The 65,652-nt window shown below is 38.9% G+C and overlaps 4 protein-coding genes across 5 annotated transcripts; 3 read left to right on the top strand and 1 right to left on the bottom strand.

Moving 5' to 3' along the window:
- Nucleotides 1-24,743: 24,743 nt before the first annotated feature.
- On the bottom strand, nucleotides 24,744-31,425 carry LOC138895439 (uncharacterized). Its single transcript, XM_070180126.1, has 7 exons — nucleotides 30,900-31,425; nucleotides 29,323-29,456; nucleotides 28,295-28,613; nucleotides 26,238-26,294; nucleotides 25,641-25,678; nucleotides 25,187-25,505; nucleotides 24,744-25,102 (listed from the first exon to the last, which is right to left on the bottom strand). The coding sequence occupies exons 1-7, from the start codon at nucleotides 31,423-31,425 to the stop codon at nucleotides 24,744-24,746; spliced, it is 1,752 nt and encodes a 583-aa protein (XP_070036227.1).
- A 7,618-nt stretch (nucleotides 31,426-39,043) lies between these two features.
- LOC104108407 (probable receptor-like protein kinase At2g42960) lies at nucleotides 39,044-43,308 on the top strand. Of its 2 annotated transcripts, none has more exons than XM_009617428.4 (8): nucleotides 39,044-39,509; nucleotides 39,948-40,657; nucleotides 40,754-40,858; nucleotides 41,000-41,122; nucleotides 41,430-41,600; nucleotides 41,710-41,839; nucleotides 41,985-42,194; nucleotides 42,749-43,308. In XM_009617428.4, exons 2-8 carry the CDS (start codon nucleotides 40,005-40,007, stop codon nucleotides 42,881-42,883), a joined length of 1,527 nt encoding a protein of 508 aa, XP_009615723.1. In that variant the 5' UTR covers nucleotides 39,044-39,509; nucleotides 39,948-40,004; the 3' UTR covers nucleotides 42,884-43,308. The 2 variants fall into 2 exon arrangements, with proteins under 2 accessions (XP_009615723.1, XP_033515109.1); XM_033659218.2 differs by having other exon boundaries at nucleotides 39,376-39,509; nucleotides 39,922-40,657.
- Nucleotides 43,309-45,844: 2,536 nt separating this feature from the next.
- On the top strand, nucleotides 45,845-46,371 carry LOC138895438 (uncharacterized). Its single transcript, XM_070180125.1, has 2 exons — nucleotides 45,845-45,902; nucleotides 46,025-46,371. Exons 1-2 carry the CDS (start codon nucleotides 45,845-45,847, stop codon nucleotides 46,369-46,371), a joined length of 405 nt encoding a protein of 134 aa, XP_070036226.1.
- A 16,371-nt stretch (nucleotides 46,372-62,742) lies between these two features.
- On the top strand, nucleotides 62,743-63,309 carry LOC138895437 (secreted RxLR effector protein 161-like). The gene is made up of 2 exons (XM_070180124.1): nucleotides 62,743-62,999; nucleotides 63,123-63,309. Exons 1-2 carry the CDS (start codon nucleotides 62,743-62,745, stop codon nucleotides 63,307-63,309), a joined length of 444 nt encoding a protein of 147 aa, XP_070036225.1.
- Nucleotides 63,310-65,652: the final 2,343 nt, after the last annotated feature.

Raw genomic sequence — 65,652 nt, 5'->3', positions numbered from 1 at the left:
CTGGTCTTCCAGGTTTATCTTAATTTTGTTGTACCCCGAATAAACATCGAGTAAACTCATTAACTCGTGCACGGCCGTTACATCAATCATTTGATCGATGTTTGGCAGTGGGAACGAGTCTTTTGGGCACGCCTTATTCAAGTCCTTATAATCTACGCACATGCGAAACTTTTTTTTTTCTTAGGAACTACTACTACATTAGCTAGACAGTCTGGATACTTTACCTCTCAGATCGTACCGATATCATGTAGGCGAGTTACTTCTTCTTTGACGAATTTATTCCTAGCCTCCGCAATAGGGCATTTATTTTGCCTTTACCGGAGGAATGTTGGGATCCAAGCTTAGCTTGTGTACAGCCATTTCCATTGGGATACCTATCATATCCGCATGTGACCATGCAAAATAATTGGCAATATACTTAAGAAATTCAATAAATCCAGACCTTAGCTTGGGGTGCAGTGTTGTCCCCAAGTGGAATTTCCTCTCCAAGAACTTTTCAAACAATGCAAATTGATCGAGTTCTTCCCCTGTGGAATTTGTTGCATCCGTCTCTTCTGGCACCTTGAAGTATCTTGGCACCTTATAGGATTCCGACGCTTCTTCCCCCGTCTAACTTCACCTGATTTGGAGCAGGCACTGGTTCCTGTAATTGTTATGCCGCATGCTCCTTCCCTTTGCTACTAGAGACCGAAATCACATCCATCTCCTTTGCCGCGTGTTGGTCACCTTTTATCTGTTTAATTCCTTCGAGAGTTGGGAATTTCAGCAACTGATGATATGTTGATGGTGCGACTCTCATCTCGTGCAACCACGGTCTTCCAAGAATTATGTTATAACCTATATCACTGTCCACAACTTCGAAAAGAGTCGTCTTCATCACCTCTTCGGCGTTCGTGGGCAGCAAGATCTCTCGCTGGGTTGTCATGCTTGCGAGGTTAAATCCGGTGAGGAGTTTTGTGGCTGGAATGATGCTTCTGGTAAGTTTGGCTTGCTCCAGTATACTCCATTATATGATATTGGCCGAACTTCCTGGATCTACAAGAACACGTTTGATTTTAAAATCTAATACATTTAAAGAAATTACCAATGCGTCATTATGCGGTAGAAACAGTCCATCTGTGCCCTCCCCCGTGAAAGTGATGTCGTCTTCAATGACTTCCCGGAGTCTCTTGCTGTGGGTTATTGACAACTTCGTCTTCTTTGCTGCCGAGAAGTTAAACCTATTGATCTCATTCCCCCCGAAGATCATGTTGATCATATGGCGCGGGGGGTCTACTCCTGTTTTTGAGTTCTTCGTGTTATCACGGTTGCGACCGTAATTGTTCTTGGCTCAGTCACTTAAGAATTCCCTGAGATGGCCATTTTTCAATAGTGTCACCACCTCTTCACGCAAATGTCGGCAGTCCCAAGTCGGTGGCCATTCGTCCCGTAGTATTCGCACTACAAATTAGGATCTCTCTGGCTGGGATCGAACCTCATCGGCTTCGGGAACCGTGCTTCTTTAATGTTCCTCATAGTTGATACCAACTCTACTACACTGACATTGAAGTTGTATTTGATAGCCTGGGGTAAGAAGGATCTCGTGCACCTGACGTTTCTTTATCCTACAATGATCTGTTATTCTGACGTGATCAGTTCTTCTGTCGGTAACGAACCTGTCTGCAGGCCAGAAATCTCTGTTGCGTCCTTCGGCCCGTCCGTAAGTCAAAAACCGGCCTCTCGAAGACCGTTTATCTTTGTCAAAATCGTCTTTTGATTTTTCCTTATTCTTCTCCCGACCTTTTTGCCGACGCCGGAAAGCCAATCTGATCATCTTCAATCCTTATCTTAGACTCGTACCGATTGTGAACATCCGCCCAAGTCGTCGCCTGCAACTCAAGCAAGCTTTCCTTCAATTTTTGAGAAGCATTAGAACTTCTCGGATTCAGACCCTTGGTGAATGCTTCAGCCGCCAATACATCCAGAACATCCGGGAGCAACATCCTCTCCTTTTAGAACTGGGTGACGAATTCCCGTAGCAACTCGGAGTCTCCTTGTGCAATTCTGAATATATCAGTCTTTCGAGCCTGCACCTTTCTGGGCCCGGCATGGGCCTTAATAATAGTATTCGCGAGAATCTCAAAGGAATCTATGGAATCCTCGGGTAACATAGAATATCACGTCAAGGCTTCCCTCGTGAGAGTCTCTCCGAATTTCTTTAGCAAAACAGATTCAATCTCGTGGGGAGCTAAATCGTACCCCTTCACCGCCATTATATATGTGGTATATGCTTATGAGGGTCCAAAGTCCCATCATAATTCGGTACGTCGGGCATTTTAAACCGCTTCGGGATCAATTCTGGTGTCGCGCTTGGTTTATACGATAATTGGGTATACTTATTGGAGTCCAACCCTTTCAGCACCGGTGGTACACCTGGGATTTGGTCAATGTGGGCGTTCACTTCCCTCATAAACCGTAAGAGCTTGCTTTTGAAGGGATTGCTCTCGCTGTTATGACCGGAATCGCTCCCCCCCCCAGCCACATGAAAGTCGAGCTTGCCCCTAGGGGTGTTGTTGTCGACCCTCTGCATTGTTTGATTTGTGGGAGCGCCGGGAGGGACTGGACCTCGACCATTTGCATTATTAGAAGCACCCTACAACGCCTGCTTTATTTTTGTCATAATATTGTCTTGTCATGTGAGATGGCCTAGAATGACCTCTTATTGATCTTGCAGGACCCTTACCGCTTCAACAACATGCTCCTCTTCAGCATCATCGGGGGTCGCCTCCCAAACATGTCGCGGGTATCGTCTGTCGTGGACCGGCATAGCATCGTTTTCCTCATTACGGGTGTCACTGATTGAATCCTCGTGCTGAGGCTGGTCTCCTAGGGCCTCAAGATTATGTTTGTTGTTAACACCATTATCCGCCAATTTTTGTGATTTTTTGCTAAGAACAAATAATCAAAACACGTTAGTAAAAGAATCAAGGACCAACTTTATTATACGACTATCTAGGCCTCACGGTGGGTGCCAAACTTTTTACCCGTAAAATGACATATTTGAATTTATACGTAGTTTCTAGACAAGTGAATTAATTCCATTCTGATATAATATAAGAATTGAAAAAATATGCAATACTTAACCTTGAGATGAAGATGAAATAGTAGAAACAGTAGTTTCGGGAGCAAGGCTTCCGGGTATAACAATAATGAAACAAAAAAATAAGAAGATAAAATTGTATAAAGCTTTGAATATATTATAGCATTAGTTTGCTAGAAAATTCGTTTCATTTACAATGATAACATAGCTCACTATTTATAGTTGCACCTAGGAAACAAGATCCTAGGATCATGCCCTTCTTTAATGTCAATTAAGAGGGCCATTAAAGAATGTGTAATGGTGAGCATAAATGATAAATTTTTTGTAACGGGAAGTGTACTAAATATTGTAGAATATTCTCAATTAAATGCTATCGGATGACAGATATTTATTTCATCTTTATGAGCGTCATTCTTTCCGGTAACAAATTGAATAATTGTCTTCAGTTTTAGCTATCCTCTGTCTTCGGCTCCACGTGTCACTCTCTTATGCAATTACTTAGCATAACATATTTTTACCCTATACAGCTATTACTTATTTTGTCCTTAAAATTTGAACTAAAAATTTTAATTTTAGAACATTTGTATCCTAAAACATTTTACTGGATAACTGAAATTCAAAATACATTGACTAATTCTTAAATAGTAGTCTTTTAGAGTGACTACCTAATATTATTTCCTCCCACTTTTTCCCTTGCTTAATGTACATAGGACATCGTCAATCTGGGCTAATACTGGTTATTTGGGTGGGCTCTTTACATATGTTGTTGGTATACAGCTTGGTAAGGCCAGTACGATAGGAAGAATCACGATAGCTCAGTTGATCGGTTATTCGAATTTTTACCTTGTTAGTGGAGGCGCAGTTCTCCACTTTATAATTTCTTTCCCTGTTTTTCATTCTTCTCCCCTATGTATTATTATTATTATTTTTTTAAAAAAGAAGAAAATATGACCTAGAAGAGCATGCGAAAAAATTGGTAGAAATAGAGCCTATTAGCCACTTTTCGACCTTGTCTTTAAAAAGCCATTATCATTAAGTTTCAAATTTCAAAAATTGTTCTGTCTTTTTTTTACCTATGAAATTCGAAACTTTGTGACAATGGCTATATTTTAATAATTGGAGCTGAAAATGACTATTTGTAAAAAGAAAACTATCCAAACATTCGCCCATTGGGCTTTAGCAAGATGATTCAGAAGTTTTCGTTGGGTTGGGCGAGAAGAAGATGAGAATACCAGACTAACGTAAAAATTACACGGGGCGCCCTATTTGGTCACCAATATTTAATCTATACCCACTTTTTAAATTTTTTTAGCTTGTACCAACTTTTAAAACAACTTTAGGCCTCTTTCTCCTCCTTCTCCTTCTCCTCTTTCGTTTTCTTCTTCTTTTCCTCCTCCTTCTTCTTCTTCTTCTTCTTCGGGTGATATTATTCTTTCCTCTAGATGATATCATTATTCATATGGTACGAGGTGAGTCCCGAAACGGTTGTGTGGGTTGCCAACAGGGACTACCCAATTCTATTTTTATCAACTGAACTTTTCGTTATCGCTATTGATGATTGTAATCTCAAAGTGTTGGACTCGTCAAGTAACTCATATTTCTGAACACAAGTAGGTAGGGTTGGGCATAAAATCCGAAAAATCGAATTTCGAACCAAACCGAATTAATTCGGTATTTTGGTATTGGCTTTTTTGGTATAATTTGGTATTAAATTTTCGGTTATTCGGTATAACGGTACAGTCCTTGGTATTAAGATTTCGATATTTCGGTATACTGAAATACCGAAATACCAAATTATTTATATATTTCCTATCCAGCTATCCTAGTCCTACCTACATTGCCCCAGGCCCTAGCCCAGCTCAAGTTTCTATTTTTAGCCCAATAAGACTAAGCCCAAGTTACTCTCTCAGTCGCTTTCTATTTACTAAGTTAGAATTAGGTTTCTCTTCTCAAACAAAGAAGTGAAGAACAGAGTTCAGACTACAGACTGGCTGCGGTGACTAGGGGTGGGCATAAAATCTAAAAAATCGAATTCCGAACCGGACCAAATTAATTCGGTATTTTAGTATCGGTTTTTTCGGTATTTTGGTATTTCGGTATAATCCATTCAGGAGATACACGGACTGCTTGCTTGGAGCCTTGGAATGTTGGTTTTGGCATTTTGCTATTACTCTATGCCGTGCCTCAGCTCAAGCAAAAAGGAAGATGGTTGCATGCAGCAGAAGTGTTGCAAAACTTCCATTTTGTCCTTAGTCCCTATACCAGTGCGCAACAATTCAACTCACTCATCTTGTTTACATGAACTCTAAACTTCTTTACTCATTATATACTTACATATGTCAGTATAGAATGACTGCTGCTACTATAGAATATTTGATGATTGGATTCTAAACATTAATTAGTTGCTGCTTAGAATGACTTTGAGGCTCCAATCAGATGTGTAACTGGATATTGTGAACTAAAGCAGGTAACTCGTTAGTTGTTGTTGCTGCTAGTTGCTACTCCAATTGTCAAGTTAGAAATGAGAATGACTGTTGCTCCTTAGTTGTTGCTGGCTGCTGCAATTGGCAAGTGTTGCTGCTCGTTCTTCAATATTTTTTTGGCAGAGCCAGAACATGTGTAAATCGTCAATGTGTACATTATGATAATTGATATTCCTTTAAAAATACATGATTCTATTAATGTATCAAACCGAAACCGTACCGAAACAAAATAAGAAATACCGAACCGTACCGAACTACTTTGGTACGATATTTAGTATACACAATTGATAAACCGAATACTGAAATACCGAACCGAAGTTTTCAAATACCGAATCGAAGTACCGAACGCCCACCCCTACAAGTAGGCACAAGTGAAGTGCATCCTCTAGGAACACAAGTAGGCACAAGTGAACACAAGTAAGCACAAGTTCAGCAATTATTGAACTGAAGTGCATCCTCTAGGAGTTGAAATTCAGGAAATACTAAACAAACTCCAGCTCCTAAAATGCTAAAGTTCAGCAGGTACTAAACAAACTTCAGCTCCTAGAATACTGAAGTTCTGCAATTACAAAACAAAAACTTCAGCCAAAATTGTTGAAGTTCAGCAATTATTAAACTGAAGTGCATCCTCTAGGATCTGAAGTTCAGCAAATACTAAACATACTTCAGCTCCTAAAATGCTGAAGTTCAGCAGATGCTAAACAAACTTCAGCTCCTAGAATGCTGAAGTTCAGCAATTACAAAATAAAAATTTCAGCCAAAATTGCTGAAGTTCAGCAATTATTGAACTAAAGTTTTCCATTGCACTGTGAACTGAAATTTGTGTGATTGCCTTTACAAGTCAGGCCAAACTTCGGGCAAAAATATCTGAAGTTTTGCTTTGATAAGGCTGCACTTTAAGCAAAATATTCTGAAGTTCAAACTCCAGACATAAATTTTTGCTACTTCTGGCCCGTATGTCTGAAGTTACCCGAAAAGTGGATAGGATTGCAATTTTTTTTGTAAAGCGAGTATAGGTTAAAAAGTGACCCAAAAACCGGGTATAGATGCAAATCCCCCAGACTAACTACATGACCCAAACAATTAGTAAGTCTTCTTCTAAGTCTGCGTGATACAAAATACTTCCTTACATGTGAATTCATAATTTGACGTTAGAGAAATTGGATAAGTTGCTAGTATTTGATTACCATGCATCTACATTTTAAGATTTGTTTTAATTTTATATTATGATCCGAATTAAAACCAGCGATACGAACACACCCGTTGTAAAAACTACAAGGAGTACATCGAAATAGTACTAGCGCATATATATTTTGCACTATAAATGAAAACTTGTGTACAAATAATGGAAAGAGTGCCTTAGATACTTGTATACAGTCGAAGTCGAAATCGACTTCAACTTGGTAGATTAGGTTCGGAACATGGCGACCACAGATTGAAGATCGACCTCGAGTCTCATCGAGCTAGAATTCGAGGTTAAAAAAACTGCCTTCGAGGAAAATTGAGTCCGGTGTCGACCTTAGCCTCGAACGAGCTCGAGTATAACTAACAGAAGATCGAAATATCCGCGACCGGACAGATATTACGGCGAGAATCTCGGTACGTATCATCAAGGAACCGGTAATTAGCAAATCAAGATATTTTTACCTTTTATAAAAAAAGTACCTAGAATAGTACTCCTCTACTATATAAAAGGGGTCTGGTAATTCATTCAAAACACTGTAACACGCATCACAAAGCAATATATTATTATTTCTAGTTCTCATTATCTTGTCATTCTGTTCCGGCATCGATAAAAGTATTTCTGACTCGAGCGTGACTAATCTTCAAGGCTAAGATTGTTCAACTTGTGTGGGTTGCATTTATTTTTTTCATTGCTTATTTCAATATTAATTTGATTTTCTGTTTTATATCAAGTTAGATCACGTATCCTTAAAACCACGTACAAGTTCAATTGTTATTCGATTTTGAGGGTAAACAGTTTGGCGCCCACCGTGGAGCTAAAGATAATAGTGGTTATTTGATACGAATCTTCATAACACACGCTACTTTACACTTGCTCTTTGAAGTATTTTTGATTCCAGGATAAAACACAAAATGTCAAGCTCTCAATCAGCACCCCTACATGTTGACAACGAGTCAGGTCATCAAGGTGAAAACAACAACATAACGCCCAGATAACGAGGTACCACCCGTTGATCCCGTTGGAATTCCGATCGCAGATCTGATCGACGTCAATTCACATGTGGCTATCGACGCAAACTTACCTACCAACCCCTAAAATAGCGTTCGTGGTGGAGCCCGATTGGCAACTCGAAACACATAAAATATTGAAGGAGACGGGATCGGTCTATGAGTGATCTTCGAAATGTTGCAGGCTCAACAGGCGGCGATAGCTCAATTGCATAACCAGGGCCGTGCACCAAGCGGGGTTGAGCCCAATCCACCCCGGGAAGTCACCCGCAGGGATAAACAGGTCATAGAAAGGACAAATGAACTCGAATCGGGGGCTAACCCCGAGATCATAAAGATACTCTAGGAGCTGGCGAAACGGGTAGAATCAGGGGAAAAGAAAATCGAAGCTAATGACAAAAAGGTGGAGATCTACAACTCCAGGGTAGACCAAATCTGAGGAGCGCCTCTAATATTGAAAAACCTGGATTCCATGAAGTTCGTGCAAAAACCTTTTCCTCTGAGCGCGGCTCCGAAGCCGATCCCCAAGAAATTCTGTATGCCCGAGATACCTAAGTATAACGAAACGGCCGACCCAAATGAGCATATGACCTCTTATACATGTGCCATCAAAGGGAACAATGTGGAGGATGATAAAATCGAGTCTGTTCTGTTGAAAAGATTTGGAGAGACCTTGTCAAAGGGAGCTATGATATGATACCACAATTTGCCTTCTAATTATATTGGCTCATTTGCTATGCTTGCAGACTCTTTCGTAAAAGCACACCCTGGTGCCATCAAGGTCGATACCAAGAAATCAGACCTTTTTAAAGTCAAACAGAAGGAAAATAGAATGCTCAGAGAGTTCGTGTCCCGGTTTCAAATAAAACGAATGGATCTGCCACCGGTCGCTGATGATTAGGTTGTTCAAGCTTTCACTCAGGGACTCAATATTCGAAGCTCAGTGGCTTCACAGCAGTTGAAGAAGAACCTGATAGAATACCTGGTTGTTACCTGGGTCGATGTGCATAACCGATATCAATCGAAAATCATAGTCAAAGTCGATCAACTTGGGGCCCCCTCGGGGTCTGTTTATCCTGTCAGAACCCTCGACAGAATCAAGAGAGACTTCGATTGTGAATCGAGACCACACATGGGTTGGTATCAGCCTTATAATGGAGATCGGAGAAGCAGTGGGTCCGGGCGGAACTCCATAAAAAACAAAAGAAGAAATGAACGAGGAAAAAGCAACCGGTGAATCATGACCAAAAACATCTTCGACAGTCCCATCGGGCCTAAAGAAGCGCCAAGGCTATCGGAATACAACTTTAATGTCGATGTTGTCACCATTGTATCAGCTATCGGGCGCATCAAAGATACCTACTAGCCTCGACCTCTAAAATCCGATCCAACCCAAAGGGATCCTAACCAGATATGCAAATATCATGGCGCTCACGGTCACAGAACGGAGAATTGCCGACAGCTGAGGGAGGAAGTAGCCCAACTATTCAACAATGGACACCTTCGAGAATTCTTGAGTGACAAAGCCAAGAATCATTTCAGGAACATGGATTCTAACAAACAGGCAAAACAAGAAGAACCTCAAAACGTCATTAACATGATCATCGATGGGGTCGATATCCCACAAGGGGCAGATGTTGAAATGCACTAAAATATCCATCACTAGGGAGAAACGAACTCGAGACTACATACAAGAAGGAACCTTTATATATCAGCGACGGGGATGCGGAAGGAATCGTACAACCCCACAATGATGCACTGGCCCCACAATGATGCACTGGTAATATCTGTACTCATAAATACAATTCGGGTTAAACGTGTGTTAATTGATCCAGGTAACTTAGCCAACATCATTCGATCAAGGGTCGTGGGGCAACTCGGTCTACAAGACCAAATCGTGCATGCAGTTTGAGTTTTAAATGGATTCAACATGGCATGTGAGACCACTAAGGGCGAAATAACGTTACCGGTAAATACCATCGGGACCATCCAGGAGACCAAATTTTATGTGATCGAAGGGGACATGAGGTACAACGCTCTATTCGGGAGGCTATGGATCCACAACATGAGGGTGGTGCCCTCGACACTATACCAGGCACTGAAATTCCCAACACCCGGCGGAGTCAAAATAGTCTACGGTAAACAACCGACTGTAAAGAAAATTTTCGCGGTCGAGGAGGTGATACCGGCGTCTACAATTTCAACACCAAAGGATCCGAACTAGATGGTCAAAAACGGGTCCAAATAGCAATCACCGATACCATCATCGGCAGATTCAGACAAACAAATGGAATTTGAGGATGATGATTATGGGGTTCCCAAATCATTTATAGCCCCCGATGATTCCGACGCCACTAAATCGACGGTCGAAGAGCTGGAACAAGTCATATTGTAAGAACGCTTGCCCGATCGAGGTTAAGCTCCGAGCTCAGGGGAAAACTCATTCAATTTCTTATAACTAACGAAGATTGTTTCATTTGGTCCCACCTTGACATGACAGGTATCTCGCCGGAGATAACCACTCACAAGCTAAGCCTAGACCTGAAGTTTCACCCGGTCAAATAGAAGAGAAGACCCCAGTCCGAGATCAAGGATGAGATATCTAAACTTCTTAAAATAAGGTCTATTCGGGAGGTTAAATACCGTGATTGGTTAGCAAACATAGCGGTAGTCCCTAAAAAAAGGAATAAACTAAGAATGTGTGTAGACTACAAAGATTTGAACAAGGCATGTCCCAAAGACTCCTTTCCTTTGCCCAACATCGACCGTATAATCGATGACACAGCCGGACACGAGATCCTCAATTTTCTCGACGCCTATTCCGAGTACAACCAAATACGGATAGACCCGGGTGATCAGGAAAAAACTTCCTTCATCACTAAATACGACACATACTGTTATAACGTAATGCTGTTTGGATTAAAAAATGCCGGTGCCACATACCAACGCCTAGTAAATCGGATATTCGAGGAACAAATAGGAAAATCAATGGAAGTTTAAATTGACGACATATTACTTAATTCCCTACGAGCAGAGGACCATTTAAAACATTTGTAGGAAACCTTCAACATAGTGAAGCAATACAATATGAAGCTGAACCTGGAAAAATATGCGTTTGGAGTTGGGTCGGGTAAGTTTCTCGGATTCATGGTATCTAATCGGAGAATCGAGATCAATCCTGATAAGATCAAAGCCATCGAAGAAATCATGGCCGTGGACAACATGAAGGCCATGCAAAGGTTAACCGGGCTCATAGCCACTGGGGCGATTTATTTCAAGGTCATCTGACAAGAGTCACCGATTCTTCGCACTGCTGAAGAAGAAAAATAACTTCTCGTGGACCCCGGAATGCCAACGAGCTTTAGAGGAACTCAAGAGGTACTTATCGAGCCCACCACTACTTCACACACCAAAGACAGATGAACAATTGTACTTGTACTTGGTAGTCTCAGAGATAGCGGTAAGTGGAGTCCTAGTTCGAGAAGAGCAAGGTACGCAATTTCCAATTTACCATGTTAGCAGAACCTTAGGTGAGGCCAAAACTAGGTACCTTCACCTAGAAAAACTGACGCTCGCTCTGCTAAGCGCCTTTAGGAAGCTAAAACCGTACTTCCAGTGTCACCCCATATGTGTCGTAACTACTTACCCGTTAAGAAACATTATGCATAAGCCTGAACTCTCGGGTCGGTTGGCCAAGTGGGCCGTAGAAATATGTGGGTACGATATTGAGTACCGACCTCGGACCGCCATCAAGTCTCAAATTTTGGCAGACTTTGTGGCCGACTTTACGCCGACCCTAATACTCGAGGTCAAAAGAGAGCTATTGATTAACTCAGGAACTTCCTCGGGAATCTAGACCCTCTTTACGGATGGCGCCTCAAACACAAAAGGGTATGAACTTGGCATCGTACTAAAGCCGCCAACAGATAATATAATTAGACAATCTATTAAGACTATGAAATTGACTAACAACGAGGCCGAATATGAGGCCATGATTGCAGGCCTTGAACTAGCCAAAAGCTTGGGGGCAGAGGTGATCGAAACCAAGTGCGACTCCCTCCTCGTGGTAAACCAAGTAAATGGAACATTCGAGGTCAGAGAAGAATGAATGCAGAGATACTTGGACAAGTTACAGATGACATTACATCAGTTCAAAGAATGGACTCTACAACATATACCTTGGGATCAAAACAGCGAGGCCGATGCCCTCACTAACTTGGGTTCGTCAGTCGAAGACGACGAGTTCAACTCGGGAGAAGTCGTACAACTTATGAGATTTCGAAGTCCTATGGGCATACCGTACGACCTCGAAGTCCAGTACCGGGGCTACCCTATTTTCTTTAGTTTATGGCACCGATGCTCTGATTCAGGTCGAAGTTAGAAAACCAAGTATCAGATTTCTATATGCAACGAAGGAATAAAACGACGAGGCTATGAATACGAGCCTAAGGCTATTAGATGAAAGGCGCGAAGCCGCCTTTGTCTGATTAGCCGCCCAAAAATAGTGGATCTAAAGGTATTACAATCGAAGGGCCAACCTTCGATACTTCAATACCGGGGACTTAGTACTAAGGAAGGTCACACTGAGCATCCGAAACCCGAACGAAGGAAAATTGGGGCCAAACTGGGAAGGACCGTACCAAATTATCGAGATCAACGAAAAAGGATCCTATAAACTCGGAACAATAAGCGGCGAGCAACTACCGAACAACTGGAATATAACTCACTTGAAGCGATATTACTGCTAAGGTACGACCCCGTTCTTTCTTTTATTTACATTTTAAACTAACGCTTGCAGGTAATCAACAAGGGATGATACGAGATTTTAGGTCTAAAAGCACGCGTTGCACTCTTTTTCCTTTGAACCGGTTTTATCCCAAATGGGTTTTCCGGCAAGGTTTTTAACGAGACAACCAGTAAATCGTGTTAACTTAGAGTTGAAGACCGGCTACGAGCCGGTGATGATGATAACAACAGCATTCAAGGCCTCTCTTCGATCAACCCCGAACACTAGGTGCATTACCCCTCGGATATCGACTTTAGCATGGAAAGAGACTTCAAGATTGTAGGGTCTCAATCGATAGAATTCATTGTAAGGGCCAAACGGTCAAATAAACTGTATCCACACAGACTGCTCGGACCCTGGCACAAAGCCTATATATATGTGCCTGTATATATGTGTAACTATTATGCACAAAAATGAAAAGAAGTCTCTTCCTTGGGCATACACATCTTGTTCTTTAAATATTTTCTTACATTTTTCGAAGAATTTCCTACATACGATCCCTAAAGGTATTGAGCCCAAGGTCCACCTTAATCAGAGTTCGAACAATCACTCTCACTCGGGGACTACCGCCCGACAATAAACTCGGACGGTTCGAGTTATCAGACCTCAAGGGCATAAGCTTATTTGGCATTTCCCAAACTAAAAGGCTACGACCATTCTGGGATAACAAAACCCGAGGGCGCAAAGCTTATTTGGCATTTCCCGAATTTGAAAAGACTACGATTATATTAAAAAAGGATCGAAGACGTTCGAAGCCCGTAACAAAAGGTACCTTCGTCAAAATTATAATATAAGAAATTATAAGTACTTTGGGGAAAAAATTCGGTCATACCGAAAATTCCTGCATCGCATTAAGAATAATCAAAAGCAAGGCTTGTTCAAAACCCCGAACAAGGCCTAACTATTTAGTGCGAAGGCATTTAAATCTTTGCAAAATATAAAGATAAAGGAAAAACTCAAAGAATTATCAAAAAATTTGTATTATATATATAATCTTTACAAAGGCACAACAAGCCTTGACAAAAGTACAAAATTCAAAGAAAAAAAAACAAAGTCAAACAGAAGCCGCCTAATCTTTGCTGGGAGCCGCATAATCACCTTTGGGGTTTTCGCCACCTTCGGACTCACCCGAATCTTCAGACCTCTCGGAATCTTCCTCCTCAGGATAAGCCAGCTTCCTGGCCTTGGCTTAGAATATCTTGGCATTCTCGATTTCAGCCAACAAGTCAAAACTTTGGGCATGAACTTCCTCGAGGGCCTCCCTTCGAGATTGCCATTTCGTATGCTCCACCATATTTCTCACTTGGTCCTGAGCTGCCTCGGCATCGGCCTTGTGCTGGGCCACCTTCTCATCGGCCTCGGCCTTGACCACGGTAATCTTTGAATTGGTCACCTCAAGCTCCTTGGCCAGATTTTCTTGACTGGAGACCGCCCAGCTCAGCTACTGGAGCTCCTCGACATTTTTGGCATATACCAAGGCCTTTTTCTTTGCAGCCCGGAGCTGGACCTCAGCCAAAGCCAATTGTGCCCGGACAGTCTCCTTTTCCAAGGACAAGTGGTCCATGTTTCTTTTCCATTCTCCGGCCTCAGCTTTCACTGTGTCCACCTCTGCCTGGAGCTACTCGATCTGGTCAAGTTTCTTTTGAACCTGCAGGTTCGGACCGTTAGTCATTGTGTCTGAATCATCGTCACTAACTTCAAATACTCGTCTTACCTGCTCGACCAGGTCGGCATGCTCCTTCCGAACCGCTTCTAGCTCGGCGTGGAGTTTCTCATTTAGAAGCTTGTAAGCATCCCTCTTCTCAGTGAGCTCTCGAGTCTCAGCCTCATGATGGTTTAACTCTTCTTGATATATGAGAAAAGTCTCGTTATGAAGCACCGAGTCTTGCAAGCACAAAGAAAAGAGTTACGATAGTTTGCAAATTAACCTAAGTATATAATAAAGAGGCATTCAAAATTACCCGATTTAACGCCTGTTGTGCTCCGTTGAAAAGGCAGGGTGCTTCCATCTCGTCCATCTTAGCTTTATCCTCTTCGGTCACCAGGCACCGAAGATAACTGGCAACCCCTACGGGGGCAGAGGGAATCCGGGTATCCTCCGGAATGGACATGATAATCGACCGCTTCCAGTCAGGATCTGCACTCGGAGCTGGGAACCGGTTTACTAGTCTCGGACTTGTAGAAGGCCCGCTGGCTCCCGAAGTCGGTCTCTTCTTTGATACCGGTAAATCACCCAACCTAGTGACGTCCTCCGAAGCGGTAGAATCTAAGCCATCAAAGAAGTTATTAAAGTGTGCTACCCCTTGGGGCCCTTCGCCGAGGTGACCTTTCACCGTTTGGGCCTCGTTGATCATAGAGTCGGTAAACGAAGGCGACTCAGAGAGATCTATCACTCTAAGTGTGTCCTTCAGGGCATTGTCCTCTGCCCGAGAAACACCGGCTGCGACCTCCTTTTCAGCCTCCCTAACTTGAGGCAAAACGACCTCGCCCCTCTCTGGTTCCGAGGCCTCGGCCACTACCTCTCCACCGCCCCTTTCGTTAGGGCTGATTCGGTGCAATATATTATTATTTCTAGTTCTCATTATCTTGTCATTCTGTTCTGACATCGATAAAAGCCTTTCTGACTCGAGCGTGACTAATCATCAAGGCTAAGATTGGTCAACTTGTGTGGTTTGCATTTATTTTTTTTCATTGCTTATTTCAATATTAATCTGATTTCCCGTTTTGTATCAAGTTAGATCACGTATCCTTAAAACCACGTACAAATTCAATTGTTATCCGATTTTGAGGGTGAACAATACTAGTTCGGATTCTTTTATTCCTTTTTTATGTTCTCCAGCTTACTTCTGATTGAAATATGGAGAAATTGGAAACTAAGGCCTAGTAGGTCCATGAGAAATATGTACCTAAAATAGTCGGACCAAATTTATGAGACGGGGAGAAGCCAACAAATTAGGATATTCAAGATATCATCGCTAACTAGATTAAACATACTTCAAAACATTTTGTGGTAGCTATTTTTCACTCGTGGAATATTATTTATGAGTTTTAAGTTATATGCATCTTTACGCATAATATTTCTACACTATCATGTTACTTCTATATATTGTTATTTATCATATTTCTTTTCCAGAACTTAATTCCAAAATGTGTTCTGATAACACACACATCAAAACATAATCTTTTAATATTATTTTCACATAATTCATTTTTGAATAAATAATTAAAGTTAATGTGGTATCTTGATAAATATTTTGCCAAATAATGAAGTCATTTTTAGATACTAATGTTGTCTCACGCTTCAGTCCTGTTTTATGACCTTTAGAAAATGAATAACTAAAAACCAATATTGCTCATATTTTCTTCAAATACTATTAGATGTGTGTCGAATTCTTCAAAAGTTATTGCATTTTGAAAAATCCGACACACGTAAGATAATATTATTGAATAGTCGGAGCAATATAGTTAAAATTATTAATACCAAGAAAATTTATGAGATTCACTTGCTCATTCTGAGCCAATCATGCCATTCCCTCTAAATAGTAGTGTTAATCATAGTATAATATACTTCTAGGAGTTAATTTAAGTAGATTTCTCTGCTGTGAATTTAAGACAGTTCAATAAACATAAAAATTGAGGATCAAAAGTAAAGTGAAAAAAAGTCTATTTATTGCTTGCAAGATTGAAAAGTTGGTGAAGTCTGAAAAGGTGAGTTGAAAACCATGTGAGTACTACTTGTCTATTGGTCCTCAGAATCAATCAAACATAGGGGCGGCCCAATGGTGTTTGGGCCTAAAACCTAACTTCAACGAGGGTCCTGAGTTTTTCGATATTAAAAAAATTATTTAGTAAAATTTATCAAACGCTCCTTTATGGGATTGTATTAAAGTTTCAATTCTTTCATTTTTTGGCATTTTTAATACGTGGATTCATATTTTCTTGTTGACATATTAAAATTCATAATAAATAAATAAATAAAAAGATGATGCATATACTTACAAACAAAAGATATAAAAAATTAACAAATTTCACGATGCAAAGTAATAAGAAAAGTATATAACAATTGAACCTGGTTTAACAAACGATCATAGATAGTTATTTTGTTGCTTCAATATTTTTGGTGCAATGCCGGGAAAGCTTGACAAAAAAGGGCTGCAATTGCCTTTTGCTATCTTACTTGACCGAATGTTTTATGAGATAGTGGAGTTGTAGAGAAAGTAATCAAAGTAATATGAGCCTCATGATAATGATGATAGTGTATAAAGGAGGCAGGAAACATATTCACACATAATGTTTAGGGGTGAATCTCAAAAGTAACTATTTATATTACCAAATTATCTCTTATTTCCTTTTTCATGAAAAATGCACTTTTTCTTTGATATATTAGATATATTTTTAAAAATATTATCATACGCAGCTATTTAATATTAGAAAATTTTGGGCCCCGTAAATATGGGCCTCAAGCAGTTGCTTGAGTTGCCTTAGCAACTGGTTGCTAACGGGCAGCCCATTCAAACACATAGATGCTTCCTTAGAAAGAGGAGTTTCAAAAATATAGTAGATCATCGACAAAGTCTTTTAAGTGGCACCTACATTCAATTTATGTGAAACCTCTGAATTCTAGGCAACATACTCCATTAATATATTTACCTGCTTCCTGCATTTGAAAAATCTTTTTAGATTGAAAACCAAATTCATATCGGTAATTAATGGGTAGGGCGCAATAGATCGGGTCGGATATGAATGACTTAAAAACGGATAATTAAATTATCTGATCTGATCCATTTTAATACGGATAAAAAATGGGTTAATCGACAAATTGACCCACCTAAAATCGGCCAACCCGCTCATTTGACACCTTTATTAATGGGCAATGCTATTGATGCTACATAATATCAATACATGTATTATCTTCTTTTCAAAATGAAAAGGACCAGTAACTCTGGGCTTCCTTTCATTGCTAATTTGAACAAGGAAAAGAAAATATTCCATCAACCTAACTTTAGTTTTTGATCAGCATCTACTATTTACTGATTGAACTACTCTACATTCGACTTGCACCAAACCACGTGTGGCTCGAGTCTCACTATTATAAACAAGATAGAGGTAGAGGGATAGAGCTAGTCTTAAAACAATAGAAAGAAATGTTGCATATAAAGTTTAGCATATTTATGCACAAATGTATATATTATTCTAATTCTAATGGGGAATATCACGGCTCCATGCTTGTTCAGTGAGACTTTGAATCTGTAGTGGGTTAATTTGCTGCTTCAGTATAATTTAATTTTATGCTCCATTATATATGACAGAATATTAAGAAAAACACCTTAGACCTTTCTCTCGAATGTGAAATTGATATTTTTGATAGGGCAAGAACTTAATTTTGTTCATGAACTATCCGAAATTACTTAATTTTACTCTCCGTTATATTTTTGATTCATTCATAACCTTGCTATTAGCAAATAATCACGTATTTTCTGCCCTTGTCATTAGTGGCCGGAGCTCTAGCATGAAATTGATGAACCCACGTTCAAATTCTTTAAGAGAAAAAAGGTTAAAATTTACCTCTTAAATTTTCCAACTTCGTCAGGGATCAAAAGCAAATTTAACCCGTTTCTCTTTTTGATATTCGAAATTAAAATTTATCAGAGAGTTTAATTAGGACTAAGTCTTTTGTCGTGTCTCATTATATTCTTTTGGTTGAGAGATTATCACGACTTATTGGACCAAAAAAGAAAATGATAATGAGTACAAAAAGTTTTGAAAATATAAATATAACAGAATGCTTGTTGTGGTTTTAACATCCAATCCACTTGGAATATTCATGAATAACAAAAGACAATAGCAAAACTCCAAGCAATTCTTTTGGCACAATGGAAAATTTCTGAATATATTCCGTGGTGTTAATTAAATCTTAATTGGGTACGAGCTCTAGTGGAAAAGTGCTCAAACTTTATTGATGGGTAGCAATTTTGTCAACATAACCGTTACACTTGTCATATTTTGCTAAGTGCTCTTTTTATATGTGTTCTCACATTTCCGGCCGTACGACACTCTTCTATCGTTAATAATGCTTTTTATGTTCTCTGTTGCAATTTATTGGACATTTTTTGTATCCAATAATTAACTTGACCAAATTTTAGTACTAGTTGATATTTGTTAATTAAGAGTTAGATTCAAAATTTGCAAGAAAGCACTACAATTAAGTTGCATATTTTCTAATATCAACATTAGATCTATGCAATTTACATAGGGTTTCTTTGTTATATATGCTCTCCTTATTCAGAGTTCTTTGAATTGAATCACAATTGTTGAGTTAACTAATTAAACAAAGAGTATGTCCCTGGAATTGCCATTTCCTTTGATGCTTCTTTATCCAATTGCAAATAAAAGAGGATGAATTTACATAGAATACAACTCTTTAAAGACTTATTTATATTTTCTACAACTGCTTTAACAAAATTATTTTTAGTACAATTTATTTTAAAATCTTACCTTTTTAATTAAATATGTACAACTTTTTAATTCCTAAAATCTCTCCTTGAGATTCTCTCTCACTTAATGATATATCTTTCTGATTATACAGTATAAACTAATGTGAAAATGATACATAAGTATACAATATAACATACACTTTTAGTTATCTGATGTGTACATTGAGAAGAAAAATATGATGTATACTGTTAATAAATATCGTATATAGTATATTATATAATACAAACTTATATGATATTGGTATAGTATATTATACAACATACCTTCACTGTATAATATCACTTTAGTTTATATGATGCATACTACTAATAAATATGGTATACAATATATCATATAATATAATTTTTTATGAAATTGGTATATAATATATAATACATCACCTTTTTTGATAGTTTTATTTGAAGAATATTTCTCCTACGGGAGAAGGAGAAGTTGATAAATAATGAATTGTTTGTTGAGAATGTGTTGGAGGATAATTTAAATAAAGGTGATGGAGAAATTTAGAGACCCAGATGAAGATTGAAATAGTAATAATTTAATGGGTTTATAATGAAAACGTTGATTAAACAAAATAGAGAATTGATAGGCATTAATTGTTGTTTTTCTGTATTTGTAAAACAATTATGGAGAAGATAAAATAACATAAATGTAAATGAAACAGAATTTAATCCGAGCCCACTGAATTCACAGTGTTTCCTTAAGGAATTTAATCCCCTCCTAGTACCCAAGGTTGTGGATTATTTCCTCCCAGGATAGAACGAATTACACACTGGTGTAGCGATACTTCAAACACCAATGTTTCAGCAAACACAAAATCGGTAGCAAATCACACTTACTGATACTTTGTTTGTAGTTAAAACAATGCAGAAAAAAGGAGGAGAAATCAGAAATTCGTATGAAAAAACTGAGAGAATGGACTGGTATTTATAGCTAATGTTGAGCTCAATCTGAAGAGGTGCAACTCTTCAAATCCGAAGAGGTGCCAACTGTTTCTTCAAATCTGAAGAGGTGCAAATTGTTCTTCAACTCTTCAGATTTGAAGAGGTACAAACTGTTCTTCTGAAGAGGTGCAAACTGTTTTGTAAATGTCTTTTACAAAAAGTGAAGGGCATATACTATTACGTTTGAATTTAATATTAATATTCTGTTTATAAAAACCCGGATATTTAATAAAAATTCTATTAATATTTATTATTAACAAATAAATTTGGTCCAAAAAATTAATCAATCAATCGATCATTTGACCGAATCCGAATCCGAAGCCGAAGCCATAGCCAAAGCCGAGCGAGCGAGCGACGACGACGGCACGAGACTTGCCTTATTCTTAACTCTTTAATAGCTAGAAGAAGTGCAATTGTATATATACCTATCTAAATCTCTTCTTCTTCCAATATGGGACAATATCCTTTTGTCAAGGAGGAAACTCAAATATTTTCAATTTTCCTCCATTTCCCATTCACCCTCTTTTAAGCTATATTTATGCTTAAAAAACCCAACCTTCCCCCACATGAATGGGGAATGGCTATATCACAGAAATATGCATGAAAAACCGTGTGATTCGCAAGCAAGGATTAATTATATCAGGATAAGTAGGTTTCCCTTTGAACTTTCCGTAGTGAACTTATGTCGGATATACTCGGTCAATCGGTAGATTTGATATCTTTGAACCGTCAAACTTTGGTGTATACCTAGACAACCATAAGTCACACAACCGACCCTTAACCGTCTTTGGCTCTCATTGTTGTGTTCGTTTCAGCCATGAACACCGCCTGGTTTAATAAGTGCGTAGAGAATTGGCCTTACAAAATTCTCCTTGAAGCGGCTAACACTTCACACTTACATAGGTGATTCCTAAACATGTCATCCCGTAGATACATTATTTGATATACCCCGTATCAAATTTAGAAATCATTAAAAAGCCTTAATGCTTTATCCTTGGTACTGAACATTATCTCATCACGAGAATGGACTAAACTTTTAGTTGACAATGTTGAACCGTCATTAATGACTTTGTTTGATCTCCTTGAACCTAGATCTCAGGATCTCCAGTCTTCTAGGTAGAGTTACCGCCACAATGGCTTGTTCTCGGCCATAGTCCCATTCCCCTCGATGATTTCTCAACTACCTCTCTAGTTAGGCCTTTTGTAAGTGGATCCGATACATTATTGCTTGACTTTACATAGTCAATCGTGATAATTCCTCTAGAGAGTAATTGCCTAACAGTTTTATGTCTTCGTCGTATATGACGAGATTTACCGTTATACATCACGCTCCCAGCCCTTCCAATTGCAGCTTGACTATCGCAATGTATGCATATTGGTGCCAACGGTTTGGGCCAAAATAGAATGTCTTCCAAGAAATTCCGGAGCCATTCAACTTCTTCACCAGCTTTATCTAAGGCTATGAATTCAGCTTCCATTGTAGAGCGAGCAATACAAGTTTGCTTGGACGACTTCCAAGATACCGCTCCTCCACCAATAGTGAATACATATCCACTTGTGGACTTAGAATCAGTTGAACCGGTGATCCAATTTGCATCACAATATCCCTCAATCATCGCAGGATATTTACTGTAGTGCAAAGCAAAGTCCTGGGTATGTTCTAAATATCCCAAAACTCATTTCATCGCCATCCAATGAGATTGACCTGGATTTCTCGTATATCGACTCAATTTGCTTATAGCACAAGCTATATCTGGTCGTGTATAATTCATGATGTACATTAAGCATCCCAACACACGAGCATAATCCAATTGTGATATGCTTTGGCCTTTGTTCTTTGCTAATGCAAGATTCACGTCAATTGGAGTCTTTGCAACTTTAAACCCTAAGTGCTTGAATTTTTCAAGTACTGTATTAATATAATGAGATTGTGACAATGGTAGACCTTGAGGAATCTTATTGATCTTAATCCCTAGAATTAAATCAGCAACTTCCAAGTCCTTCATATCAAACTTGCTAGTTAGTATACGCTTAGTCGCATTTATGTTGGCAATGTCATTACTCATTATTAGCATATCATCAACATATAAACAAACAATGACTATGTGATTTGGAATATTTCTAATGTACACACATTTATCACATTCATTTATCTTAAAACCATTTGACAACAAGTCATCGATATCTTCGTGCTTTTCAACTATGTTTGCTTGACCCTTCTTCTTGTCTTTCTTTACCCCGGCATCTTCCGTTTTGTATTTCCTTTCAAGTACTATCCACAGTTGTATTGACGTCTCCATATTACTATAGACGTTATACAGATTGTCCTCAAGTCCACTAATAACGTAATTCTTGTATAGAAAATCAGAATTCTTCCACGACTCAGTCACGAGAAAGCGTTCATTTTTTGGAGTTTCGTCGGGCAGAACAGGAACATCTTCCGTAATGAACTTCTGCAGACTTAAAATCGTCAAGTAGAAGAACATCTTTTGCTGTCAGCGCTTGAAGTCAATCCCGTAAAATTTTCCGAGTTTTTCTGCCGGTGCTAGTGCCGATTGTGTTCGGCTTGTCGATGCGTTGGCAGTTACCATAGGAACAGTCTGGTTCCCGTTGTTATTCGTCATTTCTGTAAAAGAATGACACAAACAAATGTTAAAATCATGTAGATTTTAATCTCCACTGGAGTAGAAAACCACATAGGTTTTAGTCTCTAGAAATAGTGAATATAACACAAATACAGAAAAGATTAAATTCCTTAAGCTTGTTGTTTTTCTGTATTTGTAAAATAATTATGGAGAAGATAAAATAACATAAATGTAAATGAAACAGAATTTAATCCGAGCCCACTGAATTCACAGTATTTTCTTAAGGAATTTAATTCCCTCATAGTGCCCAAGGTTGTGGACTATTTCCTTCCAGGATAGAACGAATTACACACTGGTGTAATGATACTTCAAACATCAATATTTCAGCGAACACAAAATCGGTAGCAAATCACACTTATTGATGCTTTGTTTGTAGTTAAAACAATGCAGAAGAAAGGAGGAGAAGTCAGAAATTTGTATGGAAAAACTGAGAGAATGGACTGGTATTTATAGCCAATGTTGAGCTTAATCTGAAGAGGTGCAACTCTTCAAATCCGAAGAGGTGCCAACTGTTTCTTCAAATCTAAAGAGGTGCAAACTGTTCTTCAATTCTTCATATTTGAAGAGATACAATTTGTTCTTCTGAAGAGGTGCAAACTGTTTTGTAAATGTCTTTTACAAAAAGTGAAGGGCATATACTATTACGTTTGGATTTAATATTAATATTCCGTTTACAAAAAACCGGATATTTAATAACAATTCTGTTAATATTTACTATTAACAAATAAACTTGATCCAAAAAATTAATCAATCAATCGATCATTTGACCGAATCCGAAGCCGAAGCCGAAGCCAACGCGAAACTTGCCTTATTCTTAACTCTTTAATAGCTAGAAAAAGTGCAATTATATATATACCCATCTAAATCTCTTCTTCTTCCAATATGGGACAATATCCCTTGGTCAAGGAGGAAACTCAAATATTTTCAATTTCCCTCCATTTCCCATTCACCCTCTTTTAAGCTATATTTATGCTTAAAAAACCCAACAATCCCCCACATGAATGGGGAATGGCTATATCACATAAATATGCATGAAAAACTGTGTGATTCGCAAGCAAGGATTAATTGTATTAGGATAAGTAGGTTTCCCTTTGAACTTTCCGTAGTGAACTTATGTCGGATATACTCGGTCAATCGGTAGATTTGATATCTTTGAACCGTTGAACTTTGGTGTATACCTAGACAACCATAAGTCACACAACCGACCCTTAACCGTCTTTGGCTCTCATTGTTGTGTTCGTTTCAGCCATGAACACCGCCTGGTTTAATAAGTGCGTAGAGAATTGGCCTTACAAAATTCTCCTTGAAGCGGCTAACACTTCACACTTACATAGGTGATTCCTAAACATGTCATCCCGTAGATACATTATTTGATATACCCCGTATCAAATTTAGAAATCATTAAAAAGCCTTAATGCTTTATCCTTGGTACTGAACATTATCTCATCACGAGAATGGACTAAACTTTTAGTTGACAATGTTGAACCGTCATTAATGACTTTGTTTGATCTCCTTGAACCTAGATCTTGGGATATCCAGTCTTCTAGGTAGAGTTACCGCCACAATGGCTTGTTCTCGGCCATAGTCCCATTCCCCTCGATGATTTCTCAACTACCTCTCTAGTTAGGCCTTTTGTAAGTGGATCCGATACATTATCGCTTGACTTTACATAGTCAATCGTGATCATTCCTCTAGAGAGTAATTGCCTAACAGTTTTATGTGTTCGTCGTATATGACGTGATTTACCGTTATACATCACGCTCCCTGCCCTTCCAATTGCAGCTTGACTATCGCAATGTATGCATATTGGTGCCAACGGTTTGGGCCAAAATGGAATGTCTTCCAAGAAATTTCGGAGCCATTCAGCTTCTTCACCGGCTTTATCTAAGGCTATGAATTCAGCTTCCATTGTAGAGCGAGCAATACAAGTTTGCTTGGACGACTTTCAAGATATCGCTCCTCCACCAATAGTGAATAATATCCACTTGTGGACTTAGAATCAGTTGAACCGGCGATCCAATTTGCATCACAATATCCCTCAATCACCGCAGGATATTTACTGTAGTGCAAAGCAAAGTCCTGGGTATGTTCTAAATATCCCAAAACTTGTTTCATCGCCATCTAATGAGATTGACCTGGATTGCTCGTGTATATACTCAATTTGCTTATAGCACAAGCTATATCTGGTCGTGTACAATTCATGATGTACATTAAGCATCCCAACACACGAGCATAATTCAATTGTGATATGCTTTGGTCTTTGTTCTTTACTAATGCAAGATTCACGTCAATTGGAGTCTTTGCAACTTTAAACCCTAAGTGCTTGAATTTTTCAACTACTGTATTAATATAATGAGATTGTGACAATGCTAGACCTTGAGGAATCTTATTGATCTTAATCCCTAGAATTAAATCCGCAACTCCCAAGTCCTTCATATCAAACTTGCTAGTTAGCATACGCTTAGTCGCATTTATGTTGGCTATGTCATTACTCATTATTAGCATATCATCCACATATAAGCAAACAATGACTGTGTGATTTGGAATATTTTTAATGTACACACATTTATCACATTCATTTATCTTAAAACCATTTGACAACAAGTCATCGATATCTTCGTGCTTTTCAACCATGTTTGCTTGACCCTTCTTCTTGTCTTTCTTTAACCCAGCATCTTCCGTTTTGTATTTCCTTTCAAGCGCTATCCACAGTTGTATTGACGTCTCCATATTACTATAGACGTTATACAGATTGTCCTCAAGTCCATTAATAACGTAATTCTTGTATAGAAAATCAGAATGCTTCCATGACTCAGTCACGAGAAAGCATTCATTTTCTAGAGTTTCGTCGGGCAGAACAGGAACATCTTCCGTAATGAACTTCTGCAGACTTAAAGTCGTCAAGTAGAAGAACATCTTTTGCTGTCAGCGCTTGAAGTCAATCCCGAAAAAATTTTCGGGTTTTTCTGCCGGTGCTAGTGCCGGTTGTGTTCAGCTTGTCGATGCGTTGGCAGTTACCATAGGAACAGTCTGGTTACCGTTGTCTTTCGTCATTTCTGTAAAAGAATGACACATAATAAATATTAAAATCACGTAGATTTTAATCTCTACTGGAGTAGAAAACCACACAGGTTTTAGTCTCCAGAAACAGTGAATATAACACAAATACAGAAAAGATTAAATTCCTTAAGCTAGTTGTGTTTCTGTATTTATAAAACAATTATGGAGAAGATAAAATAACATAAATGTAAATGAAACAAAATTTAATCCGAACCCACTGAATTCACAGTGTTTCCTTAAGGAATTTAATCCCCTCCTAGTACCCAAGGTTGTGGATTATTTCCTCCCAGGATAGAACGAATTACACACTGGTGTAGCGATACTTCAAACACCAATGTTTCAGCGAACACAAAATCGGTAGCAAATCACACTTACTTATGCTTTGTTTGTAGTTAAAACAATGCAGAAGAAAGGAGGAGAAGTCAGAAATTCGTATGGAAAAACTGAGAAAATGGACTCGTATTTAAAGCCAATGTTGAGCTCAATCTGAAGAGGTGCAACTCTTCAAATCCGAAGAGCTGCCCACTATTTCTTCAAATCTGAAGAGGTGCAAACTGTTCTTCAACTCTTCAGATTTGAAGAGGTACAAACTGTTCTTCTGAAGAGTGCAAACTGTTTTGTAAATGTCTTTTACAAAAAGTGAAGGGCATATACTATTACGTTTGGATTTAATATTAATATTCCGTTTACAAAAAACCGGATATTTAATAACAATTCTGTTAATATTTACTATTAACAAATAAATTTGGTCCAAAAAATTAATCAATCAATCGATCATTTGACCGAATCCGAAGCCGAAGCCGAAGCCATAGCCAAAGCCGAGCGAGCGAGCGACGACGATGGCGCGAGACTTGCCTTATTCTTAACTCTTTAATAGCTAGAAGAAGTGAAATTGTATATATACCCATCTAAATCTCTTCTTCTTCCAATATGGGACAATATCCCTTTGTCAAGGAGGAAACTCAAATATTTTCAATTTTTTTCCATTTTCCATTCACCCTCTTTTAAGCTATATTTATGCTTAAAAAACCCAACAATCCCCCACATGAATGGGGAATGGCTATATCACATAAATATGCATGAAAAACTGTGTGATTCGCAAGCAAGGATTAATTGTATTAGGATAAGTAGGTTTCCCTTTGAACTTTCCGTAGTGAACTTATGTCGGATATACTCGGTCAATCGGTAGATTTGATATCTTTGAACCGTCGAACTTTGGTGTATACCTAGACAACCATAAGTCACACAACCGACCCTTAACCGTCTTTGGCTCTCATTGTTGTGTTCGTTTCAGCCATGAACACCGCCTGGTTTAATAAGTGCGTAGAGAATTGGCCTTACAAAATTCTCCTTGAAGCGGCTAACACTTCACACTTACATAGGTGATTCCTAAACATGTCATCCCGTAGATACATTATTTGATATACCCCGTATCAAATTTAGAAATCATTAAAAAGCCTTAATGCTTTATCCTTGGTACTGAACATTATCTCATCACGAGAATGGACTAAACTTTTAGTTGACAATGTTGAACTGTCATTAATGACTTTGTTTGATCTCCTTGAACCTAGATCTTGGGATGTCCAGTCTTCTAGGTAGAGTTACCGCCACAATGGCTTGTTCTCGGCCATAGTCCCATTCCCCTCGATGATTTCTCAACTACCTCTCTAGTTAGGCTTTTTGTAAGTGGATCCGATACATTATCGCTTGACTTTACATAGTCAATCGTGATAATTCCTCTAGAGAGTAATTGCCTAACGGTTTTATGTCTTCGTCGTATATGACATGATTTACCGTTATACATCACGCTCCCAGCCCTTCCAATTGCAGCTTGACTATCGCAATGTATGCATATTGGTGCCAACGGTTTGGGCCAAAATGGAATGTCTTCCAAGAAATTTCGGAGCCATTCAGCTTCTTCACCGGCTTTATCTAAGGCTATGAATTCAGCTTCCATTGTAGAGCGAGCAATACAAGTTTGCTTGGACGACTTTCAAGATACCGCTCCTCCACCAATAGTGAATAATATCCACTTGTGGACTTAGAATCAGTTGAATCGGTGATCCAATTTGCATCACAATATCCCTCAATCACCGCAGGATATTTACTGTAGTGCAAAGCAAAGTCCTGGGTATGTTCTAAATATCCCAAAACTCGTTTCATCGCCATCCAATGAGATTGACCTGGATTGCTCGTGTATATACTCAATTTGCTTATAGCACAAGCTATATCTGGTCGTGTATAATTTATGATGTACATTAAGCATCCCAACACACGAGCATAATCCAATTGTGATATGCTTTGGTCTTTGTTCTTTACTAATGCAAGATTCACGTCAATTGGAGTCTTTGCAACTTTAAACCCTAAGTGCTTGAATTTTTCAACTACTGTATTAATATAATGAGATTATGACAATGCTAGACCTTGAGGAATCTTATTGATCTTAATCCCTAGAATTAAATCAGCAACTCCCAAGTCCTTCATATCAAACTTGCTAGTTAGCATACGCTTAGTCGCATTTATGTTGGCAATGTCATTACTCATTATTAACATATCATCCACATATAAGCAAACAATGACTATGTGATTTGGAATATTTTTAATGTACACACATTTATCACATTCATTTATCTTAAAACCATTTGACAACAAGTCATCGATATCTTCGTGCTTTTCAACCATGTTTGCTTGACCCTTATTCTTGTCTTTCTTTAACCCGGCATCTTCCGTTTTGTATTTCCTTTCAAGCGCTATCCACAGTTGTATTGACGTCTCCATATTACTATAGACGTTATACAGATTGTCCTCAAGTCCACTAATAACGTAATTCTTGTATAGAAAATCAGAATGCTTCCATGACTCAGTCACGAGAAAGCGTTCATTTTCTGGAGTTTCGTCGGGCAGAACAGGAACATCTTCCGTAATGAACTTCTGCAGACTTAAAGTCGTCAAGTAGAAGAACATCTTTTGCTGTCAGCGCTTGAAGTCAATCCCGAAAAATTTTTCGGGTTTTTCTGCCGGTGCTAGTGCCGGTTGTGTTCGGCTTGTCGATGCGTTGGCAGTTACCATAGGAACAGTCTGGTTACCGTTGTCTTTCGTCATTTCTGTAAAAGAATGACATAAACAAATATTAAAATCACGTAGATTTTAATCTCTACTGGAGTAGAAAACCACACAGGTTTTAGTCTCCAGAAACAGTGAATATAACACAAATACAGAAAAGATTAAATTCCTTAAGCTTGTTGTGTTTCTGTATTTATAAAATAATTATGGAGAAGATAAAATAACATAAATGTAAATGAAACAAAATTTAATCCGAACCCACTGAATTCACAGTGTTTCCTTAAGGAATTTAATCCCCTCCTAGTACCCAAGGTTGTGGATTATTTTCTCCCAGATCAAACTTGCTAGTTAGCATACGCTTAGTCGCATTTATGTTGGCAATGTTATTACTCATTATTAGCATATCATCCATATATAAGCAAATAATGACTATGTGATTTGGAACATTTTTAATGTACACACATTTATCACATTCATTTATCTTAAAACCATTTGACAATATTGTTTGGTCAAATTTCGCATGCCATTGTTTGGGTGCTTGTTTTAGTCCGTAAAGAGACTTAACAAGTCTACATACCTTCTTTTCTTTGCCAGGAACCACAAACCCTTCAGGTTGTTCCATGTAGATTTTTTCCTCCAAGTCTCCATTTAAGAAGGCCGTCTTAACGTCCATTTGATGAATTTCAAGCTCATAAACTGCAGCTAATGCTACTAACATTCGTATGAACGTAATTCTTGTAACCGGAGAGTATGTATCAAAATAATCAAGACCTTCTCGCTGTCTATACCCTTTGACTACAAGTCTTGCCTTATATTTATCAATAGTGCCATCATCTTTTAGTTTCCTCTTAAAAATCCATTTAGAACCCAAAGGTTTATTTCCAGGAGGAAGATCAACCAATTCCCATGTATGGTTATTCAATATGGATTCTATTTCACTATTGATTGCCTCTTTCCAAAACAATGATTCCGAAGAAGACATAGCTTCTTTAAATGTTCAAGGCTCATTTTCCAATAAGAAAGTCACAAAATCTGGTCCAAATGAAGTAGACGTTCTTTGACGTTTACTACGTCTTGGATCCTCCTGATTAAATGTACTTTCTTTTGTTTCTTTCCGAGGTCATTTAGATCCTTCACCAATCGACTCACATTCCTTGTTATACGGGTATATATTTTCAAAGAATTCAGTATTATCTGATTCTATAACCGTATTATTATGAATGTCGGGATTTTCTGATTTATAAACCAGAAATCGATATGCTTTACTATTGGTCGCATATCCTATGAAAACAAAATCAACCGTTTTCGGTCCTATTTTTACTCTTTTGGGTTTAGGAATTTGCACTTTTACCAAACACCCCCACACTTTAAAATAATTCAAGTTGGGTTTTCTTCCTTTCTATTTTTCATATGGAATGGATTGTGTTTTGCTATGGGGTATCCGATTTAGTATCCTGTTAGCCGTAAGAACGGCTTCCCCCCACAAGTTCTGTGGCAAACCAGAACTTATCAACAATGCGTTCATCATATCCTTTAATGAGCGATTCTTTCTTTCCGCAATCCCATTGGATTGGGGCATGTAAGGGGCAGTTGTTTGATAAATTATTCCATATTCTAGACATATTTCTTCAAAAGGAGATTCATCTTCGCCACCCCTATCACTTCTTATCATTTTAATTTTCTTGTTAAGTTGCGTTTCAACTTCATTTTTGTATTACCTGAATGCATCTATTGCTTCATCTTTACTATTAAGTAAGTAAACATAGCAATATCGAGTACTGTCATCAATAAAAGTTATGAAATACTTCTTTCCACCGCGAGATGGTATTGACTTCATGTCGCAAATATCTGTGTGAATTAAGTCTAAAGGATTTGAATTCCTTTTAACTGACTTATAAGGATGTTTAACATACTTAGATTCCACACAGATTTGACATTTTGATTTGTCGCATTCAAACATAGGCAATACTTCTAAATTAATTATTTTTCTCAAGGTTTTGTAATTGACATGACCCAAACGTATATGTCATAATTCATTTGACTCAAGTAAGTAAGAAGAAGCTGAAATTTTATTATTATTCTCAATAACCATTACATTCAGCTTGAAAAGGCCCTCAGTGAGGTAATATTTTCCTACAAATATTTCATTCTTACTTATTACAACCTTATCAGATACAAAGACACACTTAAAACCATTCTTAACTAGAAGTCCAGCAGAGACTAAGTTCTTTCTAATCTTGGGAACATGAAGGACGTTGTTCAAGGTCACCACCTTACCAGAAGTCATTTTCATAAATATCTTTCCAGATCCTTCAATTTTTGCCGTTGTATAATTTCCCATAGAAAGCGTCTCTTCGGGTCGAACAAGAGCATATGTAGCAAATGCTTCTCTAATAGCATAAACATAGCGAGTGGCTCCAGAATCAATCCACCACTCCTTAGGATTTCCTACCAAGTTGCATTCAGAAAGCATAGCACACAAGTCATCGATATCTTCGTGCTTTTCAACCATGTTTGCTTGACCCTTCTTCTTGTCTTTCTTTGGAGAACGACAATCTGCAGATCTGTGTCCAGATATTCCACAGTTGTAGCAATTTACGTTGAACCGCTTCTTGCTTGGGTTGCTTTTCGGTCCATAAGCCTTCTTCCTCTTTCTATCCTCAACAATGTTTGCTCCCATTATTGTTGAGTTTCCACGTCCTTTCTTTTCAGCAGCTTTATTGTCCTCTTCGATTCTCAACCGAACAATGAGATCTTCAAGGGACATCTCCTTTCGTTTGTGTTTCAAGTAGTTTTTGAAGTCCTTCCACAAAGGAGGCAACTTTTTAATCATTGCTGCAACTTGGAACACTTCATTGATGACAAGGCCTTCAGTGAAAATTCTGTTAGTAGAAATAATATAATTAATACTTTCAACATTTGTATTAATTTGACTTATACCTTCAGCAAGGAGATCGTGAATAATCACTTGCAATTCTTGGACTTGGGTAATAACAGACTTGTTATCTACCATTTTATAGTCCAAAAATTTAGCGGCAACGAATTTTTTTAAGCCGGCATCTTCCGTTTTGTATTTCCTTTCAAGCACTATCCACAGTTGTTTTGACGTCTCCATATTACTATAGACGTTATACAGATTGTCCTCTAGTCCACTAACAACGTAATTCTTGCATAGAAAATCAGAATGCTTCCACGACTCAGTCACGAGAAAGCGTTCATTTTCTGGAGTTTCGTCGGGCAGAACAAGAACATCTTCCGTAATGAACTTCTGCAGACTTAAAGTCGTCAAGTAGAAGAACATATTTTGCTGCCAGCGCTTGAAGTCAATCCCAAAAAATTTTCCGGGTTTTTCTGCCGATACTAGTGCCGGTGGTGTTCGGCTTGTCGATGCGTTGGCAGTTACCATAGGAACAGTCTGGTTCCTGATGTCGTTCGTCATTTCTGTAAAAGAATGACACAAACAAATGTTAAAATCACGTAGATTTTAATCTCCACTGGAGTAGAAAACCACACAGGTTTTAGTATCCAGAAACAGTGAATATAACACAAATACAGAAAAGATTAAATTCCTTAAGCTTGTTGTTTTTCTGTATTTGTAAAATAATTATGGAGAAGATAAAATAACATAAATATAAATGAAACAGAATTTAATCCGAGCCCACTGAATTCACAGTGTTTCCTTAAGGAATTTAATCCCCTCCTAGTACCCAAGGTTGTGGATTATTTCCTCCCAAGATAGAACGAATTACACACTGGTGTAGCGATACTTCAAACACCAATGTTTCAGCGAACACAAAATCGGTAGCAAATCACACTTACCTATACTTTGTTTGTAGTTAAAACAATGCAAAAGAAAGGAGGAGAAGTCAGAAATTCGTATGGAAAAACTGAGAGAATGGACTGGTATTTATAGCCAATGTTGAGCTCAATCTGAAGAGGTGCAACTCTTCAAATCCGAAGAGGTGCAAACTGTTCTTCAACTCTTCAGATTTGAAGAGGTACAAACTGTTCTTCTGAAGAGGTGCAAACTGTTTTGTAAATATCTTTTACAAAAAGTGAAGGGCATATACTATTACGTTTGGATTTAATATTAATATTCCGTTTACAAAAAACCGGATATTTAATAATAATTCTGTTAATATTTATAATTAACAAATAAATTTTGTCCAAAAAATTAATCAATCAATCGATCATTTGACCGAATCCGAATCCGAATCCAAATCCGAAGCCGAAACCGTAGCCGAAGCCGAGCCGAGCGAGCGAGCGACGACGACGGTGCGAGACTTGTCTTCTTCTTAAATCTTTAATAGCTAGAAGAAGTGCAATTGTATATATACCTACCTAAATCTCTTCCTCTTTCAATATGAGACAATATCCCTTTGTCAAGGAGGGAAACTCAAATATTTTAAATTTTCTTCCATTTCCCATTCACCCTCTTTTAAGCTATATTTATGCTTAAAAAACCCAACCTTCCCCCACATGAATGGGGAATGGCTATATCATGGAAATATGCATGAAAACTGTGTGATTCGCAAGCAAGGATTAATTATATCAGGATAAATAGGTTTCCCTTTGAACTTTCCGTAGTGAACTCATGTCGGATATACTCGGTCAATCGGTAGATTTGATATCTTTGAACCGTCGAACTTTGATGTATACCTAGACAATCATAAGTCACACAACTGACCCTTAACCGTCTTTGGCTCTCATTGTTGTGTTCGTTTCAGCCATGAACACCGCCTGGTTTAATAAGTGCGTAGAGAATTGGCCTTACAAAATTCTCCTTGAAGCGGTTAACACTTCACACTTACATAGGTGATTCCTAAACATGTCATCCCGTAGATACATTATTTGATATATCCCGTATCAAATTTAGAAATCATAAAAAACTTTAATGCTTTATCCTTGGTACTGAACATTATCTCATCACGAGAATGGACCAAACTTTTAGTTGATAATGTTGAACCGTCATTAATGACTTTGTTTGATCTCCTTGAACCTAGATCTCGGGATCTCCAGTCTTCTAGGTAGAGTTACCGCCACAATGGCTTGTTCTCGGCCATAGTCCCATTCCCCTAGATGATTTCTCAACTACCTCTCTAGTTAGGCCTTTTGTAAGTAGATCCGATACATTATTGCTTGACTTTACATAGTCAATCGTGATAATTCCTCTAGAGAGTAATTGCCTAACGGTTTTATGTCTTCGTCGTATATGACGAGATTTACCGTTATACATCACGCTCCCAGCCCTTCCAATTGCAGCTTGACTATCGCAATGTATGCATATTGGTGCCAACTGTTTGGGCCAAAATGGAATGTCTTCCAAGAAATTCCGGAGCCATTCAGCTTCTTCACCGGCTTTATCTAAGGCTATGAATTCAGCTTCCATTGTAGAGCGAGCAATACAAGTTTGCTTGGACGACTTTCAAGATACCGCTCCTCCACCAATAGTGAATACATATCCACTTGTGGACTTAGAATCAGTTGAACCGGTGATCCAATTTGCATCACAATATCCCTCAATCACCGCAGGATATTTACTGTAGTGCAAAGCAAAGTCCTGGGTATGTTCTAAATATCCCAAAACTCGTTTCATCGCCATCCAATGAGATTGACCTGGATTGCTCGTGTATCGACTCAATTTGCGTATAGCACAAGATATATATGGTCGTGTACAATTCATGATGTGCATTAAGCATCCCAACACACGAGCATAATCCAATTGTGATATGCTTTGGCCTTTGTTCTTTGCGAATGCAAGATTCACGTCAATTGGAGTCTTTACAACTTTAAACCCTAAGTGCTTGAATTTTCTAAGTACTGTCTTAATATAATGAGATTGTGAAAATGCCAGACCTTGAGGAATCTTATTGATCTTAATCCCTAGAATTAAATCAGCAACTCCCAAGTCCTTCATATCAAATTGCTAATTAGCATACGCTTAGTCGCATTTATGTTGGCAATGTCATTACTCATTATTAGCATATCATCCACATATAAGCAAATAATGACTATGTGATTTGAAATATTTTTAATGTACACACATTTATCACATTCATTTATCTTAAAACCATTTGACAACAAGTCATCGATATCTTCGTACTTTTCAACCATGTATGCTTGACCCTTCTTCTTGTCTTTCTTTAACCCGGCATCTTCCGTTTTGTATTTCCTTTCAAGCGCTATCCACAGTTGTTTTGACATCTCCATATTACTATAGACGTTATACAGATTGTCCTCTAGTCCACTAAGAACGTAATTCTTGCATAGAAAATCAGAATGCTTCCACGACTCAGTCACGAGAAAGCGTTCATTTTCTGGAGTTTCGTCGGGCAGAACAGGAACATCTTCCGTAATGAACTTCTGCAGACTTAAAGTTGTCAAGTAGAAGAACATCTTTTGCTGTCAGCGCTTGAAGTCAATCCCGAAAAATTTTCCGGGTTTTTCTGTCGGTGCTAGTGCCGGTGGTGTTCGGCTTGTCGATGCGTTGGCAGTTACCATAGGAACAGTCTGGTTCCCGTTGTCGTTCGTCATTTCTGTAAAAGAATGACACAAACAAATATTAAAATCACGTAGATTTTAATCTCTACTGGAGTAGAAAACCACACAGGTTTTAGTCTCCAGAAACAGTGAATATAACACAAATACAGAAAAGATTAAATTCCTTAAGCTTGTTGTTTTTCTGTATTTATAAAATAATTATGGAGAAGATAAAATAACATAAATGTAAATGAAACAGAATTTAATCCGAGCCCACTGAATTCACAGTGTTTCCTTAAGGAATTTAATCCCCTCCTAGTACCCACGGTTGTGGATTATTTCCTCTCAGGATAGAACGAATTACACACTGGTGTAGCGATACTTCAAACACCAATGTTTCAGCGAACACAAAATCGGTAGCAAATCACACTTACTGATACTTTGTTTGTAGTTAAAACAATACAGAAGAAAGGAGGAGAAGTCAGAAATTCGTATGGAAAAACTGAGAGAATGGACTGGTATTTATAGCCAATGTTGAGCTCAATCTGAAGAGGTGCAACTCTTCAAATCCAAAGAGGTGCCAACTGTTTCTTCAAATCTGAAGAGATGCAAACTGTTCTTCAACTCTTCAGATTTGAAGAGGTACAAACTCTTCTTCTGAAGAGGTGCAAACTGTTTTGTAAATGTCTTTTACAAAAAGTGAAGGGCATATACTATTACGTTTGGATTTAATATTAATACTCCGTTTAATCAATCAATCGATCATTTGACCGAAGCCGAAGCCGAAGTCGAGCGCGGCTTGCCTTCTTCTTAACTCTTTAATAGCTAGAAGATGTGCAATTGTATATATACCTATCAAAATCTCTTTCTCTTCCAATATGGGACAATATCCCTTTGTCAAGGAGGGAAACTCAAATATTTTCAATTTCCCTCCATTTCCCATTCACCCTCTTTTAAGCTATATTTATGCTTAAAAAACCCAACATTAATTATGGGATGGGACGAGAAATGAGATACGTTACAGTTTGCATTCTTTTCTATAGGGATTCTACCATATTTTAAGATTATACGTAAAAGTTGTATAATATGAAAATTTTATTGTGGTTGTATATTATGAAATATTGTTTGAATCTATAAGCAATTATGAAAAGTTCCCATAAAAGAGTCAGATGCAACTGACTAACTGAGAAAGCCCATTACTTGTCAATTGCTTTATTGCTACAAATAAACTAGTCCACAAATCTCATTAAACTTAGTGCAGACTGTATGTGTAAAAAGAGAAAGCAATAGAAAAGGAAGCAACAGCCTAGAGTTCATTTATTAACGTTGAAACTCCACCAGTATCATTTAAATATCGGAATTTCTTCAGAAAATCATTGAGAATTTTAAGGCAGTGATACATGATATCATTATTGCAATGAACTCGATCCCAACATATAATAAACAAATAAATCGATACTGTTTGAAATGTTTTACATATCCCACTGATTAATGGCAAACACTTACGCACCCAAATATAAAAAAGAAAAGGATTAAAAAGTTAAGAGTAATTCCACGTGCCATTCATGTGGTGCACGTGCAAGGTTTTGTTACTGTGAAACAAGCTAATGAGGGTTATCCTACTTTCCCATGTGAGATGCATATGATTAGACGACTAAGTGGTGATGATAATCCATTCGGGTCAAAATTCGGGCTAAATAATAGAACCCGCCCACTGTGCCACTTTAATTAGTATAAGCACATACCCTATTCACTTAATTATTAATCAAGTTTAAAGTATGAAAAGATTAGAGAGGATTTGTCAGAAACATACTTTAATGAAAAAGTTTATGCTTCAAATCAAAGCCTCTGTTCCTCATCTAATAGTGGCTTTTTATCTCTCCTCCCATGCCATAATCATATTTAAGAAAGTCACATTTGTTCACTAAGCAAAGGCTTTTTCCAAGCCATACCCCCTCTCTCCCCGCCGGGGATTGGGGCTTGCCAAAGGAGGGTTTAGATGCTTTTTAGAAAAATGAAGATACGATTATTTGTTATTTATACTAATTCGATAAATAAATGATAATATCTATACTATCATTTAAGCATAAATTATTATTTTATTAGTTACTTAAAATATAAAAAATTAAGATAATTTAATATAAACATCGAATAAATATTTATAATAGATATTTGTTCTTTTGTATTTCTACAATCTTGGGGTTGTTTTCTTTTGGAGGGTGGGGCTATGGTGTTTATCTTGCTATTGTTAATATTTTTTTTTTTTTCCTAATTTATCCATTATTGTATATTTTTTTAATACTATCTATCGGAAATAACTTCTCCGCATAGAGGTAAAATTGCGTACATTATTATCTTAAATTTTATTTGTGAAATTATACTGAGTTTGTTGTTGTCGGTGTTGATCTCAGGTTACGGCGATGGAAGGGTGGGTGTTCTTTTATATTTCTGAGTTTTAGGGATCTTTCAATGGGAGGGAGGTTGATCTAAGTGAATTTACTAACTTACCCCTTGTGAGCCGTTGTAACAAATGTTTTAAATATACCAGGTTTTGGTCAAAGGAATAGTCATGACATCAATAATAAATCTGCGTAAGTTTGACAAATCGTTCTCATTCTTAGAAAATACTGCTACCATAATATTATACTCCAAAAGAAAGAGAAAAGATATATTGAAAATAACTACAGAATATAGTGGCAAAAATAGAAGTGGTTTTTCTTTGGGAAAGAAATATCACATCCATGGAAATCATACTCTAATAACTACAAAAAGATGAAACAAAAAGCTGTTTTGTTTAAATATAGTGTCACTACTGTGTTTGCAACTTTGCAATCTTATTACCGTGATTGTAAAAGTGAGCTAATTTTAACTTCTTTCAAAATTTAAGCCTGCTTAGAATAAGTTGTTCAAACTAATCCCCTTGTCCAAATTTAAATGAAAGATATCATTTTTTTCCTTTTCAAATTTTTGAGACATGGTTTCTAATGTTGAAATGAAGTAGAAAATTATGTTTGCGTCATCTATACAGTTATCGTCTTTTCTTTTTACTAGACACACATGCACGATTACACGTGTCTCGACTGTTATGAAAATTTTAAATTATCAAAACAAGTACTACTAATTAATTTGTTACTGTGGGACTCTTAACAATAACAACACCTTAAATAAAACAAAAAGTTGGTCAATTTAGCTCATGAATCATGTCAAGTATTTCGTACCTTTGCTGTATTACTTAAGATGACATACATAAAATTAACATGTCGTACACAATTACAAAATCATGAGTTATAACCTAAAAGTGACCTCAAAAAATTTCTTGAAAAAAAATCAAAACTGTAGTTGTCAGACACCAGTAGGCAGTAGTAGTAGCTTATGTAGGTTGCTTAAGTACAGTGATTGCCAGCCATGTTTTGGGTGTAAAGTAGTCAATTTTAGTGAGGTGTTCATAGGGTCAGGTCATTTTTGCCTAAAAAACCTGTTTTTTTCATAGCATCAGCTGTGAAGAGAAGAGGTCAATTCTATGTGTATGTATCATTAATGACAAAATAAAGAGAACTGGTTTTAGGCTAAGGGGCAATATAGTCAAATCAAACTTGTCATTACATTAAGCTTAGATTGAGTTGACTCTCTTCCCCAAAAGAAAAAGCCCCCTCATCTTCTCTCCTTCACATTCATATGTTTTCTTTTCCACTTTTTTTGTTTTTGTTTTTGTTGGGGTTTTCACTTTTTTCATAAATTCTTTTGCCATCCAACCATAAATGCATTTCTCTCATATATTTTGCTTTTCCTTTACTGTTCTCTTTTCTCTTCTCTCTCTCAACACCACCCACCCCAAATCAAGAACCTCACCTCTTTCTTTCTCTCTCTCTCTCTCTCTCTCTCTCTCTCTAGCATAGATTTTCTCCATTGCAAACCAAGCTTCCACCTTTACAGCTTTCTGAGGTCCCTATTGCTTACACATTCACATTACCCACCAACCCATTTTTTTCCCACCATTAAAATAAATCTTTTTTTTTCTTTCTCTCTCTGCATTTGGCCTTACAAAGATTAGATTTTTGTCTGGCCTTGTTAGAACAGCAGTTTATTCCCTTTGGTCCACTTCAGCCAAACACCCTTTAGTTTTCTCTTGGCTTTTGTGGGGTTCTTTAGTTTTCACTTCTGCATTGGCATATCTATGCGTTTTGAGTCTCTGTTGGTTCAAAAAGAGGCACTTCCTTTGCTTCTCAAAGAAGAAGATCAAGGGAGTTAATTAACTCTGGTTTCTATAGATCACTTTGTGTAAAGGTAACAACTTTATTGGATTTACATCTGGTTTCATTCTCTTACTTCAGTATTAAGTCATTCTTTCCTTTAATTTATGCCCATTTTGAAAAGATTTAAACTTGTTTTAAATTAGTGATTTTTACCTGAATTCTTGATTTATTTCAATCAGGAAGGGGAAATGTTTTATTCTCATCAGTCACTGTTCTTAATCTAATTACTTGTATGCGCTTTTGTGGATAGTTGTATCTTGATGTCAGCTGCCACCAATTTAGTTGCCCTGTCAATGTCTTATCTTTAACTAATTGTACTTGGAAATGTAATTAATTTAGACACTACCAACTACTTTGTTTCAGTAAAGTCTTAAAAAAAGTAAAACAAAGCCACAAATTGTAGAAATGTTGATATGTGTGAGTGATGTAACTCCTCTTCACAGTGACCTAAATTGTTAGTGGGATACAGGAGGCAATGGAGTAAATCTGACTCTGGAATTTGGAGGATAAAGCAGAATTTGTGGAAATGTCTTCTGGGGACTTAAACAGTGAATTGTCTAAGAAGACATCATTTTTGGGTCTCAAACTATGGGTTGTAATGGGCTTATGTGTTGGTGTATTTATCGTCGGGATACTCTGTATGTTGTCAATATGGGTAACGTGTAGGAGGAAATCTAGGAGAACTCTGGACGGGTATTCACATTGCCAAATACCCAATGTTTCCAAGGATATAAAGGTTGACAGAGTTGGCGCTGCAAATGTCCACGATCATCCTCAAAGCTTATTTCTGACTATTAATGATAAATCAAATGAAACAACATCGGAAAAGATGCTAGTCCATTTGGGTAGAAGCAAATCAAGTGATGCTGATAATATCAGCCAATGCAGTTCAATATATCATAACGAAAGGGCTTTTAGTTCGCAGTCAGGGGAAGAGGGGAGTTCAGGGACAGTGAGGAAACAACCATCCTATGGAATTGCAATGCCTTCTCCTTTGATTGGCTTGCCAGAGATCTCACAGCTCGGGTGGGGCCACTGGTTCACACTTAGAGATCTTGAACTTGCAACAAGTCGTTTCTCTGCAGAGAATGTGCTTGGTGAAGGTGGATATGGTGTAGTTTATAAGGGCAGATTGATCAATGGGACAGAAGTAGCTGTGAAGAAGCTCCTAAATAATCTGTGAGTATGGCTTTGAAATAATTCTACAGGTTCTGTACATTCATCTCCATGAGTGAATATTATTTACGATCTAACAATATATGAATTGCTCCACAGCGGCCAAGCGGAGAAAGAATTTCGCGTTGAAGTAGAAGCAATTGGTCATGTTAGACACAAGAATCTAGTGCGTCTTCTTGGTTATTGCATTGAAGGTGTTCACAGGTATTTCCAGATAAAACCGTGGAATTTCTTTAAGTATGTTAAAGTTTTCTGTGCTATGACTCTTTATTTCAAAATGTCTACCACCATGATTTCAGCTTAATTATGCTATTCCTTATCATTTACTTTGTTTTGGCTACAAAGGATGCTGGTTTACGAGTACGTCAATAATGGAAACTTGGAGCAGTGGCTGCATGGCGCTATGAGACAATACGGTACTCTTACATGGGAAGCCCGTATGAAGGTTCTCCTTGGTACTGCAAAAGCGTAAGTCTCATTATTAGAATCTGCTACACAGTATAATCTTTTCTCCAATTATTTCACATGGCATTCCATTTTCCTTAATAAATCTATTACTGCTGCAAACTCTTCTAACTTATTTTACTCCAAGCCATTGCCTCAATCGTTTATGTATTTTTAGTTCCTAAAAGGTAGTAGTTGCTTGTTAGTAATAGTTATAACCCTTCGCTTTTCTGGCTCTTCTTAATAGCTTTCTCTTATTTCTATTATCAGTGAAAATGAGAATCGGCAAATTATACTGCACACCTTAATGTGGAATTTGTTTTATTTGCAGGCTTGCTTACTTGCATGAAGCCATAGAACCTAAAGTAGTCCACCGAGACATAAAGTCTAGTAATATCTTGATTGATGACGAGTTCAATGCTAAGGTCTCTGATTTTGGGTTGGCAAAACTCTTGGACTCAGGAGAGAGCCACATAACCACCAGAGTCATGGGTACATTTGGGTATGAATTCTCTAGTTGAAGATGTTTTACTCCTACTCCGTCTACCTTTGCATTTGTTGAGTTGTTTCCACAATTAGATACTCAAATTTGTTTCTCACTTGAATTTCAGCTATGTGGCTCCAGAATATGCTAATACTGGAATGTTAAATGAGAAGAGCGATATTTACAGTTTTGGTGTTCTAGTGCTAGAAGCAGTCACTGGTAGAGATCCTGTGGACTACAGCCGTCCCGCTACTGAGGTACTGAGAGAGAGGGATGCGACGCATTAAATATCTTTACTAACTACACTAATAGAGAACCCAGGGTTACGTACTCCCTTTTTCTCCTGGTTGCTGTTGCTTCTTGCATTTACTAACAGGTATTTGTGTGGTTCACCTTTGGCAGGTTAATCTTGTTGAATGGCTCAAAATGATGGTCGGAAATAGAAGGGCCGAGGAAGTTGTGGATCCTAACCTTGAAGTTAGGCCTGGTACTCGTGCTTTAAAACGGGCGCTTCTGGTCGCACTGAGATGTGTTGATCCGGACTCAGAAAAGCGACCCAGAATGAGCCAAGTAGTTCGAATGCTTGAAACTGAAGAACTTCCTTATCGCGAGGTATACTCCATTTTTGACTTTCATATCTCCACTCCATATGATCTTTTTGTCTTTCTTTATTTTGGCTACAACTAAAGCTTCCTTTCAAAGAACCTGAGCTATCAATTATCAACCAAACCCTTTAGAATGTTTTCAAGTTACAAATAGTATTCCAAATATTTGTTAGTAAGACAATGCTTTAAGCCTGCTCTAGCTTTGCACATCCACAAAAGAGCAGTGTACAGTTTCTTAGCCAAATGAAAAGGAATATTGGATAATGCGGGACTGTTGCTTTTCTGTGGTGAATAGTACCACTCTTGATTTTGGTCCATGTGAACTGCTGACATAACCTCAAATAAGGTTGCAGTTATATCTTTTCACTCTGCACTATGTCCAAATTTTATCTTTTCGTTTGAATCACTAGGCATATGAACATTTTTCATATAAAATACAACTATAACTCAAATTCAAGCATCGACTATACGAATCTTCACCGCCTGTCACTCTTTTAAGCTCGTTTTAATTGGGGTCGGCTATATGAATATTTCCAAATCCATGGTTGATGATTGTAACAGGACCGAAGAAACAGAAGAAGTAGAACAGCGAGCATGGAAATAGAATCAGTAAAGGAGAGTTGTTGCAGCTCAGCTGATGTGGAAAGCAAGGTGGGGAGAGCAGATAGCAGTACATCTGATACAATTCTTGGATAGGAACTTCTTGGATAGGAACTCTGACACAAAGGCACATGACTCTTAAGTGGAATGTATAATTGCATCTTAACCCCACACCCCCTTAAACACCAACCCCACATTGATATTTAAAAGCTTTTCAGTAACCCAATGAAGGATTTTCGAAGTTGGTTTCTGGAAAAGATTCCTCTGAATGACAGACGGTAATTGAATTTATGATAGGTCGGCCCACTTGGTATTTGAAGCATTGGCTCTTATTTCAGTGCTTCTCTTGGCAGCTAGCTGCATCAAAATTTGTGAGGAGTTGTTGCTGTGTCATAATACTAGTAGAGAGAGATAGAGAGAATAGAGAGAGATTGTTGATGTACAGATATATGTTTTGAGGATTATGTGTTGTCCTTTCTAAAATACATTTTGATCATCATTATTGTCTCTTTTGTGGGTTTTCTCTTGAGTATATATTTACATTGGCATGCCTCTTACAATTTACTACTAGAATTTTTTCTACTTCCCTAATGTAGTGTTCTTCATGTAGAGTATTTTCATAAAAAATGTTTTGTTGATTAATATTAGGTATAAGAATAGGTGATGAGTATGACTTAGTGGTTAGTGAAGTGTCCGGAGAACCATAAGGTCTCAAGATTAAATTCCGATTAGGGCAGAAAACATTAGTGATCAATTTCGTCCTATTTGTTTAAGGGTACGGTTACTTGGTATTATTGTTGGTGTGAGGTAAAAGAATAAAGATATCTAGTAAAATGCTTTGGTGACTTGAGATAACTTTCGTCCATGAATAGTAGAAACATTTCTTGGCAAAAGCAAATATTAAATTAATTCAAGGTAGGCAAAAATGATTTCATCAAGAAGTCTATTTTCTGCCTTATAGAACACATCAATACATACGTTTTTTCCCACTGTACATACTGAGGAAACTACTTGCTACTACACTATATGTCCTTGTTATAGATTAAAGAAAAGGTCTTTTGTACAAGTGAAGCTGGAGTATGTTATTCTCATTGCGGTCCCCTCTTTTGGATAATCAATCAAGTCGCAGCTGGCAGAAATTTTCTTTAACTTATATCCACAAATATCTTTGATTCACAATGATTGAGAGAGAGTTGGCACATGTAGCTGATTGTATACTTTTGCACGCTCTGCAGCATTTGTCCTTACGGTTCTGGGACACTCAATCCTACAGATTGCGCAAATGGCAAATCTTTGCCCTTTCAATGAACTTCAACAGTGCCACAATTTAAAGTGAAAAGCTTACTATAGTACTACTATTCCTTAAAAACGCGCGCACTTACTTCATCTTTTGGCTTATTCATAAATTAATTGTTAGGAGTATTTGTTATGTTAAATGGGTTTCAATTTTGTGCCGCTAGTGTTGAAGCCATATGCCGGTTTCCGAACGAATTATTGGGAATTTGTTGAGTTAAGTAATGGTAATCAATGTGTTGTCTCGTAATAATTGTAAGACGTCGTATGCCAATTTGTTTCCATTACCCAAATAGGCATATATGGTTTTATAAATAGCTAAGGTTTGAGCTGGGATCCTTGGAGATTGGTTTTATTCGACATCAATACGTTTATCACGGGGCAAAAGCTATAGGATCTGGTCCCAAAATATGAAAAGCCACATTTATTGGTTCCGCGAGTTCATTAGTTAGCTACATTAGCCTATTCAGATCCCGTTTGTATTTCTTAAAATTATAATATCCGTCTCTGACTAATTGCTTGGTACTAATTTTCACTCTTTAAATTAATCGTGATTCATGCTAAGACTTCAAATGATCACAAAGTCCAACCTCACAAGTCTTTTGTCAGCCATATACATGGCAGCTTTAGTAAGTTTGACAACGTTGTTAACCCTCTTGATGCTGACAAAGATTGTGCCTTTAAAGTTTATTTGTTTGAGATTTTGGAGCTTTTGGGTATGGAAACTTGTTTTTTGAGTTTTTGCGGAAGACTTGCGAATTGCGATTCACACACCTAAAATCCAAAGTACCATGGGACAACGGCCTGGCTTGTTTCGTTACTTGATTTTGTTTTTACATGGTTTGGTTACTAGCTCCGATCCATGAAAACGTTTAATAAAGAAAAAGCGTCTTTTCCTCATTATATCGTTAATTATTTGTTTGAATACCTCGGAAATCACTCATCACGAGTAGAGTTTACAGCTATATCTTCACCAGTTCCATCTTTAAAAAAAAAAAGAAAAAAAAAAGAAAAAAAAAAGGGGCAATCCAGTGCACAAACTAGCCTTCATTGCGGCAAGGTCTAAGGAAGGGTCGCACCCTAAGGGGTGTGATATTGACAGCCTACCATAATACAAATATTAATGGCTACTTCCACGGCTCGAACATGTGACTTATAGGTCATATGGAAACAACTTTTTTTTGTTGCTCCAATCTACACCAGTCCAATCTTTATACTATAAGTCTATAATATTTCTTTTTCTTGCAGGCAGTGCTTGTTTTCTTTCTTTATACAATATCGCATTAGTTATATATGTCCTTGCTAGTTCCACATGTGCTCAATGCATCCAGATCGGAACTGCGCAACTTTAGCTAATTAGCTTTGTGATATTAAGCTAATAAGTTACCCATAGTTAGAAATATAACTGTAGATTGTAGTTAGAAGTAAATTAGTTAGTACAGTATTAGAAGGTAGTTATACTGTAGCTTTACAAATACACATTACACTCATGTACAAATAGACGGTTGTATCATTTTCTTCTCAATAACAGATTCAGTTTTCTCTCATCCTCTGAGTGTTGCCTTCTCTTGCATGTCTTCTTCCTCGAGCTCAACCTTCAGATCCATGGCAGCTAACATGGTATCAGAGCCACCGGAGTAGATCGAAGGGAGCTCTCGAACTAGTCCTTACTCTCGTTACCTCAATTTCACAATTTTGTGGTAAATTGTCCAATTAAAGCGTGTAGCTGAAAGACTAGGGTTTACTCTTGAGAAGCAGCTGAAAATGGCGGTTGGAGAAGAAATGTTAGCTGAAACTTCATTTCTAGCAACTACAACCTCTGGTAATGTAATTCTGCTACCGGCGCAACTGTATCTCCATCAATTGACCACAATCACCCACTCTTTCTTCAACTAATAGATACTCCAGGTAGTACTCTAATTTCTCTTCAACTCACTGGTTCAGATAACTATGCGCTATGGAGTAGGTCTATGAGGATTGGTTTGTTAGGGAAGAGCAAGTTAGGTTTTGTAGATGGTCGATTTCCTAAGTCTAAGTTTGAACCTCAACTTCATGATCAATGGGAGAAAGTTAATGTTGTAGTTCTCTCATGGATAATGAATGCATTAAGGCCAGATTTACTTAGTAGTATAGTGTATGCTTCTAATACTCACAAGGTTTGGGAGGACTTAAAGGAGAGATTCGACAAAGTAAATGGATCTAGGGTTCTGTTCCTACATAGAGAGATTCATACCCTTATTCAAAGTACCATGTCTATTGCTGACTACTTCTCCAAATTGAGAGATCTCTAGGATGAATTTGATGCGTTAATGCCCTTTCCTAGCTGTCCATGTCCCGAGTTTAAAAAATATCCTAACACTTTGAGTATTATAGGCTACTTCAGTTTCTGATAGGATTGAATGACTCCTACTCACAATCAAGGAGTCAAATCATGATAATGTCTCCAATTCCTAGTAATAACAAAGCCTACTCTCTACCGATTGATTAAGAGAGTCAAATGAGTCTAGCTAATTTCACTCAGACCACTCAAACCACTGAAGGCATAGAAGGAGCTGTATTCTATAGTAATAAGGGCCCAACAAATGCAGGTGGAAACTTCCAATATAGGAAGAATCGAGTTCAATGTGAATACTGCTATTATAAGGGGCACACAAAGGAGAATTGCTACAAACTTCACAGCTATCCATCAGACTTCAAAGGAAAGAAAAAGGGGCACTGTTCTGGAGTGTATGCAAACAGTGTGAGTAGTCTAATGTTTCCAAATACTGCAGAAGCAGGCACTCAACAAGTCACTTATGGAACTCAACTAGGGATGCAACAATTCCAGCATGCTCACATGCCACAATTTACACAAACTACTCCCAATAATACTCATGTTCTTCCTTTCTTCACCAAAGAGCAGTACCAACAAATTCTTCAGATGCTGTCCAAAGGGAATAAAGAGGGGCCAGAATCATCTACCAAGTTAGCTGCTGCAGGTACTCTAATTACTCTAATGTCCAATTATCTCAAGCATAATTGGATTATAGACATATGAGCTTCAAATCATATGGCTTCACAACTTGATGCTCTTACCTCTTGTCAAGCAATCCCCAGTTCAGAGAGATGCACTGTTCAATTACCTACTAGGAATGTAGTATCTGTATCACATAAAGGAACCTCCTCAGTGCTTAGAAATAACAATATCTCTAATGTGCTATACATTCCAGACTTTAAATACAACTTGCTCTCATTGTCTTAACTCACCAAAAAATTTCAATGCATGGTTGCATTCTTACCTGACTTCTGCATTTTTCAGGATCTCTACAGTGGTCAGGTGAAGGGGATTGGTAAGGATGAGCATGATTTGTACATACTTCAAGGAGGATCATCACAGTATTCTGCAGTAACACCAAAAAATAAGTGTGCTAACACAACCAACTTACTTAATTCTGAAGTAATATGGCATAGGAGATTAGGACATGCTCCTATTGATGTAATAAGGAAGTTAGATGCTCTTAGTACCTTAAAGACAATAATTCATCACTATCCTGTATGCCTAGTTGCTAAACAGTCTAGATTGCCTTTTCCTTTAAGTACATCAGTGTCTCAATATGCATTTGACTTAGTTCATTGTGACATCTGGGCTATATAGAGTTCTCTCTCATAGTGGCAAGAGGTATTTTTTCACAGTAGTTGATGACTATACCAGATACACTTAGATTTTTCTGCTCAACTTCAAGTCAGAAGTTATAGTTGTGCTAAGAGACTTTCTAACTCAAATAAAGAACATGTTTTCAATTTCAATAAAAGTCTTAAGGACTAATAATAGTAGTGAGTTTTTAAGTAATGAGTTTAAACAGTTATTCTCCAGTCTTGGTATCTTTCATCAGAGTACATGTGTCTACACCCCTCAACAAAATGAAATTGTTGAGAGGAAGCACAAAACTATCTTAGACATGGCCAGGTCTCTCAGGTTCCAGGCTGCTGTTCCTCTAAGGTTTTGGGGTGAATATGCTACCACTGCAGTCTACCTCATCAACAGGTTGCCCTCTAGAACACTTGAGTAAAAATCACCATTTGAGTTGCTTTACTTGCATCCTCCTTTACTACAACACTTAAAGGTCTTTGGTTGTGTATGTTATGCAGTTTGTCCCAAAATGTTTGACAAGTTTTCACCAAGAGCCATTCCTGCTATCTTCCTGGGCTATACTTCATCTCAAAAGGGTTATGTTCTATATGACTTGAATTCTAAGTCTCTATTTGTTAACAAAAATGTTGTTTTTCAGGAAGAAATCTTTCCTTTCAAGCATATGTTATCTCCTGGTGACACTATCTTTCCTATACTGGATCTGCTCTTACCAATCAGTGCAAATCCTAGATTATGTGCCACAGATTCTTCTCCTGGTGCTGATGTTCCTCCACATGAGGCTGATGTTACACCTTAGGGGGAGCCTCCTCATTCTCTTGTTGGTGCTCCTCATCACACACCAGACTATTCTACAAGTCCTACAAATCTTGCAGGTGACCTTCTAGATAATACAACACCTGTTGATACTCATGCGGAGGCTCACCTTGATTCTACCGAAGCTGTTGATGCTGCAGAACCTGTTGCAATAGTTAACTCACCTGGTGTTATGCCTGATCAGGTCAGAAAATCCTCCAGGCCATGTAAGCCTCCCTTATGGATGCAAGGTTATGTGGTGCTAAGGTTGGCAAGTGGGCCGGTCCAGGCCCGGGACCGGCGGGCCAAATGGGCCAGGACCGTTAGGCCCGATTTTAGTGGGCCTGGGCCGGTCTCGTGGGCCGGTCCTATGCTTTGGGCCCGCCAGGGACCGGGACCAGACCAGCCCCTTAGCGGGCCAAACGATCCCAACAGCTATATTTAAAAAAAAAATTATTTTTTTTTAAAATATAGCCATTAGGCTGTCAAAAATAGCTGTTGGGCTATCAAAAATAGCCGTTGGCTATTTATAAAATAGCCATTTAACCCCCAACTTTGTTTTAACCCCAAACTTTTTATAATTACATTTGTTCCCTATTTTCAACTATAAATACCCCCTCATTCTTTTATTTTTCTTACAAAATGATCAATCTATCACAATCTCTCTCTAATTTTCTTCTATAATTGCTACTATTGCTTACTTTATTGTTACTAAGTGTATAATATACAAGCTATATTCAATATATATATATAGCTTTTATATATATATATATACACTATACTATACTATACTATATATACATCGTCATAATACATCATATGAAGCTATTTATTTCAAATAGTTGGAAGGAGCGTAAATATTCAAAATAACAAGGCGGGTCGTTACAATACTATACTATATGTACATCTTATATAGCTTATATACTATACACTTAGTGTGTGTGTGTGTATATATATAAGATGTAGTGCTATATTAAGTCACACAATTGGAGAATATAGTATTTTAAAATAAGTTACCGACCGACTAAAGTAATTGGATACAAATATATATATATATATATACTTTTTAGTAGTAACATGAAAGGACCAAAGTATGATACTTTTTAGCTAGTATAAATATGGAACGATAGAAGATCAAGTTTTAGCTCAACTAAGATTACAGTTTCAACTAATTTCCCACTCTTAGATATATTATCCTCTTTATCGGCTAGCTATACCAGTAGCATAGCTAAATATAATGTCGCTTAAAATCACAGCAGAGAATTTGGCAGCTGGTGACCCTATTAGCCGTATTATATATAGTATAATATGATATAGCCGTATTATATCCTCTTTATCGTATTATACTATATATAATACGACTAATGGGGTCACCAGCTGCCAAATTCTCTGCTGTGATTTTAAGTGACATTATATTTAGCTATGCTACTGGTGTAGCTAGCCGATAAAGAAAAAAATATATCTAAGAGTGGGAAATTAGTTGAAACTGTAATCTGAGTTGAGCTAAAACTTGATCTTCTATCATTCCATATTTATACCAGCTAAAACGTACCATACTTTGGTCCTTTCATGTTACTACTAAAAAGTATATATATACTAAGTATATAGTATATAAGCTATATAAGATGTACATAGAGTATAGTATAGTGTGTGTGTGTGTATATATATATATATATATAAGCTATATTCGATAAGCTATATATACATCTTATATACTTATAGTATAGTATAGTATATATATATATATATATATATATATATATATATATATATATATATATATATATAAGATGTATATATAGTATATCGAATATAACTTATATATATATATATTAAATGTATAATATATAAGCTCTCTCTCTCTCTCTCTCTCTCTCTCTCTCTCTCTCTTTATATATATATATATATATATATATATAAAGCACTGACTTAGATTTTTTTTTAACATCCTTTTGTCTCTAATATCTATTTAATATTTAAAAAAAAATTATGTTGGGCTCACTTAGCCCATTTAGCCCGCGAGCCGGGACCGTTTAGCCCGGTCCCGGTCCCGGGCCGGTCCCTACAAAAAGACCGTTTAGTCCGGGACCGTTTGGCCCGTTTAATTTGGGACTGGCCCGGGATCGGGATCGGGACCGGGACCGGGACTGTTTGGACCGGCTCACTTGACACCCTTATGTGGTGCAATCAAAAACTACTAGGTTCTCTTATCCTATCTCAGCTTATGTGAGTTATTCTCACATTACTCTCTCATACAGTCAGATCATATCAGCTTATTCAACCTGTTTTGAGCCTCAGTCCTTTAGTGAGGCAGCCACTAATCCTCAGTGGGTAGAAGCTATGAAGCTGGAGATTGCAGCCTTAGAGGAAAACAAAACCCGAAGCATAGTTGATTTGCCCCTGGTAAAACACCAATAGGATGCAAATGAATCTTCAAAATCGAGTACAAGGCCTCAGGAGAGGTTGAAAGATACAAGGCCAGACTTATAGCCAAAGGATACAGTCAAAAGGAAGGGCTAGACTACAGTGAAACCTTCTTCCCTGTAGCCAAGATGGTAACAGTTAGGTCCATTGTAGCTCTTGTTGCCTCTCGGTACTGGATGATTTACCAGATGGATGTTCATAACGCATTCCTTAAAGGTGAATTGGTTGAAGAGGTCTACATGCATATTCCACAAGGGTTTGCCAGACAAGGGAAGACTAAGAAGGTATGCAAACTCCACAAGTACTTATATGGTCTTAAACTGCCATGTCCCAATTTCCCCTCCGTATGACGTCGTGACGGCACCTAGTCTTTATGACTAGGTAAGCCTAACATTTTGCGGAATAAATAAAATTAAAACATAAATTTAACAACTAACTGTAGCAATAACACTATAACAGAGTACCATGCCACTTGGCATGTACAATAACCTACTCCTCAATATACTACACATCATTCCCAAAACCAGGAACATTCATGAATCACAAACTACAGGAAGAAAATTTAGTGTTTCTATACATCAGAGTCTATCAAAAGAAAATACAGAAGATAATGGACATAGGGAAGAGTAGAAGGGGATTCCAAGGTCTGCGGACGCGGCAGATATACCTTGAAGTCTCCAAAGTTGTCCCGACTCACTGATAGTGCGGCTGATAAGGAGTACCTAGATCTGCACATGAAAAATATGTGCAGAAGAGTAGCATGGGTACACCACAATCGGTACCCAGTAAGTGCCAAGCCTAACCTCGGTCGAGTAGTGATGAGGTCAGGTCAGGGCCCTACTGGTATATATATAATAACACAAGATAGAATGAAATACCGCAGTAAAATAAACGACTTAAATTTAACAAGAATAAAATCATAGAAGACAACAGCTCAGTACATAGAGATAACAACAGGAGATTTCCCGAGATACAGTCTCGTAATCCCAACATAAATGTGCAGAACAGGGGGATCTCCCAGAATATCGTTCCGTAGTCCCAAAGTAAATATGCAGTACATGGGGATCTCCCGGAATACCGTTCCGTAGTCCCAAAGTAAATATGCAGTTCATGGGGATCTCCCGGAATACCGTTCCGTAGTCCCAAAGTAAATATGCAGTACAGGAGGATCTCCCGGAATACCGTTCCGTAGTCCCAAAGTAAATATACATCCAAACAATAGAATTAGATAGTTACGACACAGAATTCTATAGTTCAGCCTAAGTACCAGTTAAGGAAAGACAGGTAAATTCACTAAACATGCTGCACGTAGTTCAAGTAAACAGTTAAGACAAGTAGGCATGCTATTCTAGTCTAGCCGGATACCACACATGCTGTTGGAACTCAAATAAAAAGGAAATTAGGTTATTACTTAGTAGAAAAATCATTTTTTACCCAATTAGCCCGTGTACGTACTCGTCACCTTACGTACACAATGCTCGTATATCAAAAACAGTAAAAATCCTATAGGGAGTTCTCCCCGACAAAGTTAGGTAAGCCACTTATCTCGAACCAAGCTCAATCAATCAGTAAGAATGCTTTTTCCACGAATATCCGAATCTGAATGGCTCGAATCTAGCCAAAATAATTCGATACAGTCAACAAAAATTATAGGAATCAATTTCATAAGAAAATACTACATTTTTTAATAAAAACCCGAAATTAACTTAAAAATCACCCGTGGGGCTCACGTCCCGGAATCCGACGAAACTCATAAAATCCGATAACCCATTCAATTATGAGTCCAACCATACCATTTTCACTCAAATCCGACTCCGAATCGACACCGAAATCTCAAAAATTTGTTTCTATGAGATTTCTAAAATTTTTTCAAATTTCCGTCTCAAAACACTAATTAAATGGTGAAAACAATGATATATTCGTGTATATTGATCAAATTGTGTATATTCGTTCCATCTCACGTCGGTCCTGCCTCGATCCTGGCCCTCGATCATGGCTTCGATCATGGCCCTTGATCATGACTTCGATCATGGCCCTCGATCCTGGCCCTCGATCATGGCTTCGATCATGGCCCTAGATCATGGCTTCGATCATGGCCCTCGATCCTGGCCTTCGATCATGGCCCTCGATTCTGGCCTTCGATCATGGCCCTCGATCCTGAGCCTTCGATCATGGTCCTCGATCATGGCTTCGATCATGGTCCTCGATCATGGCCTTCGATCATGGCCCTTGATTCTGGCCTTCGATCATGGACCTCGATTCTGAGCCTTCGATCATGGCCCTCGAGCCCGAGCCTTCGATCATGGCCCTCGAGCCCGAGCCTTCGATCATGGCCCTCGATCCTGAGCCTTCGATCGTGGCCCTCGATCCTGAGCCTTGATCCTGGCTTCAATCCTGGCCATCGACCTTGGGCTCGATTTTTGGGCTTCGATCCTGGCCTCGATTTTCTGGGCTTGATTTCCGGGCTTCGATCCTTGGTTTGATTTCTGCATTTCCAGCAGAAGAAAATTGCAGCAGCATTTGCAGCAACTGTTTAAGTCCAACTTTTGATCCGTTAACCATCGGAAACACACCCGAGGCCCTCAAGACCTCAACCAAAAATATCAACAAGTCCTAAAACATTATACGAACTTATTTGAAACCTCAAATCACATCAAATAACGCTAAAATCACAATTCACACCCCAATTCAAGCTTAATGAAACTTAAGAATTTCCAACTTCTACATTCGATGTCGAAACCTATCAAATCAAGTCCGATTGACCTCAAAATTTGCACACAAGTCATAAATGACATAACAGAGTTATGAAAATTTTCGGAACTGGATTCTGACCTCGATATCAAAAAGTTAACTCCTCGGTCAAACTTCCAAACTTAAATTCCTATTTTATCCATTTCAAGCCTATTTGAGCTACAAACCTCCAAAACAGAATCCGGATACGCCCCTAAGCCCAAAATTACCTAACGGATCTAACGAAACTGACATAATTCCATTCCGGAGTTGTCTTCACACAGTTTTGACTACGGTCCAAATCCTAAGGTTTAAACTTTCATTTAGGAACTAAGTGTCCCAAAACACTCCAAAAAAAATCAAAACGAAACCTCCCGGCAAGTCACAATAACATGAATAGATATGGGAGAAGAAGTAAATAGGGGATCGAGGTTATTACTCTCAAAATGACCGGTCGGGTCGTTACATCCTCCCCCTCTTAAAATAATCGTTCGTCCTTGAACGAGCATGGAGACATACCTGAAGTGGTAAAAATATGAGGATAACGGCTGCGCATATCCTGCTCGGTCTCCCAAGTCGTCTCCTCGACCGGATGACCTCTCCACTGAACCTTCACGGAAGCAATGTCCTTTGACCTTAGTTTTCGAACCTGCCTGTCCAAAATAGCCACTGGTTCCTCAACATAAGATAGATTATTGTCCAACTGAACTGAACTGAAGTCTAACATGAGACAGATCGCCGTGATACTTCCGGAGCATGGAAACATGGAACACTAGATGAACTGCAGAGAGACTAGGTGGTAGTTCAAGTCTGTAAGCCACCTCCCCAACTCTCTCAAGAATCTCAAAAGGCCCAATATACCTAGGGCTCAAATTTCCCTTCTTCCCGAACCTCATAACACCTTTCATAGGCAAAACGCCCCCCAAGACCAGCTCACCAACCATGGATGCAACATCGCGAACCTTCCGGTCCGTATAGATCTTCTGTCTGGACTGGGCTGTGCGAAGTCTATCCTGAATCACCTTAACCTTCTCCAAGGCATCTGAACCAAGTCTGTACCCAATAGCCTAGCCTCGCCCGGTTCAAACCAATCCACTGGAGACCGGCACTGCCTACCATACAAGGCCTTATATGAAGCCATCTGAATGCTCGACTGGTAGCTGTTGTTGTAGGCAAACTCCGCAAGTGGCAAGAACTGGTCCCAAGCCCCCCCAAAATCTAACACACAAGCGCGGAGCATATCCTCCAGTATCTGAATAGTGCGCTCGGATTGTCCATCCGTCTTAGGGTGAAATGCTATGCTCAACTCAACCCGAGTACCCAGTTCCTGCTGTACAGCCCTCCAGAACCGTGATGTAAACTGCGTACCCCGATCAGAGATGATAAATACCGGTACGCCATGAAGCCTGCCGATCTCGCAAATGTAAATTCGAGCCAACTGCTCGGAAGAGTAGGTAGTCATCACAAGAATGAAATGAGCCAATTTGGTCAGCCTATACACAATCACCCAAACTGCATCAAACCTCCGTTGAGTCCGTGGGAACCCAACAACGAAATACATAGTGATTCGCTCCCATTTCCACTCCGGAATCTCTAACTTCTGAAGCAATCCACCAGGCCGCTGATTCTCATACTTCACTTGCTGGAAATTTAGGCACCGAGCAACATACTTCACTATGTCTTTCCTCATTCTCCTCCACCAGTAGTGCTGTCTCAAGTCTTGATACATCTTTGCGGCACCCGGATGAATGGAGTACCGCGAGATGTGAGCCTTCTGGAGAATCAACTCATGCAAACTATCTACATTGGGCACACATATCAGGCCATGCATCCTCAGCACACCGTCATCACCAATAGTAACATCTCTAGCATTACCTCACCGAACCCTGTCCTGAAGGACGAGCAGATGGGGTCATCATACTGACGCTCCCTGATACGATCATAAAGAGAAGACCGAGAGACCACATACGCCAATACTCGACTCGGCTCAGAAAATATCCAATCTCACAAACTGGCTGGCTAAGGCCTGAACATCTAACGCCAATGGCCTCTCTGCTGCTGGTAGATATGCTAAACTCCCCAAACTCTCTGCCCGACGACTCAAAGCATCGGCCACCACATTGGCCTTCCCAGGGTGGTACAAAATTATGATATCATAATCCTTAAGCAGCTCCAACCACCTCCTCTGACGCAAATTAAGATCCTTCTGCTTGAACAGATGCTGCAAACTCCGGTGATCAGTGTAAATCTCACAAGGAACACCGTACAAATAATACCGCCAAATCTTCAAGGCATGAACAATAGCTGCTAATTCCAGGTCGTGGACAAGATAGTTCTTTTCATGCACCTTCAACTGTCTGGACGCATAGGCAATCACCCTATCGTCCTGCATCAACACCGCACCGAGACCAATCCGCGATGTATCACAATATACAGTATAAGACCCTGAACCTATAGGCAACACTAATACTGGGCTGTAGTCAAAGCTGTCTTGAGCTTTTGGAAGCTCTCCTCATATTCCTCGGCCCACCTGAACGGAGCACCCTTATGGGTCAATTTGGACATAGGTGCATCAATAGAAGAGAAACCCTCTACAATCGACGGTAATACCCCGCCAAACCAAGAAAACTCCGGATCTCTGTAGCTGAGGACGGTCTGGGCCAACTCTGCACTGCGTCACTCTTCTTTGGGTCTACCTTGATCCCCTCACTAGATACTATATGACCCAAGAATGCCACTGAGTTTAGCCAAAACTCACACTTTAAAATTTTTGCATATAACTTCTTTTCCCTTAAAGTCTGAAGCGCAGTCCTCAGGTGCTGCTCATGATCCTCCCGAGTACGGGAGTACACCAGAATGTCATCAATAAACACAATGACGAATGAGTCAAGATAAGGCCGGAACACACTGTGCATCAAGTGCATAAAAGTTGCGGGGGTATTGGTCAGCACAAAAGACGTAACAAAAAACTCATAGTGACCATACCGAGTCCTGAAAGCAGTCTTTGGGATATCTGGATCCCGAATCTTCAACTGATGATAACTTGAAAGCAAGTCAATCTTGGAAAACACTATGGCACCCTATAACTGATCAAATAGGTCATCAATACGAGGCAAAGGATACTGGTTCTTCACTGTGACTTTGTTCAACTGGCGGTAATCAATACACATCCGCATAGAACCATCCTTCTTCTTCACAAATAAGACAAGAGCACCCCAAGGTGACACTCTGGGCCGAATGAAGCCCTTATCAAGCAACTCCTGTAACTGCTCCTTCAACTCCTTCAATTCAGAAGGAGCCATACGATATGGAGGAATATAGATGGGCTGAGTGCACAACAACAAATCAATGCCAAAATTAATATTTCTGTCAGGTGGCATGTCCGGAAGATCAGCTGGAAACACATCTGGAAGGTCTCTCACTACTGGAACTAACTCAACTGTAGGGGTATCAATACTGATATCTCTCACATAAGCTAGATACACGTCACACCCCTTCTCAACCATTCGTTGAGCTTTAAGAAATGAAATATCTTTGCTGGGAGTATACTCTAAGGTACCTCTCCACTTTAATCGTGGAAAACCTGTCATAACCAGTGTCACGGTCTTAGAGTGACAATCAAGAATAGCATAATGGCACGACAACCAGTCCATGCCCAAGATAACATCAAAATCTACCATGCTGAGCAATAATAAGTCGGCTCTGGTCTCAAAACCACTTAGAGCAATCAAACACGACCGATACACGCGGTCCACAATAAGAGAATCTCCCATAAGAGTAGACACATAAATAGGGGAACTCAAAGAATCCCGCGATACGCCCAAATACGGGGCAAAATAAGAGGACACATAGGAATATTTAGAGCCTGGTCAAATAATACCGACGCATCTCTATGAAAGATTGGAACAATACCTGTAATGACAGAATCAGAAGTGAATGCCTCTGTACGAGTAGGAAGGGTATAATATCTGGCTTGGCCTCCCCCTCTACGGCGACCTCGACCTCCCCGACCTCCACCTCGGGCTGGCTGAACAGGTGGGGTGGCAGCTGGTGCGGTAATCATAGCCTGAGGACCCGGTGGAGCACCCTGTGGCTTAGAAGCCTGTGGAGGTGTACCCCTCCTAAATCTGGGGCAATCCCTTACCATATGGCGAGTGTCGCCACACTCAAAACAAGCTCTGGAAAGGCGTGGCTGCTGTGACTGGCTCTGGCTAGATCTGCTGGACTGGCCGCTAGGAACACCCCATGTAGGAGGCACACTAGATACTGGCGGTGCATAATAAGGCTCCTGGGGCCTAGAAGGGGTTGGGACACCACTGGCGGCTGGAAGAGCTGAATGAACGGGGCGACTCACATAACCCCTACCATGGCAAGATGTTGGGGCACCAGCACCAGAATAAGAACCAGTCTCTCGAGACCTCTTGGTCTCCCTCTCCTCTCTATCCTGGGCAAGCATGCCCTCCATTCTCCTAGCAATACTCACAACCTGCTGATAAGAAATATCCATCTCCAACTCCCTGGCCATACTAATCCGGATACTGGGGTGGAGTCCCTCAATAAACCATCGAACCCTCTATCGAACTGTGGCAACCAAGGCCGGTGCATGTCGGGCCAAATCACTGAAATAGACTGCATACTCTGACACAATCATGTATCCCTGGCGCAATTACTCAAACTTCGCGCGTCATGAGTCCTTGAGGCTCTGAGGGACATACTCTCTCAAAAACATGTCCGAGAACTGAGTCCATGTAAGTGAAACTACCTCATCCGGACTACTTAGCTCATAAGCATGCCACTACTGATAGGCTGCTTCTCTAAGCTAGAATGTAGTAAAAGAAATCCCGCTCGTCTCCGCTATGCCCATAGTACGGAGAATACGATGACGCTCCTCCGGAAAACCCTGAGCATCATCTGTAGCCAATCTGCTGAAGGTAGGTGGGTGGTACTTCTTGTGCCTCTCAAGTCTGAGCTGCTCCACCTCAGAAGATGTTGCCCTAACCTCGGGCTGGCCTGGAGCTACTGGCTGCATTGGTACAATCTCTGGAACCTGGTCGACCTGAACCCACTACTTTGGAGTACCGGCGACGGGAGTTTGTGCTCCTCTCCCGGCCTGAGATGTGGCAGGAGCAAGTGGGATCAATCCAGCCTGAGCTAAGGTGCTGAACATACTTAGAAACTGGGTTAGAGTCTCCCGGAGTGCTAGTGCAAAAATAGGTACCTCACGTGTCTGCCCTCCAGCTGGAGCTACTGGGGTTTCTCTGTAGTAGCTCGTGCGGGTGCCCTGGCTGTACCACGTGAACGTCCTCAGCCTCTACCACGGCCTGGCCTCTCGCGGCTCTAGCAGGGGGCGCGGGTGCCTGGACATTAGATCCGCTTGTACGTATCCTCACCATCTGTGAGAGAATAGAATACAAAAGTTTAGAATTTTTGAAGTCAACAATTTTCGCACGACAAGGAATCAAAGTAGTGAAATTTTCCTAATAGTTCCATAGCCTCCTGAAGATAAGTACAGACGTCTCCGTACCGATCCGCGGGACTCTAATAAACCGGCTTGTGACTCATGACACCTATGAACCTAGAGCTCTAATACCAACTTGTCACATCCCAATTTCCCCTCCGTATGACGTCATGACGGCACCTAGTCTCTATGACTAGGTAAGCCTAGCATTTTGCGGAGTAAATGAAATGAAAACATAAATTTAACAACTAACTGTAGCAATAACACTATAACTGAGTACCATACCACTTGGCATGTACAATAACCAACTCCTCAATATACTACACAACATTCCCAAAACCTGGAACATTCGTAAATCACAAACTACAGGAAGAAAATCTAGTGTTTCTATACATCAGAGTCTATCAAAAGAAAATACAGAAGATAATGGACATGGAGAAGAGTAGAAGGGGACTCCGAGGTCTACGGACGTGGCAAATATACCTTGAAGTCTCCAAAGCTATCCCGACTCACTGATAGTGCGGCTGATAAGGAGTACCTGGATCTGTACACAAAAAACATGTGCAGAAGAGTAGCATGAGTACACCACAATTGGTACCCATTAAGTGGAAAGCCTAACCTCGATCGAGTAGTGACGAGGTCAGGTCAGGGCCCTACTGGTATATATATAATAACACAAGATAGAATGAAATACCACAGTAAAATAAAGACTGAAATTTAATAAGAATGAAATCATAGAAGACAACAGCTCAGTACATAGAGATAACAACAGGAGATTTCCCGAGATACAGTCTCGTAATCCCAACGTAAATGTGCAAAACAGGGGGATCTCCCGGAATACCGTTCCGTAGTCCCAAAGTAAATATGCAGTACAAGGAAATCTCTCGGAATACCGTTCCGTAGTCCCAAAGTAAATATGCTGTACATGAGAATCTTCCGGAATACTGTTCCGTAGTCCCAAAGTAAATATGCAGTACATGGGGATCTCCCGGAATACCGTTCCTTAGTTCCAAAGTAAATATGCAGTACAAGGGGATCTCCCGGAATACCGTTCTGTAGTCCCAAAGTAAATATGCAGCCAAACAATAGAATTCGATAGTTACGACATGAAATTCTACAGTTCAACCTAAGTACCAATTAAGGAAAGACAGGTAAATTCACTAAATATGCTGCACGTAGTTCAAGTGAACAGTTAAGGCAAGTAGGCATGCTATTCTAGTCTAGCCGGATACCACACATGCTGTTGGAACTCAAATAAGAAGGAAATCAAGTTATTACTTAGTAGAAAAATTGTTTTTTTACCCAATTAACCCGTGTACGTACTCGTCACCTCACGTACACAACACTTATATATCAAAAACAGTACAAATCCTACAGGGAATTCCCCCACACAAAGTTAGGCAAGCCACTTATCTCGAACCAAACTCAATCAATCGGTAAGAATGCTTTTTCCATGAATATCCAAATCTGAATGGCTCGAATCTAGCCAAAATAATTCGATACAGTCAACAAAAATTATAGGAATCAATTTCATAAGAAAATACTATATTTTCCAATAAAAATCCAAAATTAACTCAAAAATCACCCGTGGGGCCTACGTTTCGAAATTCGTCGAAACTTACAAAATTCGATAACTCATTCAATTACGAGTCCAACCATACAAGTTTTATTCAAATCCGACTCCGAATCGACACCGAAATCTCAAAAAATCATTTCTATGAGATTTTTAATTTTTTTCTAAATTTTCATCTCAAAACATTAATTAAATGGTGAAAACAATGATATATTCGTGTATATTGACCAAATACGAATTAGAATCACTTACCCCAATATTTTTCCTTGAAAATCTATCAAAAATCCCCTCTCCTCAAGCTCCAATATGTCAAAATGGCAAATGGGACAAAGTCCCCTGTTTTATAATTCTGCCCAGGCAGCCGTCGATCCTGGCCCTCGATCATGGCTTCGATCATGTCCCTCGATCATGGCTTCTATTCTGAGCCTTCGATCGTGGCCCTTGATCATGGCCCTCGATCCTGGCCTTCGATCATGGCCCTCAATTCTGGCCTTCGATCATGGCCCTCGATTTTGAGCCTTCGATCATGGCCCTCGATTCTGAGCCTTCGATCATGGACCTCGATCGTGGCTTCGATCATGGACCTCGATTCTGACCTTTGATCATGGCCCTCAATTATGAACTTCAATCATGGCCCTCGATTCTGAGCCTTCGATCGTGGCCCTCGATCCTGAGCCTTCGATCGTGGCTCTTGATCCTGGCCATCGACCTTGGGCTCGATTTTTGGGCTTCGATCCTGGGCTCGATTTTCTGAGCTCGATTTCCGGGCTTTGATCCTTGGCTCGATTTCTGCATTTCCAGCAAAAGAAAATTGCAACAGCTTTTGCAACAACTGTTTAAGTTCAACTTTTGATCCGTTAACCATCCGAAACTCACACGAGGCCCTCGGGACCTCAACCAAAAACACCAAGTCCTAAAACATCATACGAACTTATTTGAAACCTCAAATCACATCAAACAACACTACAATCACAATTCACACCCCAATTCAAGCTTAATGAAACTTAAGAATTTCCAACTTCTACATTCGATGTCAAAACCTATCAAATCAAGTCCGACTGATCTCAAATTTTATACACAAGTCATAAATGGCATAACGAAGATATGAAAAGTTTCAGAACTACATTCCGACCCCGATATCAAAAAGTCAACTCCTCGTACAAACTTCCAAACTTAAATTCCTATTTTAGCCATTTCAAGCCTATTTGAGCTACAAACTTCCAAAACACAATCCGTACACGCTCCTAAGCCCAAAATCACCTAACAGGGCTAATGGAACTGACGAAATTCTATTCTGGAGTCGTCTTAATATAGTTCCAATTACGGTCTAAATCCTAAGATTTAAACCTCCATTTAGGGACTAAGTGTCCCAAAACACTCCAAAAAAACAAAACGAAACCTCCCGGCATGTCACAATAGCAGGAATAGATACGAAAAGCAGTAAATAGGGGATCAAAGCTATTACTCTCAAAACGACCAGTTGGGTCGTTACATAAACAAGCACCAAAGGCAGTGGAATATGAAGTTAACAGAGGTACTCCTGCAGATGGTGTTTAAACATAGTCACTATGATTATTCATTGTTCATCAGAGGATCCAATAGTGACATAGTTATCATCCTTGTGTATGTGGTTGACCCTGATGATCACAGGGAACAATGATAAGTTACTTTGTGACACCAGAATAGAATTGCAGAAGAAGTTCAAGATGAAGGACTTAGGGGAGCTGGAATTCTTTCTGGGAATTGAATTTGCTAGATCAAAGAAAGGAATCCTTATGTGTCAAAGAAAGTATGCACTAGAGTTGATATCTGAAGCAGGCTTGGGTGGAGCAAAGCCTTCTGGTGCACCATTAGAGTTGAATAAGAAACTCACATCTGTAGAGTATGACAAATGCTTTCAGAATTGCAAACAAGAAGGTGATCAGGAACTCAAGAATCCTAGTTGCTACCAGAGACTTGTGGGAAGGCTGCTGTATCTCACCATGACAAGACCTGATATTGCCTTTGCAGTTCAGGTCTTAAGTCAGTAAATGCACTGTCCCAAGGTGTCACACATGAAAGCTGCTCTTAGAGTAGTGAGATATATCAAAGAAGCACCAGGCTTGGGGTTACTTATGCCTGCAGAAAGTACAAACAAGCTGGCTGCCTACTGTGATTCTGATTGGGGATCTTGTATAGAGTCAAGGAGATCAATTATTGGGTATTTGGTCAAATTTGGAAATGCAGTGGTGTCTTGGAAGGCAAAGAAACAAGTGACTATGTCCAGAAGTTCAGCTGAGGCTGAGTTCAGAAGTATGGCTTCATGTGCAACGTAAGTCACTTGGATGGTAGGGCTGTTCAAGGAACTTGGAGTTAGAATTCAGCAGCCTATAAGTCTGATATGCGATAGCAAGGCTACTATACAAATAGCTGTTAATCTTATCTTCTATGAAAGGACCAAACATATAGACATTGATTGTCATTTTGTTAGGGAGAAAATATGTCAAGGACTGTTGAAGACAGAGTGTGTACATACTAAAGATCAACTAGCAGATTTACTGACAAAGAGCTTGGGGAAGTTTCAACATGATCATTTACTGAACAAGTTAGGAGTAAAGAATGTATATCAACCATCAGTTTGAGGGGGAATGTTGACTGAAGTTAATGAAGCAAGCTGATAAGTTAACCATAGTTAGAAATGTAACTGCAGACTGTAGCTAGAAGTAAGTTAGTTAGTACAGTGTTAGAAGGTAGTTATATTGTAGCTTTATAAATACACAGTACACTCATATACAAATAGACGATTGTATCATTTTCTTCTCAATAACAAATTCTGTTTTCTCTCATCCTCTGAGTGTTGCCTTCTCTTGCATGTCTTCTTCCTCGAGCTCAAACTTCAGATCCATGGCAGCTAACAATATTAATTATTAGGATGAAGTTCAAACGTGCGTATAAATAAATGAAAGTCGACAAGAAAAACGAGAACAAAAGAAAGAAATTAAAGCTAATTAAGGGGTTTGAATATTCAAGCAAGTTGCTCAAGTTTCTGGTTCTCGTGATACAAAGACACACGGTATCTTAATATTAGCTCTGGATTCCGTCTACTGTGTGTAATAATTTGAATAGACTTGGTAATGAGAGTATCCTTAATGATACTCTAGTGAGCAATGATAGTAATATTTTCTAGTTAGCTTAACGTTATCTTTGGCCCAAAATAAAATTAAATTTGACCCAAAATAAAATTAACTCGAATTTCACAGTAACACACACATGAATACAAATTAATATATATGTATAATCGTTGGTATCCCTCTTAAAACCTATTTAATTCCAAATATAAAATCCGTCAATGTTTTCCATAAAGAAATCAGCGAGAACAACTGTAATTACAACTACAGTCAAATTACCTCTCTATAATACCGATATTTATTCCGATATTTTTTGAATGATATAATAAAATACTATTATAAAGGGCATATATTATATATAACATAACATAAAAAAAATCTACGCAGTAAAATATGACTTTGCATGGAGAGAGCATGGATCATGATTTTCACGAAAAGTCAAGAAGTTCGGGGACAACGTGTGCATCTTTTCCATTCTCTAAGGAATAAAGCCATCATTAAATACTGGTAATAACGTTTTTTTTCTAATACTTTCTCCGCATATGTAGGCAATAATGTAATGCAAGTGACTAAAATAAGGTAGTAGAGTATTACGGCAGGATGTCCATCGGAAGATTCTTGGCTTTATATATAAACTCCGGCCTAACAGATCACAACGATCACTGTATGAATGGTAAGCAACCAGAGTGGGATTTTGGGATGAGTTCCGAAGGCAGTACAAACGAGCCTCGAGTCTGAAGGCTGATCGAGGAGATCGGTCCGCAAGGCATTGCTTCGAGGTCAGAAATGCGCTACGCCTACCCTAGAGGTCGAACTCAAGCCAAGACCGAGGGTTCGACCCAATAACGAGCCCGAGCCAGTGCCGAGCTCACAGACAAGAGCCGTTACAACCACACTAAGAGAGAGAATCTTGGCGGGAATCGAGGAAGAGACAAATCATCATGCGTCCTCCACTATATGCTATATTTTATTATAAATGAAGTAGGATCCCTCTATTATAAAGGGGGGAGGGGATCCTTGTAAGCAGGGGACACAGAGAATACACTGTAAAATAAAAGATCACTTCTCATATTGAAATATATCTCCTAATGCTTGTTTATTTTTACCTTATTCATTCTTTTGCTCACTATTCCCATTCTCATAGCCAAGAATACTCATATTTCTATTTCTCTATATTATTTGTATCAAATTGTATCGCATATCCTTAGAACCATACACAAATTTAACGTTATCTGATTTTTCGGGTAAACAGTTTGGCGCCCACCGTGGGGCTAAGGACAACAGTGGTTGTTTGATATAAATTTGCAGTACACACCAGTTTACAACTTCGAATCAGCAATGGCCTTACCTATCGACCACGAAGCCGGCCTTCAAGATGAAACCAACAACTTGGTACCCGGGGCCGGAAGGCCACTTGACGATGGCACTGAGGCTCGAATCGAAGTACCAGAAATTCGAGCCGAAGTACCGTTAGATGTCAATTCGCAAGTGACTCTTGAGGCGAACCAACTTTCCGAACCGAAAAAAAACATTTAGGGTGGTACTCGATCCGTAGCTCGAGACACCCAGAACGTGGGGAAAATCGGAGTCAGCTTGCGCATGATCTTCGAGATGTTACAAGCCCAACAAGTAACGATAGCTCAGTTGCAGAGCTAAACTCATATACAAAGCAGGGCGGATCCCAATCCGCTTCGAGAAATCACCCCCAGAACGGAGCCCACCATAGTGAAATCAAACGAGCAAGAATCGGGGACCACTCTCGAAATTACTAAATTGCTCGAGAAACTCACAAAACGAGTCGAAGCCAACGACAAGAGAGTGGAAAAATACAATGCCAGGGTCAATTAGATCCCGGGA

The sequence above is a fragment of the Nicotiana tomentosiformis genome, chromosome 7, assembly GCF_000390325.3.
Source record: "Nicotiana tomentosiformis chromosome 7, ASM39032v3, whole genome shotgun sequence".
Lineage (NCBI taxonomy): Eukaryota > Viridiplantae > Streptophyta > Magnoliopsida > Solanales > Solanaceae > Nicotiana > Nicotiana tomentosiformis.
This window is presented reverse-complemented; position numbering and strand designations above follow the sequence as displayed.

Bases quoted from the DNA above. Each gene is read 5' to 3' on its own strand.
- LOC138895439 (XM_070180126.1), bottom strand. From the start codon at position 31,425: ATGGGAGCAAACATTGTTGAGGATAGAAAGAGGAAGAAGGCTTATGGA. The intron at 28,614-29,322 runs GTATGTAGACTT...TTAAGTCTGCAG, and splicing joins TTCCTGGCAAAGAAAAGAAG to AAGTTCATTACGGAAGATGT. The intron at 26,295-28,294 runs GTGTGTACATTA...TTTACAAAACAG, and splicing joins GATAAATGAATGTGATAAAT to TTTGCACTCTTCAGAAGAAC.
- LOC104108407 (XM_009617428.4), top strand. From the start codon at position 40,005: ATGTCTTCTGGGGACTTAAACAGTGAATTGTCTAAGAAGACATCATTT. The intron at 41,601-41,709 runs GTATGAATTCTC...CTTGAATTTCAG, and splicing joins AGAGTCATGGGTACATTTGG to CTATGTGGCTCCAGAATATG. The intron at 41,840-41,984 runs GTACTGAGAGAG...CACCTTTGGCAG, and splicing joins ACAGCCGTCCCGCTACTGAG to GTTAATCTTGTTGAATGGCT.
- LOC138895438 (XM_070180125.1), top strand. From the start codon at position 45,845: ATGGCGGTTGGAGAAGAAATGTTAGCTGAAACTTCATTTCTAGCAACT. The intron at 45,903-46,024 runs GTAATGTAATTC...TCACTGGTTCAG, and splicing joins TCTAGCAACTACAACCTCTG to ATAACTATGCGCTATGGAGT.
- LOC138895437 (XM_070180124.1), top strand. From the start codon at position 62,743: ATGAAAGCTGCTCTTAGAGTAGTGAGATATATCAAAGAAGCACCAGGC. The intron at 63,000-63,122 runs GTAAGTCACTTG...CTTCTATGAAAG, and splicing joins AGTATGGCTTCATGTGCAAC to GACCAAACATATAGACATTG.